At 39.8% G+C, this 72,089-nt stretch overlaps 1 protein-coding gene across 3 annotated transcripts; it reads right to left on the minus strand.

The window, feature by feature from the left end:
* Positions 1-7,538: 7,538 nt before the first annotated feature.
* Positions 7,539-39,359, minus strand: DRP2 (dystrophin related protein 2). Of its 3 annotated transcripts, XR_014020081.1 has the most exons (23): positions 39,234-39,359; positions 34,873-35,036; positions 33,035-33,191; positions 31,494-31,614; positions 29,352-29,620; positions 28,827-28,973; positions 28,049-28,127; positions 26,346-26,406; positions 25,987-26,048; positions 24,041-24,115; positions 22,984-23,185; positions 22,678-22,763; positions 20,972-21,129; positions 20,466-20,632; positions 18,429-18,540; positions 17,071-17,207; positions 16,695-16,760; positions 16,382-16,447; positions 15,402-15,545; positions 13,549-13,786; positions 12,117-12,237; positions 7,992-11,822; positions 7,539-7,748 (listed from the first exon to the last, which is right to left on the minus strand). XR_014020081.1 is itself a non-coding variant. In XM_081277849.1 (22 exons), the coding sequence occupies exons 1-22, from the start codon at positions 39,342-39,344 to the stop codon at positions 11,698-11,700; spliced, it is 2,868 nt and encodes a 955-aa protein (XP_081133975.1). In that variant the 5' UTR covers positions 39,345-39,359; the 3' UTR covers positions 7,842-11,697. The 3 variants fall into 3 exon arrangements, 2 of the variants coding, with proteins under 2 accessions (XP_081133975.1, XP_081133976.1); XM_081277849.1 differs by lacking the exon at positions 7,539-7,748 and having other exon boundaries at positions 7,842-11,822; XM_081277850.1 differs by lacking the exons at positions 7,539-7,748; positions 39,234-39,359 and adding an exon at positions 36,334-36,469 and having other exon boundaries at positions 7,843-11,822.
* Between the last annotated feature and the right edge of the window lie 32,730 nt (positions 39,360-72,089).

The raw sequence follows: 72,089 nt of genomic DNA on the forward strand, positions 1-72,089 counted from the left end.
CATGTTTCTCTCCCTTTGGTTGCCTTATGTTTAATCAATTATATTTGTTTCTCTGAACATTTTGCTGGTTATAAAATGTTTTAATATAATAGTCATGTAGAAAGGGATAATATTCTCTTTGTGAATTTGTGAATTACATATATTTCTCCTGACCTATGGTGCCATCAAATGATTCAGCCATGTTTGTCAGAGACAGTTTTTTAGCCTAGAAGACCATACATCTGGTTAGCATATTTTAGCTTTTCCAAACTCTTGTATTTTAAGCACTTATTTCCTAAATGTAGAAATTTCCATTTCTATTAAGGGCTAGCTCCTGCAACAGTGAATTTAAGAGTCTACCTCTCAGCAGTTAGTAATAAGTTCTGTCCTCTTTGTTCAAATGATAAGTCTGCTCTCTTTCTCAGGGATGATTTCTTGCTGCTACATATCTTTGTTCTGTTGTGTATTTAGGACTGTGGTTGGTTGTTATTAATTAAGTAAGAGCAAAGATGAAAAAATTTTAAGCACTTATCCTTATTATGAGATTCCTCATCCTAACCTCCATCGGAAAAGGTTAGGAAAAACCAGATGCCTATAATGCCTATTAAGACTTCCTTAACAATCCAGGGTTGTTTTGGGGTGGGTTTTTTAAGGCTGTATTATTAATGGTTTTCTGGTCTGTGTTCTTTAAACAATAAATAAATTCTTCCTTTTAAAATGATTACTGTAAATTTATTATGTGTGTGTGGTTCTGGGGATCAAACCCAAGGCCTTTCACATGCTAGGCAAATGTTCTTTTAGCTTTGAGCTAAATCCCAGCCCCTAGTTTCTTTCAATTTATTAAATTGCCTTCACAATGAGCACTCATATCCAAAAGGAAACAAGAAGACAAGCAATAAACTATGTGTCTTTGTGCATTTTCAGTCCTTTATAATAAAAATACACCAGCTTGGGTAATTTATAAGCAATGTTTATTGTTCACAGTTCTGGAGGCTGGGAAATCCAACATCAAGGTGCCAGTGGATTCAGTATCTGGTGATGTATCTCTGGCTGCATCCTTACATGGAAGAAGGAGCAAACAAGCTCCTTCAGGTCTCATTTACAAGAGTACTAATCCCATTCATGAAGGTGATGACCTAATGAACTAATCACCTCCATAAAGCACTACTTATTAAGAGTACCACATTGCAGATGATGTTTCAACATAAACTTGGGGGGAAGACACATTCAGACCATAGCACTTTATGATTAAGAAATGACAGAAGATACTGTCTATACTGAAGCATCCTTCCAAAGAGTTCTTAGGAAAACTCCTATGAACTAAGCAAATTATCTCATAATAGCCATATAATATTGGGATTTGGAGAGGAGTATAGAGAAGTGAAAATAAATGGCAACAATTTAATGTTTGGATTGAATTGTGTAGTGGAACAAACACAGGTTGGAATCCCAATTCTCACTTGTCTTGGGCAAGTCCACACATCTTAGAGGCTCTGTTTTCTCATCTGAAAAACAAATAGTGGTAATGTTTATTACCAAGAGACATTTGAGGGTTTTCCAGAAGTAGCCCAGCTAGCCCCAGTTCTGATTCTAATTGACGAAAATCAGTGCTGCTCTAGGAAATGTACTCCCAAGTTCTGTGCACCACTTTTAGTACTCTAGGCAGAAATTAATAAGCTGTGCTCAGAGGAAAGGAGGTCTAAATATATGGGAAGAGCCTGGGAAAGTAGGATGAAGACAGGAGGAATGCTGGGGAAAATTCGGGCAAGTAAGCTGGAGTATGGAAGATGGGCATGTTCAACTAAATTGAAGCCAAGATTAGAAGAGAAATTAGAGGACAACTTAAAAACCAAGGTGATATAAAAATTGTCAGAAATTCTGAACATAAAAGATGAAAATAAGGGGAAAGACAATGGGGAAAGGAGTATTAGAGGCAGAAGGTGGGGCAAGAGGCACAGTGTGAAATGAAGACAAGCCTTTCCAGATAAAGGAAGGCAGAGGGCTGGGACAAAAACATAAATAGTACCTTGCAAGAAAGGCTGAGGTTGGTGAGGTTTAGCACATATACCATAGATAACTTCCAGGAGTGAGAAAAGTAGAAGAGCCCTTGTGCAGCCTCTGTCTGATTCTGTAGTCTAAGAGCAGCCAGAGTTTTGCTGAGAGGCAGGGTGTTAGGGTGGACAACAGAAAGCGGCAAGGGTGTAATAGTAAAAGCAAATGTGACTCCATTTTGTTTTATGACTTCATCCTGTAAAACAACCATGCCAAGTAGAAGAGTCATGACTGGGGCAAGATGTTCTTTCCTTTTTCTATAGAAACCTTTAAGAACACGGAACTACCTAATGGGGCATTGTTTCTGTAACTAGGGTAACAGGGCTCTGTTTCTGTAACTGGGGTGTTTGGGCTAACTTGTTAGGCTTCCCTCCGCTTGACTGAACTGTCCTGCTTCTGTAACCTGGCTTGCTTGCATTGGCTAGACCCCTGAACATCCCTTTTGCAGTTTTCAGGATTATAAGGAGTGCCCTTGCAATTGTTCGGGGCTGATCAGGGTAACAGCTTTATGTTCTGGTCAGTCACCACTGGTGTACTTCAATAAAGGCTTGTTTCGATTATACGTGAGAGGTCTGGAAGTCAACTTATGAAACCCCGGGACAAAGCTTTAACTATAACAAGGGCACGTTAGTGTGTCTTCAGTGTCCTTCCATCTCTTCTGCTGCCACTTCTCAATGTAACCCAGGGGAACTGCTTCACTAGTGCCCTCATCACAAGGTTTTTGCTGTTCTGACTCTTCACCTGAGCTCAACATGTGTACACATGCACATGTGTGCCCACACACTTGCACATAAACACTCTGACACCCCATGCTTTCCTTTGCTGTAGCTCAGTGATTCTGACTTTTGCCATGTTGCAGATCTGCAATGGTATCCACTACCTATGCATACCTTTTGAGTACCTGACATATGGCTAGCCTGAATTAAGATGTGCCATAAGTATAAAATATACATACTGCCAGGTACAGTGGCACATGCCTATAATCTTAGCAACTTGGGGGGGCTGAGGCAGGAGGATCACCAGCTTCAGCAACTTAGTGAGTTCCTATCTCAAAATAAAAACCAAAAATGACTGGGTATATAAAACCCCTGGTTTCAATAGCCAGTACCAACACACACACACACACACACACACACACACACACACAGGATTTTTGTAGGGGAACTGCTTGGTGTGGGCCCTGAAACCCTTGCCCTATCCATGTAGGCCACATAGGCCACATAAACAAGGCTGAACTGCAAGATGATTCAGGTCTTGGTAAATGCCCTGTGATCCTGCCAGAATATGTGAAAATAAGTAGTCTTGTGAGGAGTGGCTACAAGACTGGTTGGCATTCACTTCCCTATCTTGAGAAAAGCTGAAATTAGGCAATTTCTCATATGCCTCCCTCATTCCTGTAAATTATTGGGATTTTTTTCCAGCCTAGGTACAGCTGTAGGTCATAAAACTGTTTAGCTGCAGTGTAACATTGGCTACTCAACACCAGGGGTCTCACCACTTATGTTGCTTGTCATCTGGCCCCTTTAAATTCAGTATCATCCTGTGCGACAAGAAATGCAGGGAGTTGATACTATTACTAATCTTGTTTTTGCTGCCTCTTTAAGTAATAAAGTATCTGGGTTTCTTATTTTGTTTTGGTTTTTCACCAGCTGACTGCTTGACAATACCAAAGACTTAGTTAAAAAAATGTAAAATTTCTCAATAATTGTTTTATTTTATAATTATTACATACTTAAGATACATTGGATTAAATAAAATGCAATGTTAAAATTAATTTCAACTATTTACATTTACTTTTTAAATGTGCTAGGAAACTTTTATTTTTAAAATTCTTTTATTAGTACATTATAGTTTTATACATAATAGTTGGGTTCGTTTTGACATAATCATACATGCATGAAATTTAATTTGCTCAATTTCAGTCCTCAGTATCTTCTTTTTCCCTCCCCTTGTCCCCAAGCCCCATTTCCCTTCCTCTACCCTACTGGTATTCTATTCTACTTATTTATGCTTCATAGATATACATAAAAGTGGAATTCATGGTGGAATATTTATACATGCTCATAGTGAAATTTTGTCAAATTAATTCTACATTTCTTCGCCTTTCCTGTCCCTCCTCTCCTCCCCTCCATCTCCTCCTTATACTCTACTGACCTTCCCTCTATCTGTACAGTATCTGACACCACTGTTTTCCCTTACTTTGCTCTAGCTTCCACTTACGAGAGAAAATTACCCTTGATTTTCTGAGTCTGGCTTATTTCACTTCACATGATGTTAAGTAAAATTCCATCCATTTACTACAATTGCCATAATTTCATTCTTCTTTATGGCTGAGTAGAACACCATGGTGTGTGTGTGTGTGTGTGTGTGTGTGTGTGTGTGTGTGTGTGTGTATATATATATATATACATATACATGCATGAAATTTAATTTGTATACACACACACACACACACACACACACACACACACACCACATTTGTCTGTTGATAGCACCTGGACTAGTTTTATACTTACTTGGCTATTGTGAATTGTGCTGCTCCAACATTTGATGTGGCTGATTCTCTTTAGAATGCTGATTTTAGAACTTTTAGATATATATATCAAGGAGTGGGATAGCTGGGTTATATGGTGGTTCCATCCCTAGTTTTTTGAGGAATCTCCACACTGCTTTCCAAAGTGGTTGCACTAATTTTTAGTCCCACCAAATAAGAGTGTACCTTTTCCCTCACATCATTGCCAGTATTTATTATTATTTGTCTTCTTTTTTTTTTTTTTCCTTTGGTACCCAGGATTGAACCCAGGGACACATAATCACTGAGCCATATCCCCAGCCCTTTTAATTTTTTTTTTTTTTTTTATTTTGAGACAGGTTCTCACTAAGTTTCTTAGGGCTTCTCTAAGTTGCTGAGGCTGGATTTGAACTTGTGATCCTCCTGCCTCAGCCTCTCAAATTGCTGGGATTACAGGCATATACCACCACACTGGGCATTTTTTTGTATTGTTTTGGGGAGGTACTGAGGTGTGAACTCAGGGGCACTTGACCACTGAGCCACATCCCCAGCCTATTTTGTATTTTATTTAGAGACAGGGTCTCACTGAGTTGCTTAGCGCCTCACTTGTTTGCTGAGGCTGGCGTTGAATTCATGATCTTCCTGCCTCAGCTTCCTGAGCTGCTGGGATTACAAGGGTATACCACCATGCCTGGCCTTTTTTTTTTTTTTGTATTTTTGATAATTTCCATTCTGACTGGAGTGAGAGGAACTCTTAGTCTAGTTTTAATTAGCATTTCCCTGATTGATAGGAATGTTGAACATTTTTTCCATGTATTTGTTGGCTATTGTGTTTCTTCTTTTGAGAAATATCTGTTTGGTTCTTTTGCCTGTCTTTTGCCTGTGTATAGATTCGGTTATTTGGTTTTGGGTGTTAAGCTTCTTGAGTTCTTTATATATTCTGGATATTAATCTCCTGTCAGACATTAGCTGGCAAAGATTTTCTCCCATTCTATAGGCTCTCTCTTCACACAATGATTTTCTTTGCTGTGAAGGATCTTTTTTAATTTTATGCCATCCCACTTCTTAATTCTTGGCTTTATTTCTTGAGCTGTAGGGTTGTTTCTTTTTATTTAAGGAAGTCAGGGGCTGGGGATATGGCTCACATGGTAGAGTGCTTGTGTCACATGCACAAGGCCCTGGGCTCAATCCCCAGCATCACCAAACAAACAAACAAACAAAGTCAGTGCCTGCACAAATATGTTGGAGTGTTGACCCTAGTTTTTGTTTAGTATTTACTGGTCTAACTTGTCTTCATCCACTTTGATTTGATTCTTGTGCAGGGTGAGAGATTAAGGATCTAGATTGTTTGTTCTACATATAGATATCTAACTTCCTAGCACTATTTGTAAAAAAAAAAAAAAAAGGCTACCCTTTCCTCCAACATATATGCCTTTGTCAAGTATCAGTATGTGGATTTGTCTCTGTCTTCTCTTCTATTCCTTTGGTGTTCATTTCTATTTTGATGCTAATACCATGCTGATTTTGTTACTATAGCTCTGTCGTATAATTTGAGATCAGGTATTGTGATGCCTCCTGCTTCACTCTTCTTATTCAGGAATGCTTTGGCTATTCTGGGTCTCTTATTCTTCCAAATGAATTTTAGGACTGTTTTCTGGTTCTGTGAAGAACATCATTGCATTGGTATTCAGGTGGTGATTGCTGTATATTGCTTTTGGTAGTATGGCCATTTTGACAATGTTAATTCTGCTTATCCAAGAACATGGAAGCTCTTTCCATCTTCTAAAGTCTTCTTCAGTTTCTTTCTTCAGTGTTCTATAATTGTCATTGTGGAGATCTTCCACTTCCTTGGTTAGATTAATTCCCAAGTAGATTTTTTTTTTAGGTTGTTGAGAATGGGATAGTTTTCCTTCAGCAGAGTCATTGTTAGATTATTGGGAAACTATTTATGAATGTTGATCTTGTATCTTGCTACTTTTCTGAATTTATTTATCAACTCTAGAAGTCTTCTGGTGGAGTTTTTTTTTGTGGGGGGGGGTTCTAGATATAGGATCATGTCAACAGCAAAGAGAGATAATATAGTTCTTCTTTCCTATTTGTATTCATGTAATCTACTTCTCTTGCCTGATTGCTCTGGCTAGAGTTTTAAGAACTATAGTGAATAAAAGTGGTGAGAGTAGACATTCTTGTCTTGTTCCTAATTTGAGAGGAAATGCTTTCATTTTTTCTCCACTCAGTTTGACGTTGACTTTGGGTTTGTCATATATAGAGCTAAGTTTTTTCTATCCCTATTTTCTGTAGCATTTTTAATGGGTGCTGGATTTTATCAAATGCTTTTTCTGCATATATTGAGATAATCATATAATTCTTGGTCTTCATTCTATTTATGTGGTGAATTGCATTTATTAATTTACCTATGTTGAATCAACTTTGCATCCCTTGGATGAAACTACTTGATCATGCTATACACAATATTCTTGATGTGTTTTTGAACATGGCTTAATATGCTAGGAAATTTCAAAATATATATGTTTTGTTTTTCTTTTTTTTCCAGTACTAGATTGAACCAAGTGTGGCTCTGCCACTGAACTACAGCCCCAGCCATTTCCATTTTTTATTTTGAGACATGGTCTATTTAAGTTTCCCAGGTTGACTTTGAACTTGTGGTCTTCCTCCCTCAGCCTCCCTAGTTGCTGGAATTTTACAACTAGTTGGCGGTGTGTGTACCACCATGCCTGGTTTACAACTTGCATTTTTATTGGAAAGCACTGCTGTGGTTTGGTAAAGAAAGAGAAATTGATGGTGTAGAAGAGGTACTAATGCCATAAAATGACATTAAAAACATAACCATCAATTCATAAGGACATTTTAACAACAAAAATACAGCCATATTCTCAGAATAAAGGAGAGACCTTTACTAAATAAATGTAACTTTATGGAAACTCTCTACAGTATCCTGATTTTTATATTGCTTCAGCTGATAAAAAAAGTCTTTGGATTGATGAGGATGAATTTTGGGAACCATTGCCATATAGAGTTCATCTTGTAACATGATAACTCGCTAATTTGGAAGGGGATAGAGCTTAAGGGGCCACCACTCCAGGTAACAGTGTAAGATGGCATCAGTAGGGGTGTCTTTCATTCCACAGTTGTTGGTCCCACCTGGTGGCCTTATGTTTTGCAGTACTCCATCCTGTCTTCCCACCTCCAAATAAGAGAAAGATGTGGACTATCAGAATCAGAGATAATAACTAGAGGAAACAAGGTAAACAAATACAAATTTATTCTTTTTAAAGTAGAATTCAAGGGAAAGGGAAAAGCACCACAGTAAGTGGCAAAGTTAATTAATTTGCTTCCCACCCTTTCAATCCCAAACTTTTCTACACTTGCATGTCACCCTTGCCACCTCCCCCAAATCTTGTCTAAAATTCTTATGACCAGTTCTTACATCAAGCAAGCAGCATAGCAGGCTTCAGGCTGGACTTAATACTGCCTTGGGAACAGCAAATACATTCAGCAGGTCACCCTCCAAATATGGCAACTGTGGGAGGAGATAGACACTGGGAGCAGAGCCCTGGCCTTGAGCCTTATCCTCTCCCATGGACACTGGTGTTAAAATAGTGAGAAGTCAATGAAGTACTTCTTTGTTCCAAGAGCCAGGTTTTGGCAGGAATGCCCAGAGATAGAGCTGCCCAGCTGAGGAGCTAAGTCTCATAGCCCTAGGATAGGGCTTCCAGTTTCTCTCCCAAGACTGTTTGTGTTAAGGCAACTATTTTCTTGGTTATGTGTCAACTATGTCAAAGGAAATTTGATGGAATTCCTAGCCAGAAATGGTTTCACGGGCCATTAGTCTGCTATTGAGAATGTGAGTTTAAAGAGTGCTCTGGCTCTATGTTGGATCTAGAGTCCAGACTCTTTTCAAAGCATCCACCAGGCAGCACAGGTATCCCTTAAAATGAATTTGGTGGATAAACACCTCCCAGGATTGGCCTCTGCCTGGTCTTAGGGTTTCTCATTAATATGGCCTGCCAGCCCAGTTCTTGGAACACCAGAAACTCAAATAGTTCTCTATAGGGAAATATTTTCCAACTTTGGGCATTGAAGGAAATGGGCACTTGAGAGCCTTGATTCCAGCCTTTCCAATATTGAGGGAAGGGCACATATCTATCCTCCTGGGTGGGTTATTTTATAAGGAAATTTATCATGGCTTCATATTCTCCAGACATTCAGCCTTCTCCAATGTTAATCCACTCTGCTCTAGCTGGAAGCAGAGGTACCTTCACAATGGCATTTTGACTTCAATCAAATTCTTTTGAGGACAAATTGCCTGTCAATCCTAACTGTTCCCTGGTACTATTAGATAACTCCAGCAAACACATTCCTTATCACTAATGCTAATCCTACAAATCAGAAGGTTTTCCTCAGATTACCAACCTAGCAACTCCCTTCGCCTCCATTCCAGTTACAGGGCCATAAACTACACAGAACCACACATAATACCTTTAAGAGACATGATACATGACAAATACCTAACAACATACAACACATTTTGGTAAATGCAACCCCAATGTGGATTCACAGTGTCCAAGGATCAATTTACCTCACTAGAGGCAAACTGTCCACATATGCTGCAGTGACTGTCACTGGACCCTTGAGCAGTATACTCACCTCAGGTATTACAGGTAAACATAAGACCGCAAAGTGTCCATGACCCCCTTACTGAAGATTCAACTCCTGACCCGCTGCTCCAGTCCACCTACAGCACAAATCCTACATAACAAGATCTACATCTTTTTTACCATACCTGGCCCACTGTAATTACCACAGGCAGCCCAAGAGCTCTCAGGTGGAATGGGGGTTAGAGAAAAGACTTTACTGATAATAGATTTTTCCATATTATCTGCCCTCCTAAGACAGGTATATGCCTCAAAGTTCCTGAGCCCTCTAACCACAACAAATTTCTTCTATCCCATTCCTACGCACAATCAAGCCCCCTACAAAGTTACCCCACTCTGAATGATGTCCAGGCTGTGTTTGATATTTGCCTACAATCTGCTTATCATAAAGCCAGATACCCAGTTCTCCTGTCCAGAGGCCTCATGAACACTGAGGCAGATGTCATGATAAAACGTCTAACACCCTGAACCTGTGGCTTAGTGGGGTAGGAGGCAATCTTTGGCTTCTGGACCCAAGCCATTTCCCTGCATCCCCTGGAGCAGGTCAGTCTAGGTTCCCAGCAATTCTATCCACTGACCACTGCTTGATTACAGCACAAGAGTCCAAACATCTCACTCCCTCCTGATCTTGATGGTTATCATTTCTTTCTTTAAGACCCTGAACTGGACCTTAGGAATTAAAAGTGGCCAGAGGATGTATTCTGTGTTTTAGCCATGTAAAAGATAATAAAGACCTTTCTGTTCCTTCTTATCTTCAGGAGTGGGTACAGCTTAGATCCACTCTGTTTTGGCACCTGAACCACTGTTTAGGGGGTCCAGGAAAATTCCTCCAAGGCTCAGGTCTCCAAGGAACAAGATTTGGAATGAGAGAAGAGAACATATTGATGCTTCCTGTTAGATCCCTCTGTGGCCACAGACTTCTGTTGCTTTGGTCTGGAGGGCAGCTCACCCCAAACATCAATGGACAGAGATATCCTAGGAAAGCAGCCAGGATGCGCTTCTATCTTTCCAACCAGAGGCTGAGGCTAACAAAGAGCAAGGCAGAACATTAATACTTCAAGAGGTATTAGAGTTTAATGTGTGAGTGAGGCCAAGAGAGCACTGATGTACAGTAGATATGTAGAGTAGATATGTATGTATATAAACTCAGGCAAATTAAGTTGACTGTAGGACTGGAGAAAATTTCCTCTTGGTAGAAAGCAGCCTAAGTGGGTTCTGACTCTGTTCAAAGTTCCCAAGCCCACTCTTCCCACCCCCACTATATACCCTGAACAGTTTATGAATAAAGAGGCCACGGTATATGTTGTCTAGGAAGAGTTAGTTCAGTTTGAGAATTGGGTTCACCTTCAGAGTTAGAAGAAACAGTTTTATGCACAGGAAGGCTCCACTGTTGTCTAGGGGGAAAGTGACCAGCTTCCTGATTTGTGGCCAGTGGCTCTTAGGAAAGGACCACTATTAAGGATGGCTAGTTACAATTGCCTTATGATTGGCTGGGGGTAACCAGCCACCTCACCTGATTCAGCCTAAGAGACAGAAGGGTCATAGCCTAGAAGGGTGTAAGGCAGTCATACTCTACCAGGCTAAAGGATGGCTTCCCCTTCCTCACCCAAGGAGAGCAAGCTGCCACTCCTCCTCCAGATCTCTAAGGAAAGAGTCAAAAGAGCAAAGGGTGGCTTCAGTGGGGTCTCCAGAGCATCTCAGTGGCTCTCTTAGAATGCTGAAACCTTCAGGAAAGAGGAGGATTGAGGGGGGAGGCAAGAATCTAAACCTGAAAGAATTTCTTTAATATTCCCAAATGTAAAGTAGAAGTAGGAACCAGAATGAACTGTTTCCTCCTTGAGGAAATTCTGCTAGGGACAGTGGCATATGGAACTGTAGTTATTCAAGGAAGAAACAACATATAGGTATTATCTGAAGGGCTAGAGCTATGTCCTGAACCTGAAAAAATAGGACACATATTGCCCAGAGTTCTTTAGGAACACTTTGGAGGTGGGAGGAGGTTCAGTAATACCCTTTTGCCTCCCTGAATTGGGCCAGAGAGTAGGGTTAATCCCTGTGGATTCCTAATGCTGGTACCCTGGGATCATTAGGCTTCTCTCTATATATAATTCCATGGAGAAGACAAAGGGGCCAATGGGCACTACTTGGCTCTGCAAAGCAGCTTCTCTTTCCCATCTGAATGGCCAAGTGCCATTTGCCTGTGCTACAACAAAAGGGTAGCATAAGGGACTGGTCTTGCACTTCAGAATTAAAGGGCGTATTTCTAGAGTTAGAGGAATCAGGCCTCCTCTTTACCTGGCTCCTCCCCCCACCACACATACCTCACATACTACCAGCCTTGCTGCTGCCCAGAGCCCAAATAACTCTGCTTGAGGAATGTGGGGTCAGTGGGGACTGGAAAGGTTGGATGAAGGCTGAGGGAAGATATTGACCAGAATCGGGAAGAATTATTGACTATAGAATGGGGATCTGGCTCCATCAAGAGGCCAGCAGGGTGCTGGCAGTCACATCAGAGCTTCGCACACTGGGGAAGGCATGGCGGAGCTTCTCCATGATGTCCTCCAAGCACAGGCTGACATCTTGACTCTTTGACCCCACATCATCTGAGTTGGAAAAGAGATTTGTGAAGATAATGTTAAACTCTCTTATATGAGGTCAAGAAGCCAAAGTAGGATGTAGCTAGGTAGTGGGCAGACCCAGAACATTTACATCTTCCTGTTACTATGACTATTATGCAGGATACACTCAATAGAAGAAACATATGAGTGAATTATCCCTCACTCTAAGATTGAAGGCATGAGGAAAAACCAGTTTTATCCTTAGCAGAACCTCAGGCAGGAAATCTGGGGCAGAACAAAGCTATGGAGGAAGGGGCTGAGAGGGGTTAGGGAACTCACCTGCAGCCTCAGTATCTGGAGTTGTTTGTCCCTTCTCCGGGGGGTGACTGCTTTCTGACTGCTGTGGAGATGAAGCTAGAGACAAATCTGCAGAGCCATTGCCTTCTGATTCTGTGGGTGGCTAGTAAGAAGTAGAGCATAATTTGAGTTTTGCTTTCCTAACCTTACTTTGACAGACTCCTGAGCTTATAAAAGACCTTAGAAATGCATGATCATCCCTTGTCCCTTTGAATTTTAGAAGCTTTTGGCAGTGCACAGAAACAATGGCTTCCCCTTTTAGGAAACTTCTTAATATATTCAATTACCAATTAACTTGTTCCTTCAGCAAAATGTATCAAAGGCTACCAATTCTTATAAGGATGGCAATGCATCTAAAGCTATCTTGCTGTCATTTTGTCTATAATCAAGCTATTTAAAACCCATTTTTTCCTGGACATGTAGAGTTGTACACCTGATATTTGGTTTATGACATAACAGCATATGTTATAAACCTCCAGGAATTCATTTAGAGACTGTCTCTTGAAGGATCTGGGAAAAGGGCAGGGAGTACTATTCCCTGGTAGAAATGACAATAATAAGTAACATTTGTGAAGAGTGTACCATATTCCTGGCATCATGCTAAATACTGTAAATTCATTATCTCATTTTATGTTGACGACAATTCTATGATGTTGGTGTTATTATTCTCTCTGTGATGGAACTTGGGCTTAATGAGGTTAAGTAACTTTCCTTATATCCCATAGTCACTAACTGGCAGAGTCATACTCAAACTTAGGGCTGTCTGACTCCAGAGCCATACTCCAAGAAATGAAAGGAGCAAAAATTAGCAAGAGACTCCTTTATTGTAAAAATCATCTTTTGCTAAACATATCCATCCAAACCTGCTTCTTTCTAGCAAATACCATACAGGTAAAATCAACTTTTGGGATGACTTTAAAGGTTTTCCATTACTGGGGATTGAACCCAGGGGTGCTCTACCACTGAGCAATATCCACAGCCCTCTTTAAAAAAAAATGAGACAGGGTCTTGCTTAGTTTCTAAGACTGGCCTTGAACTTGTGATTCTCCTACCCTGGTTGCTGGGACTATCAGTGTGTGCCATTGTACCAGGCAGAAATTCATTGTTTCAGTACCAGATTACAATGGATTGTGAAGAAGTGAGTCCTCAAAAGTCTTCCCTCTGCCCCTTGAGAATTACACACAAAGGTGGTATGGAAGAGGGGTGAAAGTGAATGGGCTAAGGATGTGCCCATACCATTCCCTTCCTTCCCTCATCTTCTCCAATTGCCAGCCCAAGAATTCTCTTCAGGAAGTTACCTGATAGCCACAACCAAAAAGCTCTTTCTTCCTCTTCTTTGATGCACCTCCAACTCCCCAAACTTTCCCCCTATGCTCAGGTATTGCCTTCATTCTTCTTCTGTCTGTAGCCTCACCTGCAGGAGCAGTTCCCTCAAGCGTTGCAGCTGGGACTCTAGTTGCTTGTTGTGGTCTTCAAGGATCTGCATGCGCGTCTCCAGGCGGCTCTTGTGCTGCCTGAGAATCCTGGCTTCAGCCAGAAGCTCCTCATTGCAGTGGTCCTGTGCTGCCTCAGTGGAGCCCTCAGCTAGGTTGGGTGCCTCAGTCGCCTCCTCATGCTGCCACTTCAAGCGCCTCAGCTCTCCTTGGAGAATCCTGCCAAAGATAAAGCCAAGATCTATGGCTCTAAGAGAGTACTTTCCAGATCCAAGATGTCCCTTCATATACCAGTGAAAGCAATCCCCATGCTCTCCCATCCCACTTTCCCAGTCATATTCTTGTTTGAACTACTTCCTCTCCAGCATGTATGCCATTTACTCTGACATTCTGAGACTTTAGAGCAGAAGGAGCTGACATTTAACATAAGAAATATCTCAGGGCTTTGATGTACTGCTTTGGGGATTAATTCTGACCTTAAAAACAGACAGAAATATGGTCTACAAATAAAAGAGGCATTAGGGCCACTGACTCACCTTCTCTGTTTTTATATTCCAGGAAAAGATATAAACAAGAGCTCGCCCATATTGCCTCTTTTCTCCTTAGCCCTCCTGTGTGGCCCACTTTGAATGGCCATGCTAGGTATCAAGAAAACAGATTCCAAAGATACAGCTTACTTTGGGGGACATTACTCTTTTTTTTTTTTTTTTTTTTTTGCAACAGAACAGAATCATTATCTGCCTAGTATTTCCCAAGGCCTGCCCTCTGATACTCTAATGCAGTATTTCTCAAACTTCCTAGTGAGAAACAAGGGTTTTTTTTCTACTCCATTGTGGAATGATATGTGATCCTAACACACATGACTAGTCCATGGTTCACACCACTTGAAATCCGCCATACAAGTTCAGCAACACTCAAACTAGCCTCAATGAGATGGGTCCACTAATGATGTGTTTGTATGTCATGGCAATGTCCAATTGCTAGAAAAGTTTCTAAAAGCTTACTCTTTATGTATTTGTATTTTCTGGACTGGTGACAAACACTTTGCAGATTGGCTCTTGTCTGCATTCTACACTCTGAGGAGCAGGGTTCCAAAGACTTGCCACTCCAAGTGTGGTCTGCAGACCAGTGGTATGGGTATCCCTTTGGAAGGTGATTAGAAATACAGAAATTCAGGCCCTACCCAAACCTGTGAATCAGAATTTACATTTTACCAGGCTCCCCAAGTGACTCATGTGCACATTAATGTTTGACAAATGCTACTCTAAGAGTTATTACAGATTCTACTTCTTTCAAAGTGCCTTGGACCTTCCTAAGACTCCTGCTACCATCCCTACTTTATGGAGATTAATGTCATCCCTATAATCTTTACTTTCTGTCTTCAAGCCTTCAAGTGATCCATAGTGTCATCATCCCCTGAAATATTTTCACTAGGTGATAAATAATTCTTTCTACTTCTGGCATGGGAAGTTCTTTGAGAACAGGGACATGTCATAGTCTTATCTGTATTTTCTGTATTTTCTATATATGCATCTAGTAGGTACATGGAAAACTTGGGGTTAAATTAAAAGAATTCAAATAATTACTGTAAGTGCTAGTGTTTATTGAACAGATACAGTAAACCAGGCCCTGGGCTAACCCATTATATGCCTGATCTCACTTGGTCTTCATAAATGACCCTAGGAGGTCACTTTCTAGACAAGGAAATGGAGCACCACAGAATATAAGTAACTTCTTCATGATCACACAACTAAAATGTGGAAGTGTCAGGTCTTAAACCCAAGCCGTCTGCTTCTGAAACCCACACAAAATTGTGCCATGACCACATACACACCGGTTCTCATCTTCTAAATGGGCTAGGATCTTCTCTAGCTCCCCCTTGCTTTCTGTAGCCATGCTGCATGGAGCCTGCTGTCCGAAGGCTAGCTCCCGGTCTGTGATGGGGCTGGAATGCCTCAGCAGGTACTGGTCCTCATCTCTGCATTGGGTATTAGGAAAGGAAAACAGGTGGCCAGCTTTAAATAGAGAAACAACTCAGGGTAAGAGTTCTAAGCATTCCGTTCAGGTCCCTGGTGATATATGCTGGAATATCCACTGTTATGTCACATAGAGAGGGAAAGGCTAAATACTGAAGCTTTGGAGGGATAGAAGTTTTCAAAGGTGGCAGCAGATATGGTTAGGGGTACTGGGAATGAATATTTTCAGGCTTATAGGGCTTCTAGGTTCTCCTTAAAGATCCCTAGGATATAATGAGCAAATCATTTCCTTTTCTGTGCTGTTTTCCCTGTACCCCACTTGGCTTCCTCACCTCCCAGAGGGATTTAAGTCTCAGTTAGGACCATATTGGTCTATGTAGCTGACTGCTCCTAGGCTATCTGAGCAGTCCAGGAACTTCCCCAGAGATGTAGGACCTCTTCCCTGGACTATAGCACAAGGGAATGCCTTTGGCTATCCTTTAGTCAAATCCCTGATGTCTCCCAGGATTAGAGTAATACTAGATGGGGCTTTGGTATCTTGAGAACAAGAGAATAGCTCCTTTCTGTAGCTTTAGATGAGGGCATATATTCTTCTTTCCCAAAGTTGGGCATAGAAGAACAGAATTTCACAACAGGAAGGGATTTGGGCAGATGGCTCATTCAGTGGATGGAAGGAAGACTGCTTCTCTTTATAAACACTGTGCCAGGAAGCAGCCTTCCATTTTTAGGGAGTCAAGTACCCTAACCATCACACTCCTGAGGCTATACCCTCCTGGATAGTGTCAGAAGGATCCCAAGGAGAGCTATTTCTGGAAAACAAGCATCTGTGGAAACTCACATGCTGTCATCTGGGGATAGGCTGTCATTAAAGAAGGAGCAATTTTGACTTTCCATTTCAGCAAGTCTGGGAAGAAAGAACAGAGACAGTAGAGAAAACAGGATGTGGGGGCCTGCTTTCATCTCAAGCACTCTAATCCCATAATAGGATCACTGGTATTGGGAGCTGCTCCATCCACCCCTAAGTGTTGGGACTTGCTGGTTGCTGCACATCCCACTGTGTACATTCCCTGGCCCTGATTCAATTCTCATTGTCTCAACTGAAAACCCTTCCCCATTAGACTTCCTACAATCCCCCCACCAAAACCTTGTACCTGCTAGCAAAATGCTCAATGCGAGAGTGTGTGTCAGCGTGTGGCAACATTGGGGAAGAAGCCGGCCTGAAAGAAAGCAACAAAGATTCAGAGGACCAAAGATTGGACAGCTACATCACCTGTTTCCTCAATGCCTCCCCCCATTCTACCCCTTACATTGTGGAGATGGGCAAGAGTGATGGGAACAGGATACAGAATCTGGATTCTAGCCTATATCTCAGGCCCAAGTCTAGGTCAGGCCCAAGCAGAACTGCCCTGTCACTGGTGGAATTCTCCCTAGAATGTTCTTCTAGCCCACCTGGGACTAGCTCCTTCACAGCACAAACACAAGGTCAGTGAGACTGCCCACAGTCCCTGCTCCACCACTGGTACTCACGTCTCACTGCAGTCTGCCTCCAGCACTGATTGCACAGGCAGATAACCTCGCTGAGGGTGTTTGCTGAAATAATGTTTTGAGCGGAATTTGTTCTTTAAGGTTGTGGCAAAATCTCTCATGTTCTCGCTGGATGTTGTCTGGTGGGAGACAGGACAGAGAGAATCATTCTAGTGGCTTTTGCTAATCCCCTAGAGCAAAAGTGATTGGAATTCCACTCCTGTTAATACCTACCACACCCTGCTCCGAGCTAAAGTTCTAGAAAGATACATGCCAAACTATGAATACTGGTTGTCTCTGAGAATTTATATTGAAGGAGTGGAGGCCAGGTAAATACAGGTATACTTTCATTTTATATTTTAAATGCTTCTATCTGTATAATTCAAATATTTTTACAATGAGCATATTTTGTTAATTTAAAAATATCTTTTCAAATAAATTCTGAGAATGTAGAGAATGATCAAGAGGATTATCAGCTTATCCTCTCCAGCCAGTTTTCTGTATTTGACTTTTTATAATGTTTTCTTAAAAATGATAATAAATAAAAAGTAAAGGGAATAGTCCCTGCTCCCACCTGGTTACACATGTCTCTGTGCAGCAGAATTTGAAGAAGAGATGACAGTTTGGAAATATGGATTATAGGGAAACAGGTTGAAATATGGGGAGATGGGATGGGTGAAGGAGCAGTGAGAAGGGAATTTGGGATATACTTGGGGCTCTGGAATATGTGGGGGAGCAGAGTCGTCTCAGGAAGTTACACAGGGAGCTATGGGTCTAGAACAAATCACAGGAGCAGTTATGGCTGGAGTTCAGAAATGCTGACCAATCTGGGCTCAGATGACTGGGAAGGGCACAGTTATCAGTGAAGATCAAGTGGAATTTATGGGATAAAGTAAAGAACATATCATTTTCCTTCCTGAGGAACTGAGTAATTAATTTTAGCACAAACTCTGGTATTGACTAGAAGAGACAGAATCAATGACAAAGTAGCAAGGAAAGACTGGTCTACTATAGAAGCAATGAAGGAAGCTAGCCAGGAAAAACTCAAGTGGGCAGGGTAACATGAGTCATCTGCAACTGTCTTTTTCACTCTATTTCTTTCCTGAGCCTTTTCTCTGCAGTAAAATAATGGGTGTTATTTAAATGGCTGAGATTGTCATGGGCTAACTGTGGCTCTAGTGAGGGAAAAGCTCCAATGGAAAAATAGAGGTCTGAATCCCCTAAACTGGTGAATTACTGGGACATTTTGAGGAATGCTCCCCACAGGACAGCAGAACAGTGAGTCAACTCTGGGAAAAATGGATCAAAGCCTAGAACCTGAGAGCTGCCTACCCTTCCCACCTAGCCCAGAGCCTCCATACCGGTGTATAATATTCCATGATGGGGTAGTGCAGCTTGTTGCCTTTGCTGGCCCTGCCAGTCAAGAAGCAGGTCTGGCAGATATCCACATTAAATTGTTTCAGACTCCGGTACCTTGGGGAAAGGAGACATTGTAGGAAAGATAATCCAGTGTGCCACAGTGACTTCACCCATTCCCCTGACATCTAAATATACATACATGTTAGAAGGGGATGGGACATGGAGTCATAACATGCTCAACCTCATAGACATAGCAGTGGCTGAATCCTCAACAGATGGGGAGCCTCATTTTAAAGATTATAACTCTTCATGATATCATAAGCCCATATTCCCATGAAGTATGAGAAAGAACATTGTTTTACCACCTTATTTTTTAAAAAGTAGGTGGGGAGGGGAATAGTGGTAAAGATCTCATTGGAGCAAATAGCTTTCTAAACAAGGGTAGCCCAAAAGCGTCCAGGATCCCAGGTACCACCACTTACCTTGGAGTAGTTACACATTTAATATAAAGGCAGCTTACTATCCTAGCCTTGGTTAAGCTGGCTATAAGATATTTCCAAAGTTTATTTATAATAATAACTCTATTATTACATAATATAGAATAGCCTTTTAGATCTACTTCTAAAGCCTGGCTAAAACACCCAGATTTACTAGTATAGAAGAATGAAATGCTGAGACTTAAAGGAATCAGCTGAATCAATATCTAGTCCTAGATCTACCATCAACTAGCTGTGTGAACTTGGGCAAGTCACATTCCACTTCTATTTCTTATTTGCTCATCTTATAAAAAGTAGGGTATTTGTCAGGTGTGGTAGCACACACCTATATTCCCAGTGGCTTGGAAGGCTGAGGCAGGAGGATTGCAAAGCCAACCTCAGCAACTAAGCAAGGCACTAAGCAACTTAGTGAAACCCTGTCTCAAAAAATAAATAAGGGCTGTGGATGTGGTTCACTGCTTAAGCACCCCTGAGTTCAATCCCTGGTACAAAAGAAAAATATCGGGGTATTTTTAGGGACAGTAGTATGAGTTAAAAAGTTGAATATTTTATGAAGAAGGCCAAATTCAAGACAATGGTTACCTTTGTGGAAGAATGAGAGGAGAATGTAATCAGGGAGACTTAAGATGAATTATAATAATGTTTTATTCCTTAAGTTTGATTATGGGTATATACTGTAGTGTGCTAGCGACAGTTCCTTATTAGCTCACAAGAACTGGCTGTTCAATTTCAAGGGTTTTCTAAGCCATTACCTTATAATGAAATTATAAATGCTCACAATTAAATGATACTGAAAACAAAGGTAATAAATATTCAAATCTCATCACTTCTTAATATGTTTATTATGATCTATGCTCTTGTGATTATTTACAACTATTGTACTGGTTAAATATTTTTTATCTGAAATGTGTGAGACTAGAAGTGTTTCAGATTTCAGTTCTTCTGATTTTGAAATATTTACAAGTGCTTTTCTGATTAAGCATCCCTACTCTAGAAATCCACAATGTTCTAAAATAGATTTGGGAGCATTTCAGATTTTTGGATTGGGGATATTCATCTTGCATCTGCCTGGTGGAAATACTATAAATGCTATGCATCTCTTCCTGATTCTGCTCAGGAACCTCCTGTAAGTAACCTGACATAGGCCAGAGTGGGGATATTTATACCACAGAATTTAGCAAACATTACAAATCAGGTTTCCTTTTTTTTTTTTTTTTTACTTTCTGGGGAGTTGACTGTGAAATGTTTGTTGGCACACCATTTGGTACATAGGAATTCTTACAGTATTTGCTATACATTTTTGTAGGTTTTTAATACTTCATATACCAAAAATAAACCAAAACTAAAATATTTCATAATTTTCAATTTTTAAAAAGTTAAAAATTTTGCAATAGAAAGAATTACAACAATATATAATCATGCACAATAGTTTAGCTATAACTATACAATAATTATATAATGTGTTATCTTGTAATATCTGATTTATATTTCCTATGACATATTTATGATGATTATCATCCCAGCAGGTATTGTTTCTCCTACCTGAACCCTTTGATGGGGCACTGTCTACAGATAGAGCACTTGGTCTGATGCTTTACTTGCTCAGCAATGGTGACCCGATGCAAGACAGCCAGCCACACCATGGACTGGGGCTCCAAGTTGACCCATTCCAAGAACTGGGAAGCTTCAATGACTGGCTTCCCAGTGCTCTGGGGAAATAACAAGTCCAATGGATATGATTGATGCCCAACATATCTTGTCCTTAAGAGTGGCAGCCCTCCAAGAAACAGGGGAACCAGCAGGGTCTGGGTTGGCCTATTCTTCAGAGGTTTCCACATGTTACCCTGTCTTAATGGAGCTAGCACACTCCCCAACAGTACTGGAACCCTAGACCTAGAATATCCTCTGTTTTGTTGTCCCATCCCAACAAACTCTCTTACATCTGATTATTTCATGTTAAAAGCTAGTTTTTGGTCCTCCTTCAGTTCCTCCCACCCTTTCTTCCATGTTGCTTCCCTCCATCCTGCCCTTCACAGTTCCATACTCACAAAACGGAAGCAACTACGGACACTGGGCTCCACATTGCTGCCCCCAAATGCTGCCACTTCACCCAGCTGACGGGGCACCTGAATGGCCTCATGAAGCAGGACACCGAGGTGGCGCTGGTCACACTGGCTGCCTGAATTGGCCACTTGGCTGAAGAGGTCTGCTGGGCCCACCATGAAGAATAGCCAACCCCAATGCAGGAATGGCCAGAGAATGATATAAGGAGAAAAATCAGAAAATGAAGACAGGGAGAGAATATATTGATTAAGCTAATGATTTTTGAAACCATAATACATAGAGATTTATCCCTTAGCTTCTAGAAGCCTAGGAGTTCTAAAAATAGCATTCTCTGAGTTCAGAGAGCAAAAGAAAGACAGACACAAATGGAAATCATCAGGAAGAGAGGTAGAAAGAGAAAGAGACAAAGAAGGACAGAAAGCAAGCTGTGTGTAAGAGTAGTGCCAGACACAATGACGCCATTGAGAAAACAGATTCCTTAAGAAGCAGTATGAGAGCTCAGGCTCAGGGGCATTTACACATGCATCACAGTTGGGCTTCCATACCCTATCCTATTCATGTAGTTTAATACTGCAGTAATATCTCAATAGTCCACACAAATGGAAGGAAGCAATGGCATGGATAAATCAAAAAGAGGTGCTAATTCAAAACATCCCATCATCTAAAAATGACCTCTACGTGCTGTGCAATAAACTAGAGTACTTATATTTGAGTATGGACTGTATTGGCACTTCTAGAACCTCCTCCATCTCAGGCCAATCTTAGCAAACCTCTTCCAGAGGTTATTGTCTGTCTGCTTCATACCTCGCCAAAGGTCTAGAAAATACACAAAAGCAGAAGGCAAAAGGCCTGGGTTTGAGTTCTGTATCCATTGCTCACTAGCTTCAGAATCTTGGAAAAGTCATAAACCTCTCTATGCTGCAGTTTCATTACTTGAAAATTGAGGACAAATAATCACTGTACATCATCTCATCACAGAGGAATATTGGATAAAATAAATAATAGAGCCATAAACATACTTGGAAAAGTCCCCTTCCCTTTGGAAAGTACATGCTTTCTATGCACGTCTATCTCCTTCTCCAGACTGTAAACCCCTTGAAGCAAGGACCATATTTAATTTGACCTAGCATTCACCCCATTTAGCAGAGAGCTCTATACACATTAGGATTTAACAGCTGCCGCTGTGCTGCAGAAAAGTTCAAAATGCTGAATTACAAGTTTGAGGATGGAGGGGAAAACAAAGATACCATAAACCATAAAGTTTAAAACCTACAGAAATACATACTGTTCATCTCCTAGAGAATGTTGATTATTGCAACCTGTCTATGTAATGACATGAGAAATCTCCAGGAGAATGTGTGACACACCTTCAGCTTCAGACTAGAACTAAAAGTCAGGGCCCTAGAAACCCCATGATATCAACATGGATTCTAACTAAGTACTTACATCAGATCAGAAGAAACTAAACCACTCAGAATGACACTGGGAATAATAACAAGCCTTAGGGTTAATTTTGCCTTTGGGTGCCATGCATTCTTGGCAATCCTGGACCAAGAACCATCACAAAGTGGGTCAAGCAGCCCTCTGCTGAGTCACAAGACCTACCTTATGTTTATCTTAGACCTTTACTCCTCCCTGAAACACCTCTCCCTCCACCCAAGACCACTCCAGACTTTGGAGTTGTACTCACACTGAAGCTTTTCTTTCACTTCTGTGCCACACAGGCATGCAATGCCAGTCTTAAAGGACAATGCCCGCATCTTTCCACTGCGACCACTAGGTTTAAAAGAAGAGACTAAGAACATGAATATATGTGAAGTGTTAACATCTGGGCAGTCATTGTCCTCACTGAGTTGACTCCAGCAGAGCTCTGACCAAACATGCCCCAAACTGCGGTGGGTCCAAGTCCACCATGGGAGCAACCCCTTCCCACCATATCCACTGAAGATGTCCCACTGAATTTATCCTGGAAGTTGGCAGGACTGAAATTGCTTACCTATCAAAAACATTGAGGAGCCAGTTGAGGCTCATGTCTACACATAGTGGCACATTGACCAGGATGCCTCTTTCCTCCTCTAGCCGTTCATATAAGGCAGTCAGGCAGTGAATGACCTCTACCACATCCATCACATGATCACTGGCCTGTAGATCATGCTCATTGAAGATCTCCAGGGCTGTAGTTAGAGTTACCAGATCCACTGGAAAAGAGAGGAGAAAGGGAAACTATATAGCCAAAAGTAGGACACCAAGTATTGAACTAGGAGATAAAGTCACCGGCATCCCCACATTTGACTCAATCTCCAGACTATGTGCTTATATCATGTGCAAGGATAATATAAGCTTCTCCTTTACTAAAGACCCTTATCCCAAGAAGGGGGAGCAGCAAAAGATCCCCTAAATTAATCAAACATATTTATATACTCATATTTTCTTTGACACCAGTTTCAAGAAGATGATGAGGCATGAATAAATTCCTCTCCTATGTTGTATTGGTGCCTAAGAGATCATATTTTGTTTTAAGTTTCTCTGTCTTTACATAGGTTTCAACTGTAAGTAGGTCTATACATGAACCTTGTTCTGAAAACCTAGATAATATTGGTGAAGGCTTGGGTATGGCTGGGTAAATATGACACATATCAGGAGTACATTTTAATGACTTCCAAGGCTGAATGAGCCTACCCAGATGTGCCTAGGCCAGGAAACTTGAAAGAACAGTTATTGCTATATCCAATAACCCCAAGATAGCAAACCATGATATGGATACTTCTGGACAGGAACTAATTGCTTGATTATCCTTGTTGGGCAGGGGGAAAGGGACAAAGAATTGGATAGCTATAGGGTTAATTTGGAAACAAGTCTAGGGCTTGGAATGAGTATAAGAACCATAGAAAGAGCATGTGTCTACAGACAAAATATGCAAGCCTTTGCAGAGTTCCCACCAAACTAATCAACAACAATCCTGGCCAAGATAGGATGAAAGTAGGAAACAGCAGACAGATAAGGAACAGGACAATGAAGGTCAAAGCCTTAGGGAAATGTGACAGGAGACATACGGCGCAGGGCCTTCTGGACTCTGCGGAGCTTCATGGCAGTGCGATAAGCTGAGAACTTAATGTTGTTCAGATCAGCTGCAAAAAATGGAAAGAGACTCACTCAGATCAGGTGAATGCAAATTAAAACCCCAACAAGATACCATGTTATTCCCACCAGGTTGGGAAAAAATAGAAGTCTGACAACAGCAAGTGTCTACGAAAATATGTATGAATGAAAACTGCTAGTGTAAGTGTGAATTTATATAATCATCTTGAAAAACAACTCAGGCATTGCCTAGAAAAATGGAATGCTCATGTATCCTACCACATAACCAGGTATATATCCCACAGCAGTAATTTATAAACATTTTTTGACCAAGATTCATAGTAAGAAATTCATTTTACATCATGACCTAATATGCAAACACTCTTTTGTGCATGTTTAAATGACTTAAACATGTCAGAAAACAACACCTAACATATTCATTAAATATATATGTTTTTTGTATATCAATCATACTTGAATAAAGTGTTTTAAAAAAAAAATAGAAGGGAACCTCAGTCAATAAGCAGGTGGAACAGAAGTGAGTGCTTTGTTCTTTCTCCAAAAGCATTCCTTTCTTTCCCCTCTGCACCTTCCTCAACTGGAAGCTGTACATTTCTGACCAACTATTCTATCATTACATTAGGGAATTATGCCCATAGATGTGAGGTCTAATCTGCTTTTTAATAATGTAAAAACAAAATTACTATCAAATACAACACTTACTAAGGATTTGTTACATATTGACATTTCTTAGTCTATTTCAATTTTAAATGCTTGTTACAACACACCAAAATGGTGTTATAATCTATAGACTGAAAATCATGCCTTAGAGAAACGCTTGCACACAAGTACGAGAAGACATATATAAGAAATCCTCAGCAGCATTGTTCTTCTTAGCTCCAAACTAGAAACCCACATGTTCATCAACAGTAGAATGGATAAAGAAACTACTATATACAATGGAACACACTAGAGCAGTGAAAATGAATGAACGGTATTCACCTCATCAACATGGATAAGATTTGCAACATATTGATGAGTCTCTCTTCCTAGTCAAAGATATGGCACACAAAAGTCACACTCATTGCAGCTTGGTCAGTGTCTTTCAAAGCAGATTAGACCTCGCATCTGCAGGTCATAATTCCCTAATGTAATGATAGAATAGTTGGTCAGAAATGTACAGCCTCCAGTTGAGGAAGGTGCAGAAGGGAAAGAAAGGAATGCTTTTGGAGAAAGAACAAAGCACTCACTTCTGTTCCACCTGCTTATTGACTGAGGATCCCTTCTATTTTTTTTTAAAACACTTTATTCAAGTATGATTGATATACAAAAAACATATATATTTAATGAATATGAAACATCATGAGTTTGGAGATAAGTATAAACTGTGAAATCATCACCACCGACTATGTCACAAACCCATCTATCACCTCCAAAAGTTTCCTCCTGCCCCCTTACTTATTATTATTAGTAGTAGTGGTCATTGTTGTTGTCATAGTAGTAGTAGTAGTATGTGTGGGATAAGAACATAATATCTACCCTCTTAGCAAAAATTTTAAGTATGAAAACAGTATTATTAATAGGTACTATGCTGTAGAGCTCTAGGACTTATTCATCTTATATAATTAAAACTTTGCAGCCTTTGACCAATATCTCATTTCTTCCTCCACCAGGCCCTGAAACCTATCATTCTACTCTCTCATTCTATGAGTTTAGATTCCTTACATAAGTGAAATTATGTGATATTTGTCTTTCTGTTCCTAGCTTATTTCACAAATGGCAGGATTTCTTTCTAAGGCTTAACAGTATTCCATTGTGTGTAGATATAATATTTTCTCCATCCATTCACCCATTGATGTACATTGAAGGACAAAGGGACCTGTATAGATCCCCACCCTATACAAGTACCCCACATTCTTACCTAATGTTTGGTATAACTCAGTCATCTTGGGATGGTCCCAGCATGTGGTCTGAGCCTGGTGGCTACAAACAAAAGCATTAATAGTGCCATCGTCCACCCCCCCACACACACACAACACACACACAGCAATACACTCAGTGATAGGTTGGATGTAAAAAGCTGCAATAGAATCCTGAAGGTCCCAAAGCACAAGGGTTCACCTTTACTCAGGTAGAATCTTGAGCTCTTGAGATGAGTAGGAGAAAAAACTGGAGTAGATGGAGGAATCCCCACAGACAAGGAATGATGGGGATAGGTAGGACAACCAAGGAAGTGGGTGGGCAGTTGACCGACCAGTTCTGATTCTGATGATCACTCACTTGATGTAGTAGGGAACTTTATTGGGTGAAATTGCTCTTTCCCAGGGAACCTGGACAGAGGCTGGTAAAGGAAAAGAGAAAGAAAGCTGGCCACTGGCCGCTAATGGTCTTCAGGCCTCCCAGTCTCCTGGCCATTCCCCTGCTCTATCCTCCCCCAAAAGGCAGTCAAGCCCCAAAGGAGATGTCTCAATTTCACTGCCAGTTCTTAATAACCCATGAGGGTGGGCAAACACTTCTAAAGAATACATTGCTCTCCCTGATATTGGGAAAGGGGAAAAAGTTGTCACTGATGCCCTAATACATCAGAAATGTGGCTAGGACACAAACAGGAATACATGATATTGCCTATCCTGACATTCTTCTCCCTGAACAGACTGCCATTTCTACTCATTTAACTGCAGGCAGCTGGATTGATCCTGTGGATATGAAGTGGATCCTACTTTCCTCATGGGATTTAAAGCCCTTCCACAAGAAGGCCAAATTTCTTATCCTGTGGGACAGAGGGAAACAGTACTGCCCATTTCTCTCCTTCTTCCCCCTACCCTACCCACCTCTTATGAGGAACTCTGGAAACTCATGCCTCTATCATCCTGTGTCTTTATCTACCAGATCTCCCAGGAGAGACTCAGCAAGTCTGACGGACCTATTCATGACAGTTTCCCTGAGTACAAGAATCCTCTGTGGGTGTAGATGCATGTCACTGATTATAACAGTAACAAACCTGACCATGGTTAATGATTATGGTTCTCCTACTATGTGCCAGGTTAGATGTGCTCATACTTTGTATGCATATCTAATTTTCCTTTCTGTATATCCACTGCTACCCACCTGGTCTGGGCTAGATTACTGCAATGTGCTTCCTCACAGTTTTCCTTGATCCCATTCTTGCCTCCCAACAATCTAATCTTAACACTATATTCCAACATAAGTCCGATCACATTATCACTCATCTCAAACCCTGCCAGTATACCTCCATTCTATTTGGAATAATCCTAAGTTCTTATTTTCACCTACAAGGCCCTCTGTGCTCTGGCCTCCCCACTCTTCCTCCTTTTGCTCTATTCCACATGGGCCTCCTTGCTGTTCCTCTGTACACCTCTGCTTTAAGAATCTCAAATTGCTGCCTAGTATCTTTCCTCAGCTACCCCTTGGTTCATTCTTTTGGTTTCTTTAGGCATCTGTTCGATTGTTACCCTCTCAGTGAGGCTTCTGTAATATCTTTTCCCTTAAGTACTCCCTAACCATGCCTTCCTAGCTTTATTTTTTTTTCCATAGCACTTGTTATGAATTGACCTTATACATATTTTACTTATTGGTTTGTAATATGCCTTTCTTCACTAGAATGTAAACTGTCCTCCAGTATCTAAAAAGGTATCTGGTCCACAATAACATTGTTTAACAATAAAATCATTTAATTCCCATAGCGGATGAGCTAGATAATATTTTCCTCTTTCTACAGATAGGAAATTTGAGGTTCAGAAAGATTTTTCAAACTTATACAGCTACTAAATTGAGGAACAGTGACTCCGACCTAGGTCTCTCTGGTTGGAGAACCTGTTCTTTTAACTATCACTCTGCTTTATCCCTATTGCTTCATGGATGCCAAGTTATCCTAGGCTTCACGAGGCCCCCAGAGAAAAATGTAGGTTCTCTTGGAAAGTGGTTGAGGTTCTGCTAAGTGAAGTTCAATTTGGCTCACATACAAGAGAGGAAGTGCTGTGACCCAGGTCCAAAGTCCCGATGGGCATCCTGGAGCTGCTTAAGCCTCTCACCAACTGACACCTATGGAAAGAACAGGTAGAAAAGCAATGGATCTATTCTAGTTATTTAGTTTGGGATCCCCAGGTTCCAACAGATATCTTTTTCTTTTTTTGGTACCGACGATTGAACTCAGGGGCACTCAACCACTGTGCCACATCCTTAGCCCTATTTTGTCTTTTATTTAGAGACAGGGTCTCACTGAGTTGCTTAGCACTTCACTTTTACTGAGGCTGGCTTTGAACTCACGATCCTCCTGCCTCAGCCTCCAGAGCCACTGGGATTACAGGCATGTACCACTGTGCCTGGCCCAACAAAAATCTTCATGAACTCCTTTATAGGCTGGCTTTTCTCTGGTTCCAGCCCCTCCAATCATCACCCAACTCCTAGCCTTCCCACATTCTCCAAAGCAGAGAAGAGCCACCCTAACTCCAGGTCACAGTCATTCTTGTCCCTGTCTACCCTGAGTGCTCAAATCTAAACAGGTCCCTCTCATTTCTTCAGTTCAATCATTCCCTGTAGCTCAGAGGTAAGAAGCCTATTCCCAGATCACACATTTTCTAGTACTCTTTTTCCATGTAGGTTTCATTTCAATACACTTTCATTTCCTTTGTGCCTGAAGAAGTTTTCCCCAAGCCTAATTACACTGAGGTGCGTCTGCACAGCTCATTCCAAATTACACTGAGGTGCTTCTGCACAGCTCATTCCAGGCTGTTTTTATACCTGTAGCTGTTTCCACCGGATGTTGATCTGTTCCAGGGCCCGGGAATTGTCCATTGACAAGTGCACATCAGAAATGGCAAGTTGGTGTGCCAGATCATTCACCAACTTCACTCCATCTTTCATGGGGGAAAATTCTTCTTTGAATAGCTGGAGAACCAGGACCAAAGTAACACAGCAGAGAGTGGGAAAGAGAACTCATTAGTCATTGACCTCAACTCTTTCCTCTTTACCCAGGTTTTCTTTCAAAAACACAACTTAGGAGCTTTCCTATTAGGGCAACAAGAATAAGTGTGTGTGGCCACTGTTCTCATACTTATCTTCTATTCATCATAGAAAATCAGAGAAAAACAGTAGAAATATAGAGGGAACTACAGCCAAGCCAGTCCCAAATCTAGCACATAAACCAGAAGAGGTTCATTTGTGTTCCAAGACAATGATGAAGTCTCAGCAGGAGGAACATTATCGGGAATCAGGAAAGCATCAGGTGTCAGATGTGACTATAATCAGGGGAGAGGTCCTGCATACCTTAATAGCCTGGATGTGCTCTGGAAGTGAATCAATGAAGAGATCCCCAATAGGTTCCCAAGTGCCTCGGACTCCTTCAGCTTGTGTCAGAGTAGTGCTTAATTCCTCCATTGCCCCTTGGATCTCCAACAGCTGCTCTAGAGTGCGCTCAATATGACGGTGCTGGTCCACACAGCGGGCTGTCAGTTTCTCCCATAGTTCACTGGCTACTGTCGCCTGCTTCCATACAAAGCGGCTAAGATTCTGGATCCGTTGTCTGGGGGAGGTATCTGCAAGTGTAGACAGGAAGCCAGATCAGGCTAAACAGGCCAGAGCAGCCCAAGAAAAGACAGACATCCTTTTGTATAATGTATGTGTACAGGTGCATGCTTGTGTACATGTTTGCATATATATTCATATTCACACAAATACATATTTTACATGGTTGAGTTCCTTTTGCACATTCAAGTTTCTTTTTCAAATTAAACTTTATTTTGAGATTATTATACATTCTCAGGTGGTTGTAAGAAATAGTACAAAGATCTCACGCCCCCTTTGCCCAAATGGTAACATCTTATATAACTATAGTACAATATTACAACCAGAATTTTGACATTGACACAATCTACCAATTTTGTTCAGAATTCCCACTTTAGTTCTATACAATTTTACCACATGTTGGTTCATGTATCTACTACCACTTTGGTTTCTCCTGCTTACTATATCATCAAGTTTTCTTCATATTTTAAAAAATGGGCAAGGTGGGGCTGGGGTTGTAACTCAGTGGTTTAGTGCTTGACTTGCATGTGTAAGGCACTGGGTTTGATCCTTAGCACCACATAGAAAGAAAGAAAGAAAGAAAGAAAGAAAGAAAGAAAGAAAGAAAGAAAGAAAGAAAGAAAGAAAGAAAAAAATAAAGAGAGAAATTGTGTCCATCTACAACTAAAAAAATATTTTTAAAATGGGCAAGGTAAGTAGTAAAATATGTCAGTCCTATCCATATGACCCTGGGATGGTTTTTGTATTAGTGACTGCTATCCACTTATATCTAAAGGAGGAAGGCATTTTATAAAATTCCAGCACGGATAATGTTGGTATAAAGTGCCCAGGTTTTCTTCCTAGGCTCATAGTTTGTAGATCTCTTCTTCCTCCTTTAGACTTCCCCTTGGAAGAAGATTCAGAGCCCTAAAACCCCAGGCTAATTCGAATTGTCTTGCTTTCTTTTGCTCATGTCTTATCTGTGACCCATTGGGCAACAAATTAAGTACTAGCCCTCCTACCGTGAGGCTAGAAATAAACAGAAAGGGAATGGAACTGACAAAGGGCTCAATTAGTGAAGGCTCCTCTCCAAGATATTTACAGCCTATCTCAGAGGGTTGAGGATTCTTTTTGGAGAAGAGGGCTTGCTGGGCCATCATCCCTTGGCAATTAGACCTAGTCACCATGGATCGATCCTACCCTGCTTCCTTGTAAACCACTGAGAGTATCCCTCTCCATCAAAAGAGGGGCTGGAAGCCATCAATGTTGTTCTCAAAAAGCTACACTCAATTTTTCTCTCAAAGGTCATTGCCTAATTTTTAAGATTTTAAAAAGGTTTTTAGTTGCTGGTTGATTAGAGTATTGCTACATGTCCCTCTAATGTTGGAGTAAAGTAGTATGTTTGTTGACTTGTTTTTATGTTGGGGATTGAACCCACTGGCACTTTACCATCACTGAGCTATACCCCAGCCCTTTTTACTTTTTAATTTTGAGATAAGTTCTTGCTAAGTTGCCAAGGGTAGCCTTGAATTTGCAATGCTCCTGCCTCAGCCTGCAGAGTTGCTAGAAAACAGTACGTTTTGAAAGGACCTACTGCTACTTTTACTCACTGTTAGTTTGATTGATTTGAATGTTTTTAAATATTTTCATGTCTCATTAAAAGGCTTCATGTGATATTCCAGAGAGCCACATACAGCTTTGGCCCATATGCTGGTGATCCCTGTTCCAGGTCCTGTCCTCTTTCAGCTTTTTCTTACAATATGAATCCTGCTTCTTTCCAACTTTGAACTCATGGGAGAAAATTAGCCTCCCTTATATGAGAAAATGAGTTTTGGGAAAGCAGGAAGGTGTTTGTTTAGTGGTATATAGTTCAAAAAGAAGGGGATAGAACAGAAGACCACTTACCTTTGCTCTCAGAATGAGGCTCCTCTAATTCTTCAAATGGGTGCTGGGACAGGAAGGCCTGAGCTGACTCCAGCACGGAGTAAATATAGGGGCCCCGAGATTTGACTTCTTCCATAAAGGCCTGTGAAGTTTAGCAATATGGTCAACAGGAAAGGAAAGTCTTTCAATCACTTTAAATTACATTCTACAATTAATAATCCTTCTTCTTATCAGTACAACTTGATTTCTTGGCATTACCAAATGTCTTTGAGTTACTAGACCAAAAAGAGGTATGGTCCTCCCTATAGGCAGAAGAATAATTCTAACGCATGAAGGTCTATTTAGTATGAGATGAGTCTGGCTGTGTCACAGGATAAAAAGAAATGTGGGGATCTTGTTTTACTGGAAGACTGAGAAAGTCTCTTTTAAGAGAGAGACTAACAGGAATAAAAACAGGATGGGCAGAAATTATATTCATTTTTGTAATTTTTGTGAAACACAGAGTACATATATCAGAAGTGCATAGATTGATAAATTTCCATAGAGTGATTCCATCTGTGTAACTAGTACTGAGATCAGGAAACAGAACTCCACCAGCATCCCAAAGGACACCCTGGGGGCCCCTTCTAGTCACTATCTCATCCTTTCCCCTAAAAGGTAACCATGATCCTGATTAATCACCAATTAGTTTTTTGCTTACTTTCAAATATAAGTGGAATAATACAATATGTTTTATTTTTATATTTGGTTGCTTTTCACTTAAGATACTGTTTGTAAATTTCATCTATGTTATACCATATAGTTATAGCTTATTTTCCTGTTGTATTATATTCCATTCTGTTTCATTTTTTTTAAAGAGAGAGGGAGAGAGGGAGAGAGAGAGAGAGAGAGAGAGAGAGAGAATTTTTTAATATTTATTTTTTAGTTATTGGCAGACAAAACATCTTTGTTTTGTATGTGGTGCTGAGGATCGAACCCGGGCTGCACGCATGCCAGGCGAGCACACTACCGCTTGAGCCACATCCCCAACCCATTCTGTTTCATTTTTAAGAGATATTGTTATTTTCTGATTATAGAGGCAATATATGTCACAAAAATATTTAAAATTTTAGAAAATTATAATCAATAAAATTAAAATGAATTCCAATTTCATCACCTAGAGTTAACCATTGATAATATTTTATATAGTTCCTTCCAATGTCAAGATATATACATATATATATATATATATATATATATATATATATATATGCATACATATCTATATACATTTTCATACAATTGAGATTCATCTGAATGTGGTTTTGTATCCTATGCATTTTCACCTGATATCATATTATGTTCATTTCTCCATGATCCTGTTAAAAATAAAGGAAGGATTCTAAATAGGACAGAAAAACTTAGTCTGTGAAATACTATGCACAGACTAGTAGGTCTGCATACAGCCTCCTGTTGATTTGGGTGTCTAAGCAGAACTGGGTGCCTGTCTATCAGTGTATTATGGAAGGGACTCCTCCCATGATGAGAGGCTATACAATATGGCCTGCAGGATTCTAACTTACCGCATGTGTCTCCTTCTCCTGTTGCACCAGGGCCACATCCCCTTGTAGGGGCAGCTGAGCTGATAACTCCTCATCCTTTTGGCTGAGCCAGTCAATAATTTCTTGTAGAGGGAGCTGAAGCTTTCCACTGTGGTCTGTGAAGGCCTCTAGGCGAGCACTGCACACAATGGGTAAGACCAGTGCTGTTCAATCTTCTTTTTAAGTAACAAAACATATTTTTCTCAAACAAACACTTATGTGGAACTTTAATATATAAAATATATTTAAGAGTAGCTGCTCTAGCTGGAGTGAAAGGACGCCCAAATCCCTCCTTCCTACCCATCCACAGAAGCTCCTGAGGCCCCTCCAAATGGATCACAATACCAAAACCAATGGGTCACACCACAGGTGGTCAGATAACCCAAATTCAAATAGCTTAAATGTCATTTTTTTGAATGTCAGTTACTTCAGTTGAATGCTCATCATCAGGCTGGGAAGGGAAGAAAACTGAGCAGGGACATTAGGGATGACAGCTGTTCCCTTCCCCCCCTGGAAAAATCTGAATCACATAAAACTGTTCATCCATAGAGGCTGTTCTAAGCCTGCCTTCTAAGCACGAGAGGATGTGGGAAATGGAAAGGACAAGGTAGATGATTGATCAGGGCCACACATATGTGCAAGGATGCATACAAATATAATCAGCCTGAGGGACCCAAAGGATGATAAGGAGTATTGGCTTAAGGTCTAAGATATGGAAGAACAAATGTGTACCATATGATCATCTCTACCTCCCCTTACCCAGCAAATGAAACATGAGCTGAGGTCCCAGTGGTAGGAAGTTAGAGGCTAGTCATGGTTGAGTGTAGCCACTGAGCCCATTTCCCTTAGCTGGCAATAACAACTATCTTCATGCATTGCTTCCCTAACCTGGGCTAAGCCCTTTACCTAAATCATTGATTCAACTAATTCTCACAACAACCTTATGGGATAGGCATCACTATTGCCCAGGGAGGTTAAGTAGTTTGCCCAAAGTCACACAGTTGAGAGTCACTGGTAGTGCTATGATTTGAACCCGGGTTATCTGACTTCAGGGCTGGCATTCTTTCAACTTCTCCACATTGCCTCACCCTCACCAGAGCCCACCAGAAGCCAGGAGTTTGGGCTTTGATGATGGGGTGGAGAGGAAAAATGTCAGGCACACATAGAGAGGTAGGGGGAAGAGAATAACATCTAAAAATTGTCTTCAGGCTCTTACTGGGTTTCCCTTAGCTGGGCTGAAAACTAATGGGTAGGAATAGAGGGCATTAAAAAAATGGGAAACAAACATAAGACCCACAGAGATAGAGGACAGCTATGAAAGAAAGTGGAGGAAGGGGGAATAATTTTCTTCATTTATGCCTCAGCATGTTTAAGTTTAGAAAACATTTCACATTCTATTTGAATTCTCATGACAACACTGAGGTAGTAAGGATAGGTATTATTCCTTCACTGATTTTCCCCCTTAAAACAAAACAAAACAAGTAGAAGCTAACATTCTGAGAACTCAAGCAACTTATCCAAGGTGACACAACTACTTAAAATTGAGGCTCAAATTTAAATGTCCTAAAGAATTTAGGGTTCTTTCCCCAGTGCCAGAGAAGGAGGGGGAGAAATTATCTTCAGGCTCTTGCTGAGTTTCTCTTATCTGGGCTAAAAACTAATGGGTAGGAATAGAGGGCATTAAAAAAGTGGATAGTAAAGCTGAGAAAAGGAGGGGACACAGGCTTGAGAGGAGAATGACAAAGTACAACAGCTAAAGAAGCCCAATGCTGTCACAGCCAATTCTTTATGGGTACCTGTTTCTAGGGGCCAGGCCTTACCGGAGGTTGTGAGACTTCTTTTTTATTTCATTCCAACACAGATTCATGGCTGATGGTTCCAGGGGGTCAACGGCACCAATAGACCCATTCAACAGCTTTGGACTTAGGCAGGGAACCCTGGCACCATCCTGAGAAGGTGCAGGGGAGGTGACAGCAGCTCTAACCTGGACAGAAACACAGACATCCTTTGATCCCTGGAGTGTGCCATGCCTTCATCTATGTCTAGCCAAGGGTGGAACAAGAGTAAACAACAAGAGAGAAGAGCTGGTCCCAGGGTTCAGAAATCCTATTTTCTATGGGTGTGTTCAGAGGGTGAGTTACAAAAAGAATCTGTGACCCCTATTCATTGCAAGGCTTTCTCTTGTTACAGGTCAGTCCATAGAAATGCTGACTACTATTATTACTACTCTTATTGTAAGTTCTGTCAGGACCACTGTCCAGATGGGATTCTGAAAGAACTTTTGCATTAAGTAAGAAGCTGGTTGGAATTGCCCAAATGCTGACAACCATAGCATTCAAATTGAGCCATAGGCTCATATTTCAGGGTCCCACAGTTCAACTAATCTTCTAGAAAATAAAGCTGAGAGGCTGGCCCATAAAGATTCAGAGAGGGGGCACTGGGGATATAGCTCAGTTGGTAGAGTGCTTGCCTTGCATGCACAAGGCCTTGGGTTCAATCCCTAGCACCACCAAAAAAAAAAAAAAAAGATTCAGAGAGGGAGCAGAACAACCAGAGCTGTCAGTAGTATATATTCTACTTCCCAAATGGACCTAGGCCTTTATGTGGTCTCTTCACTTTCCCACCTGTACATCCCACCAGTCAGGAAGGTTGGAAATCATCCTAAAGAGATGGTTATGAAGATGAGCATGAACTAAGAGAGGACTTAAGCAGCAATCTGAATCCTGATCTCCAAAGGACTTTGACCCAAATTCAGCAGCCAAGAGGACAAGCCATGGAACTTACCAAGCTCTAGCCTTGGGAACTTTGGCTCATAGTCCATTACTTGCTCTGCCATGTACTAGTAGGACCCTATTAGGTTATTGTGGGGGTTGGGGGAAGGGTAGTTATGCTATATAACCTTTAAGAGAGTAGCTACCCATAGCACAGTCCCAAGCCTGCCCAGCCAGGGATCAGGATAGCGCAAGGGAAAGGGAATTAGAATAGGAAATCTCAACTTGAGCTGCTCTTCCCCAGCTAGAGACCCTCAGGCCTGCCTGTCTATTTTGCTGCCTTTCTGTGGAAAGAAACTGGCTCCGCTAGTGGCTGAGACTCCTGTAATCTCCCCTGCCTTTAAACCATACTTTGTCCTCACACAAGATTCTCCAGGCAATCTAGGAAATCAATCATCTCTTTAAAACCACAGCTCACAACCACACTATGAAAGCTAAGTGAGGGAGCTGCCAAGCTCTGGGGACCACGCTCAGAACTCAGCCACCCTGTGGTTCCTGACCTGACCCTACCTGTGCTGCCTGGGGAGTCCATGGCCAGATCAGGCAGCTCCATGATTATCTCTCAGCAGGAATCCAGATCCAGTGTCTAGTGAGCCACAGGCAGGCAGAGTCCTGATGAGCTCTGAGCAATCCTACTCAGGGAGGCAGGAAGAACTGAGCCAGGCCAGGAGGCGGGGGCTGTTACCCTGTTTGTTTATTGACCCCCCAGGAATCCGGAGGGGGCGGCTATGTCAGGGCCTGGCTGTTGAATCAGAAGCTTTGTTCCTGCAGAATTCCGGCTTGCTCCCAACTGGGCCCGCCACACCAGGGCCAGGATGGCCCTCCCAGGCTGGCAAGGATGGCAGGAGTGGGACTGGGCATTCCATGGTGCTTAGGAGGGGCATACAGAGAGTAGCTTCTGTTGATTTATTTTCCCTTTCCATGGAAGACACAAAGGGCTCACTCCACCTCCAGGTTCATGCCATCCTCTGAGGGAAAGGATCAGACCTCTTTGGTGACAAACCTCTGGTAAGTAATTTCCCCAAGGCCTGGCAGGATGATAAGTTTGGGAGAGAGACGAGCCTTCTCCTCAACTCAGTAACTAACTAAGCTTCCTCAGAGGCAGTAAGGAATATATGAGGCACACCTGTAGACAGATCCATGGGATGGCAGCAACAGGAAGCAGGGACAGCCAAATGCCTTTTAATTTAATTCTCATGGAATGAGTGCAGGGGCCAAAAGATTCATTGGAGCCCACTGTGAAAATATGGGAGTGCCCTTCCCTGACTTTGAGAGAGAGAGAGAGGATTGAAGGAAGAGTCATAACATTGAAATTTCTCACTGTACTCTGAAGACAGAGGAACATGGATGGTCTCTGGGCTTCCCTTTGGAGCTGTTCAGGAAAGGGAAGGGCAACAGAATCTAGCAGCTCCATGCAGGGTGCCAGTGTCAAAGAGGTTCCTGTAAAGCCCATGTTACCCTTGGTGGAGCCCAGGGAAGCCCTTTCCCATAAGTCATTGACCAAGGAGTCGAGCCCCTCCTGGAAGTGGCTGCTCTTTTCCATATCTAGCAGACTTGCCTGGGCAAAGGTTAACATTCCTGAGCTGGGTTCCCACCCCTCAGCACTTAGGGAAAACACTTCATTTTTACCAAAAAGAGTTCTGTTCTCATCCTCATTTATCTCCCACAGAGTCTTCTGGGCTTTCCACAGTTCCACATTGTTTCCATGCTGAGGCCCACCTACAGGAATAGTTGGAACAGCTGTCTGACCCTTTCTAGGGGTTTTGGGTGGAGCCAACTGTGGTGGCTAGTGGATGATAGGCCAAGAGTGGGGAGTGGCTCTAGCTCTTAGATGCAGCTTCTCTTGTTCTGGCATAACTGGGCTCAAGCCAGTCTCACAGTCCTCTGGAGTGAATATACCCCAGAGTTAGAAATAGTCCTTTGTGACCTAGCCATAACCAAGTTGTCCTGGCTGTCTTGAAGGAAGCACCCACGATGATCTGGGTTCCATCCATGTTAGCTTTTAATTCCCTCCAGCCGTCTTGGTTTCCTAACCCCCACCCAGCTCCCACACTATTCTCCAGCACCCTGTTCTCCCCTCTCCCCCACTTCTCTTTATACTCTCAAGTCCCACCTAATAGAGCCAGGCACAAAATAGGCAAATCATGAAAAGTAACTGTTTTCGATTTCCTTATCAATTGCTTCTACTTCTGGCTTTTGTGGCCAAGATGTCCACTTCTCACACCCCCACTCCCCAAAGGGCTTTCTACACATCCCTTGAAACTTTGAGACAAAGGCTGTGTGGGAAGAGAAACTAAACCATGGCAGAAAAGAGTAGTTGGGATATACCATTCATACTCACAAAATAAAGTTCTCAGGCCCCTCTGCCTAGGTGGTGAAGCCTGGAATGGGTGAACATTGAGGAAATCAGCCTTTTAGAAGGGCCTAGGCATCTCAATTTTGCAACCCCATGAAAGCCCCACTCCAGGAAGGGGGTAGGTAACTGGCAGACTCATAAAATGACCCTGGGTTTGATAATATGCTAGAGCTAGAAATTTCTCTCTGGCTAGATGTGGGAAACAATTCAGAAGGACCTGACCTTCGTGTCTCCTGGACCTGGACCTTCCCTCATTATCCTCTACATATAAGCTCCCCAGAACCAACATTCTTCATCCTACTTTCTCCCTCCTTTCTTCTCCCTGTACATTTAGCTGCCCTTGGTACCCTAGCAGTGACACAGCACTGCAGTCCAATTGTGAGACTCTAGGAGACATAGTGCTTGCTCACATCCCTGTGGCCCCCAGATCTCAAAGCAACCCAAAGTATACTTATGCATCTCCCTTCAACTTTCTTTGGACCTCCCTCATCCTCAGGAAAGATAGATGCCCTCTCTAGATTACTGTCTTTTACATATCGTCTACCCTCCTACCAGCATACACATACAGATATATACACTGCCATCACTGTGTTAAGAAGGGAGAAGAGAGAGAGGAGAGACATGTATGAAATCAGGGAGTTCTAATCTTGGCTGAGCCAGGAACTACAGGGAATACTGGGGACTTGAGAGGAAGAGCCAATGGCATGAGAAAGATACCTGTAGAATGTGAGGTATATCACAAAGCAAGGGAAGGCCTTGATTCATCCTAGGCAATGCCTTGAAGGTCCATGCTATTCTTGAGCCTCCCCAGATCTGTAACTCACAGTGGGCCTTTTGGCTTGCCCAGCCCAACACCTTCCTTGCACCATGCCCTCAATAAAAGGCCTTATCAGTGATAATGGATGGACCTCAAAGAGACCCCATGCTATCCAAAGGGTTTCATGCATACAGAGAACACCCCTAAGTCTTAGGAAACATGGGTACCCCAAGGACTCACATAGATTCCATGTCCACTCTTTCTCCACAGGTCTTTCTTTTATTCTTGGACACTTACCTGAGGCTGGGTGCTTCGGAGACTGCTGCTCTGATGGAATCTGTCAGCAGCCCGCCATTCATGACATCGTGGGAGGGTGTAAGGGCATCCCTGCATGACCATAGGTTGCATCAGAACCAAGGCTCATGGGGGGTGAGGATGGGCAGTAGACTGGAAGAATAACAAGAACAAATTTAGAGTCAAGACTAGAAAAAGTCTGTGAATTTAGCACCTACCCACAAGTGCCTTGATCGGTTATGTAAATAAGTATTCAAAGCTTACTGATGATCTATTAATTCTTCCTTGGCCACCATAAGCCATAAAATACTTTAATTATTGATTAAGTCATTATTTATTATTTTAATGCTAGCTTGATGCCAATGATACCAAGATGAATTGATGCCTGAGGTAGGCAGGGTAGGCAGTCAGGTAAACTAATAATTATAACAGAATGTTCACATAGGCAAATGTTACAATCAAGATTGGACTGGAAGGCTAGGGGAGCAGAGAGTGGGGAACAGATAACTCAATTTGAGAATGTGCAGATTCAAAGACACTCTATTTGAGATAAGTCTTGAAAGAAGAGTAGATGTTTGCCTATGCAGAGAGGAGAGAAATGGAGAAGGGCATTCCTAGCAGATCAACCCACTTTTGCAAATGCTGACGTCACAAAAAGGCATAGCATGGGCTTGGGTTGTGGCTCAATGGTAGAGTGCTTGACTAGCACATGTGAGGTACTGAGTTCTGTCCTCAGCACCATATAAAAATAAATAAATAAAATAAAGGTATTGTGTCCATCTACAACTAAAAATATATTTTTTAAAAAGAAGACAGTATATTCAGAGAACAGTGAGTTCAGTCTAGATAGAGTTTAGGAGGAACAGAGAAGAAAAAGTCATGGAGCCTGATCCTGAGGAGTTCACATATAGAGAGAACACATACAGGGAAAATAGAGACTATAAAGTGTTATTTTCATTGTAATAGATGTATTTATGGGATTGAGTAAATAGACAGATGAGGGAAAGATGACTTTTATCCGGTAAGTTCAAGCGCATTCAAGAACAATGAATATGCTTGAGGTGAGTCATGAAAATGAAATGGAACTTCCAATAGGCAAAGAAGATAAAACAAGCCAACCAGGCATGGTGGCACATGCTTGTAATCCCAGCAGCTCAGGAGGCTGAGGAAGGATGGTCATGAGTTCAAAGCCAGCATCAGCAACTAGCAAGGCCCTAAGCAACTCAGTGAGACCCTGAGTAAAATACAAAATAGGGCTGGGGATGTGGCTCAGTGGTCGAGTGACCCTGAGTTCAATCCCCAGTCCAAAAAGAGAAAAAAGATAAAACAAAAAATAACATTCCAAACAACACAAAAATAAAATGTGGTGTATTCAATGTGATCAGAGGACAAGGTAGGTGCTTTGTGTGGTGTAGCAGGAGATAAGGCTGGAAAATGAGGCTCTGGCCAGATTGGGTCATGCCTTAAATGACAAACAGAGGATTCTAGCCTTTATCTTGAAGACAACATGGAGGCACTTTGAGCAGTAGAGTGACATAACCAGAATTTCATTTTATAAAGGGTCCTCTGCCTGCCTTGTGGAGTGATTCTCCCAAGGGAAGAACCCATTGAATAGCTGGTATAACAGGCAGGCTATGAGGATAGAGCAGGCAGCACAGCTTGGCAATACATAAGAGAGATAAAATGTATTTGGCTCAGTGATCAAATGGATGTGAAAGGTAAGGGACATGAAGGAGTTCTTAATTTGGGAGCTGGATGGACAATACTGCCAACAGCAAGAGAGGGAAGACAGGAGAAAGAGAAAATTTGGTATGCTAAGAAGTCTGAGAATAGTGTTACATAATAGCTGTGCTTATAAATTTTAGGTGTCAGGAGCTAAGCTTAGAAAAGGAGAGTTTTGAGCAAAACTTTTAAATGTACAAACCAATTGATGGTTTAGTGAATATATACAAATGTACGCAAATGTGATGAGCATGGGTGGCAAAGACGATGCTTGTAAATGATAAAGGTGCTCTCTCTTAATGCCTGGCAAAATACATAAAAATCCTGATCTAAAGGGCAAGAATTGAGTCTCTTGAATTCCCAATGCTGATGATTAAACAGCCACCATTTTTAGACTCTATTCCAGTGGTTCCCTACATTTTAGGTGTAAGGGCCCCTTCTTAAGATTTAAAAAAAAAAAATCTCACTTCACCCACTCATGCCCACAATAGTATCTGTACTTTTAGAACTTACAGAGTGAGAAAAACACTTGTACATTTAAAGATCTCTAGATTCCTTGCATCAAGTACTCTTCCCTCTTCCTCAGGGGTCTGTAGCCCAAAGATTAGAAACAATTACAGATTATGAAGGCACAAGAGTTTGTGGCCAGAAGGATACTTTGCAGTCAAAATCCCTAGAGAAAATAGCTACAGAGCTCCTTACTCACAAGTAAATTCCCCAAAGAATGGCTAAAAAAATGATTCCTCTATGATCAGACACCAATATAAAAAATTGGTCACTCAGATAAAAAAATGTATTGCTATGAATGTGTTATGAGCATAAAGGCTATAAAAGGCTTACTTTAAGACTTCTTTTAAAATTTTCTTATTTGTTCTTTTTAGTTACACATGACATTAGAATGTATTTTGACATATAATATATACATGAGTATAACTTCCCATTTTTGTGGTCATATATGATGTGTAGTTATACTGGTCACGTATTCATATATGAAAATAGGAAATTTATGTCTGATTCATTCTACTATCATTCCCATTCCCATCTCCTCTCTCTTCCCCCAACTCCATCCTGTCCAATCAAGTAATCTTCCCTTCCTTCCTGTCCCCCACTGCCTATTGTGAGTCAGCATTCCTATATCAGAGAGAACATTCAGACTTTTTTTTCAGGATTGGCTTATTTCACTTTTCATGATAGTCTCCAGTTCCATCCATTTATCAGTGAATGCCATAATTTCATTCTTCTTTATGGCTGAGTAATATTCCATGTGTATATGTAAACATTTTCTTTTCCTTTCAGACTTCTTTTTATATTAATATTTTATTTTTGTTTCAAGGATAATGATGCTCTTAAAATTAAAAAAAAACAGATTTTTGTGGTGCTGGGGATTGAACCCAGAGTCTCATGCATGCTAGGCAAATCTTCTATCACTGGGCTATGTCCTCAGACCTTAAAAGTTTATCCTTTTTAAAAATTGTATTGATTTGTGGTACTAGGGATCATACTCAGGGCTTTGTGCATAGTAGGCAACATTCCATCAGCTCTTAATGCATGTTTTTTATAGAAAAACTGGAAAATACAAAAAAAGTCTGAGGATAAAAATAAAAATAATCTCTAATATTACCATCCAGAGATAACCATTAATAACAGGTTTGAAGACATGATAGTTTCTCTGTAAAAAATATATACATGCATTTTTTTAAATAAAATAGTCATCATATGCTAGCTATCATTTTGGGTCCTGTTTTTTTTTTTTTTTTTACTTGCTATATCATGGTCATTTTAGAGTACCATTACCTACACATCTAAAACGTTATTTTACAGTGATACTAGAATTATTCTAATGATTAAAATTAACCATATAGTTAAATAATTTAGCACAGTGTCTGGCAATAGTGCATGGTTCAGTAAGTGTTAGGTATAATCATTGTTGTATACATATTTACTTGCATGTATGTGAATTGTATGCACAATGTTAGCAAGTCTTGAAACAGCAAAAAGTTGCAAACAAACTAAATGCCCATTACTATGGGATTATTTAAATAAAATAACTCCGTATAATTGAGGTCTATACAACTATTTAAAAAGAATTAAGAACACTTTATTTAAAGCCTCTTAAGATATATTTTAGTAAAAAGAAAACAAGAAAAAACCCAAGGTGGTTAATCTACATTTGTATAGAAAAGGAAAACCTGTGCTTAAATTTGCATAAAGTATCATTGGAAGTATACCAAATAACCTGTTACCATCAGATAAAGGAACTGAATAGCTACTGTAGAGAATTCTCTCCATTCCTTTGGTATTTCCCTCTATCTTCCCCCTATTTAATAAAGAAATATACTTATAAAAGTTGCATAAAGCATATATGTAAAGTATACTGAAATATTATAAAGCAAATCCCCATACAATCACTGGCCAGGTTGAGAAATTTAATTATTACACCACAAAAGCTTCATCATCAATAGTAGATACATTAATAGGAATTTTTTTACTGAATATTATTGCGTACTTTTTTGAATTTTGAACCATGTGAACATATTACCCATTTAATAACAGCTACTTCTCTCCTTCCCCATTCCTCTCCAAAATATCATGGAGCTCTCCAATGATTTTATGGCAAGATTGGTTTAGCAGCTTTTCTATATCCAAATAAATAATAGCAGTTAGAATTTACTGTATTCCATGTTTTGCATATATTAACTAAGAAGTTTATATAAATTGACTCATTTAATCTTCATGACAACCCTGTGAAGTAATTACTACTGTTATATTTGATGTGCAATGAGAAAACGGAGGCACAGAGACAGTAAGTAATATGTACAGAGTTATACTGTGAATTTGTGGTGAAGAGCTGGGATTTGTACCCAGACAGTTGTGCCCCAGACTATAAGTTCACCATTATACTATTCTGCCTGTGTAAATCCTGGAACCCAGAACCTGAGGCATTGTAGACACTGACATCCTAGAAGGTGGAGAAGATTTTTGGCTATGGTCCATCAGATGGAAGTCCAAGCACCAATTCAGTTATACCACTATCCCAGCAAAGATACAAGCAATTAAGAACAGATAGGATGTAGTTAAGTCTTAGGTCTGGGACAGCACCAGGCTGGCAAATTTTACAAAGCACTTAAATGAATTTTCTAGGGCATCTGAGAAGTAAAGTTCTGGTCAACTCTCTTAGTTTGAGCTCAGAGCTTCCCCAGTGCAGAGTTCAATAAATATTTTTTGAATTAAAGAATAAGCTCTTTCCTCCTTAAACCTAGAGAAGTCTAGGAACTTCCATTGCACAAAGACTTATAGAAGTGAACAAAGATGTCTACTATAGTACTGATTGTAATAGTAAAAATGTGCAATCAACTTAAATGTCTATCAACAGAGAACTGGCAAGTGCGCAATGTCCAAGAGATGGCACAGTGTGCTGCTTAAGGACATGGGCCTGGAGCCTGGATGCTCAGGTTTGCTTCTGGCTCTACCACTTACTAGAACAGATGTGGACATGCTCCCTAACTTTGTTGTACTTTACTTCTTACATCTATAAAGTAGGGATAACAAAAAATACCTGCCGTGTAGCCTTGTTGCAAGCAGTTAATCCATAGTTTCTGGCATTCAGTGAGGACTCAAATGTAATCTATTATGATAGCCACTCACATGATGGAATACTATGTAAGCTGTTAGAAAGATTTAACAAATGTCAAGCATATATATTTAGGTAAAATAAAACAAGTGTCAGAATAGTATGTCTAGTAGAAGTCCAATTTTGTAAAACAAAAAAATTAAACAGTACATGTGCATATGTATAGAAAGAAAGTCTGCATAAATACACACCAAACTGTTGACATTATTTCTGGCGAGTTGTATGAAGGGATTTTCACATATCAGATATATGCATATATATCATATATTATATATTTTAAAATAATTTTGGGGGGAGAAAATATCAAGAAATAGGGAAAGACTTCTAAAATAGAGAAGTGTGGGAAATAACATGGAAGTGGGAAGAAGACTCCCCTTCTCATGGGCCACAGATTCTTCTCCCCAATCTAAGGTGATGCTGCATGACTGCCTTCCCTCTTGTAGCACTGCCCTTATACCTGATGGCATAGCAGTAAGAGAGGAGACACACATTTCATTAACTTTGTTATGTGTTCCTCAAGTAATTTCCTACAATACAGCCAAAAACCAAGGTTGTGCTTCAGATGTACCTCACTTATTGAATAAATCAGAGGAACTCAGATTGTAAACTGGTAGGGACCTTCGATATCACCTAGGCCAATCCCTTCGTTTACAAATGGAAACAAGAAAATGTTTTCCTGAGAAGTTAGTGGTAAAGCAATTTTGAGAAATGTAGTTTCCTCTGAAAAAATCAGAGATATATCCCCATGGATGAGAATTTTATTCCAAGAGCCAATCAATGCAATAAGGCAGAATTTTCTATATACTGCTAGTGGGAGTATAATTTAGTAAACCATTTTGGAGAATATAATATCGCCTGAGGTTGCTGAGGTTCATACTCTGTGAGGGGACAATTCCATCCCACATATCTTCCTGAAATGTTCACCTACAACTCAGGAGGCTGAAGCAGAAGGATCACAAGTTCAAAGCCAGCCTCAGCAACTTAGCAAAGCCCTAAGCAACTTAGTGTAACCCTGTCTCAAAATTAAAAGGGTGGGGGATGTGGCTCAGTGAGCATGCCTGGGTTCAATCCCCAGTACCCAAAAAAAGCACCTAAGAATTTCTATGCAATAACGATCATAATAGCCCTAACTGTGATCACCCCAAACTTGAAATAGCCTCAATATCCATCAATAGCAGAATGGACAAATTATGGCATGTCTATAAATAGATCAGTGAAAAAAATAGTGAACTAGAGCCACATGTTACAACATGGATGCATTTCACAAATATAATACTGAATAAAAAAACAAGTTGTAGAAATATATATATATATATATATATATATATATATAATATATGTAACATACTATTGATATAAAATTTAAACATATAAAACAATAGTATATGTTGTTTAAAGATACATACATCTGTAGTAAAAATATAAATTAATGCATGGGAGTAATAAGCACTACAACCAGAACAGTGGTTACTTTGGAGGGAGGGAATTTTAATTATTGAAGGATAGAAAGTGGGGTTTAACTCCACTAGTATGTTTCTTAAACTGGGTAGTGGGGACTCTTGATTTTCACTGTATTATTATTTATACCCTTTTCAATATACAAAATATTTCATGACAAATGTTTTTAATTTTTTTTTTAAATTATAGATGGGCACAATACCTTTATTTATTTATTTATTTATTTATGTTTTATTTTTTAGTTATTAGTTGGACACAATACCTTTATTTATTTATTTTCATGTGGTGCTGAGGATCAAACCCAGGGCCTTGCACATGCTAGGCCAGCGCTCTACCGCTAAACTACAACCCCAGCCTCTATTTATTTATTTTTATATGGTGTTGAGGATAGAACCCAGTGCCTCACCTGTAATAAGTGAGTGCTCTACCATTGAGCCACTACCCCAGCCTCAACAAAATGTTTTTAAATTGCCACAAATCCCATGCTGAAAGGAAAGTCAATCATTTGGAAATATAATAAAATACTAAAGGAAATGTATTAAATACAAATGTTGGATTTGAAACTAAATATTATTCCTCAAATCTGCTTAGTTTTCCTGGAACTCATTTCACAAGACAGAACCTGCTAGAGAAGCAGAAGCAGTTGGGTGCAGTAAGCTGGAAATCAGAAGACAATCTGAGAAACCTACCAGTTATGAGGAGAAGAATATTTTTAACCTCTTGGGTTTTTTATGTTTAAAAATGCAGTGTTGGACCAGATTATATTACAAGTTTTTTTTTTCCATGTGACTACTGCTTTCAAGTTTTTTTTGTTTGGTTGTTTGCGGGTCTTTTTTAGCAGCAATTCTTAAAATCATGTCTATAAGATGCCAAAGTGCTTTTCATATAGAAGAGTGTTCCCTGGTAAAATCAGTTTGATATATTCTGGGTTAAATAAAATTATTTATTCACAGCAGTACTTCTCAGAGCCTTTAATATGCTTATGTACATTGTGAGTCCCCCAAAAGAAAATTCAGTTAAGAAGTATTTCCAAAAATCTACTGAACCACAGAATGCTCATACACATAAACACACATACATGCACACATACAAGCACACATACACAGCAACAATGTAGAACAGAATTTATTAATGATCTCCCAGAATAAAGGCTATCATAAAAGGATTTACTTGTTAGTTTCTAAAGTGTGTTTAGAATCCTTTGTAAGGGAGCAATGTAGTTTTATAGTATAATTTCTACTGAGTAGAGTTCCTATGAGTGATTATTGCTGATAAGTTTATAAGGTTATCTTCCCAGATTTCATTAGTGAGACTCCATCCCAGTTGACATTGTGGCAAATTCAACATCAGAAACTTCTGAGCATCTGTGGCTGAAGGCTGCATCCCAGATACAGTCTCTATATCTGGCTATTGTGCCTTTGCTGTTTCTACTTCAAGCCATGTTCCCCTCCTTTAGGTGATAGCAGAGCTGAAGGATGCTTCACGTAGGAGCTCTGAGCTGTTTAGCTAGGGCTGAATACCTGGAGGTACAAGTTTCATAGGAAAAGGAGCTCTTTCCATGTGCCTTCATCCCACAGAAATAGTTTACAGGGAACTGGACTGCAAATAGGCCTGTCTTCCAGGGGACAGAGGAGCTCAGTCTTCTTTCAGAGACAGGATACTTATTCAACTTGCAGTACTACCTTTTCGGGGGGGGGGTGGTCCTTGGAAGGCCTTAAGACTTTTTGGAGCCATTTCCCCCACCTAAATTTAGAGGGAAAAATCTGAGGTTTGTGGCTCACACTGGGTCTTTTTGAAAGGTGATTTACTTGAGGACCTTTAATCTAGAAACAAGGATTTCTTTAGAAAAGTCAGGAGTAAGGTGAACTAGACAGCTTTTTAAAGGCCTTTGTTCTTTTGAACAATCAAAAAGAAAACATAAAAGTATGTTCTTTTCCAGACAGCACACACCATGCTCAACGGAAGCAGACAGCAGATGCTGCTAACATCCCTCCTCCTCTATCCCAACCCACCCCAGCTCCACCACCTGCTTGGACCCAGTACCTATGAGGCCTGTCTCTACCTGTCTACCAAAGGAAGAATAAACCTTAACTACCCATACAGTCTTGGGCTCATTTACCAGGCTAGGGTGCTTGGTCTGATCCTTGGAAAGGTAGGGAGAGCAGAAGGAAATTGGGGGTTGGATTCTAAGAGAAGTAAGCTTGATTTTGAACCACTCCAAGCTATGTTCTCAAGAATAGAGAGATGCCTCCTGATTACAGGGGGGTAGAAAGGAAACAAGGGAAGAACACAAGGAACTGAAATGCAACAGGGAAAATGAAGGGAGCCAGGAAGTATATGCAGAGATTATATGAGCCCTTGAGCCCCAGGCTCTTAGGTCAGAGCCCCTGTTTACTTCAGGGAAGAACTCCTGTGTCTTATCTGCTGGTCAGAATAGTCATATGCTCAGAAAATCTACTAAAAGGTCCTGTGTTTCCTCTCTTCTCCTTTTCTAGCAAATATTTTCTACACACCTTCCCTTCCCTCTCACCAGGAAATCTACCCTTGGACAAAAAGCATGTCATTGAGAACCTAAAATAAATAAATAAATAATCCTCTCCTCTCAGAGAAGCAGACCATGGACCTCCCTCTTATTCATTTTTGGATCACCATTGATCAAATTGCCTTGAGTTTGTATTCCTGGACATTTTTTTCTTTATGAATCTGAGCAGGGGCTACTTCATTATGAGCATTTTTAATGCAAGTTTTTCCCCAAAGGCACATGCAGGCAGACAGGCAGACAGGCTTGCGCGCGCGCGCAACACACACACACACATACACACACACACACTTACACAGTACCTCGGGAGCTTCCCCCTCCTTCAGTTATTTCCCCTCAGCCAGCTGAACAAGGGTGAGGCTTGGAGATAATTTCTCTGTGGCCTACCTTCTGATTCCGTCAGGTCTGAGAAGCAGGCGATAGCTGGAAGCTGGGAGGCTGGGGCTGGACTGCCTCTGTGAATCAGCAAAGAAGTCCCTGAAACAGGGATGCCGACAGCTGCTGTATGCACACTCTCCCTCTGTCTCTCCCACCTCCCTGCCCTCCTTCTCCTTTTCCTCCTCCCCTCTCCGAGCTGCTCTGTGTTGCTATGCAATCATCACCAGGACTAATAGCATCACTGCGACCTCAGGCAAAGACACCCTTGACTGGGCAAATGCAGAAAGAGCAAGGACAGTTTTGTAAAACTACCAGAGCCGTGGCGGCTCTCAGAGATTTCAATTCATTAGAGGCAGAGGAGGAAAGCGGAAGAGCCTGAGAAGCAGAGGGAGAGAGGGGGAGAGGAGAGGCTTCTACTGGGAAGGAGGAGACAAAAGAACCCTGGAGATCAATACAAGCTGCTGAGCTGAGCAAGGAGCCTGGGCCCCAACTTACACAGATCTATCACAGAGCCAAACCAACTTCAGGGCCAGCAGCTGGCAAGGGCACTTGGTAGCCAGTCCAGAATTCAGTTTCTGTGTTAAGGGGTTGAAACACTATGATCTAGAATTGTCATTGGTACTCAAAGAACAGTCTTAGGACCAAGGCAGTCTTCCAGTCTGACCCCCTGTATCCTACCTTCACCCCCTCATAGATCTTATATGTAGAAAAAAAAAATCTCAACAAGTAGGGAAAACAAAATCGACTTTGAATGGTTTGAGAAAATATAGCTCCTCCATATCTCTTCTTAGACTACCCCAGTCACCCTTCCTGCTTTTGTCTATACCAGTCCTTACTCTTACCTGCCACCTTCATTAAAGGTTTGAGTTCCAAACACCCTGAGGAACCTGGAAGAAAGCATTAATAGGATGGGGATATTACATCTCTTTACTAAGTGCATAGCACACAGCAGGTTACTTAATAAATATGTGTTGAATGAGTAAATTAGATGAATGAATGAGTGAATAGTTAGTAGTCAGAAGGCCCCCATCACTACCATTCTATACAAATAGATCAAGAATTAAAGCTCTAGCAGCTCCAGGAGACAGAAAACATTAAACCATTATCAATATGTCACACCCAAGATTTAATTATTAGATTATGATAATAAAATATTAATAATGGCCAATATTACTGAACATTTACTACAAGCTAGGCACCATTTAAAGGGTCTTGCACACTTAGTAGCTCAGTTCATCCTCATAATAAGTAGCTTCTATTTATTACTCCCATTTTACAGAAAAGGGTACTGTAATACAGTGAGGTTAAGTGACCTGCCCAATGTCACATAGCTAATAAGTTATGGATCTAAGACTTAATATAGATCCCTATGGGCAATGCCTACATAATTAACCACTATGCGATAGTGCCTTCATTCACCTGGCAGTGGCCTGATTTAGTCTTAATTAGACTAAATACGACTAGGGCACAATTCCCAGGGTAGTTTATCTATCTTTTGTGCCTTTCCTATGCCAGTGAAGGTGTGGTCCTCACTGTTGTTGGTCTGTTAGGGTATTTGGAGGATTATTTTGTTTTGGGTTTTCTAGGGGGTATTAGGACGAATAGAGCCTCTAGCTGTGTTTCAGGAGAGATGATTTCTTTGTTTACCATCACAACTCTCACATTTAAACATCAGGAAGATTCATTTTTGCCCAGTAGACATCTATACAAAACAGAGAAGATGAATAGATTAGCCTCAACTTTTTCTGCAAGGAAGAAAAACAAGGATAAAATACATTGGGTCACAAGCTTTGACTTTCACCCACCTTGGTAACTGGAAAGAGGGTGTTGAGACCTGCTCTGAAATTACTGAGCCAAACTTTGCTAGGTAGACAAGAATAGTTAGGACATTTCAGGTAAAGAGAAAATATATATGAAAGCACAAAGCTCAAAGAACATGGCTTGCCAAAGGACTGTAAGTACTAGTTAAGTATGACTAAATTAAGATAGGGCTTGGGCTGGGGAAGGGGAGAAGATGGCAAGATACAAAGCATTCAAAAGTATAAGTATCAGAGACCCTGGAGGCATTGGAATCTCGTGCTAAGGATCATTTTAAAAATTTCAATAGGAAACTGGCATGATCAGATTTATGTTCTAGAAATATCAACCTAATGAGTGGCTTTCAATTTAAAAAAACAGTACTAAATACCTACTACACACTAGGTTCTGTGTTAGACCCAAGGGAATAGAGAAGGCTCTGAAATTCCTTTCAAGTTGCTCACAGACTAACAGGTGAGATAGCTAATTCAACATAAATGCAACAGGATGATAAGTATAATGAAGGATGATTTGGAAGGGAGAAAGGCTGGAAGCTTGAGTCTAGGAGGGGGGCAGTTGCCACATTCATCTGTTGAGGACCTGAAGTAGGGCAATTTGTAGTGAGGGTAGAAAAATGGGTAATTAGTCCTGTCTTGGAAGAATGGGCCTTCTCCCCCTAGTGGATCTCCTTCATATTGCCATTTCCTTTTATCTTTGCTTCCTAGCTTGATTACTTGCTTAGTCACTAAAGTCAATAAACTGGGAGGTGGTCTAGTTAATTCCCATTGCTGTTTTTACCATTCCACAACCTTACTGTTGACGCTCTGATCAAGTTTACCAAAAGTACTACTTCAAATATTTCTACTGTTACTAAACTCAAAAAAAGTACTACTTCAAATATTTCTACTGTTCCTAAACTTCTACTGTTCCTAAACCTACCTCAGCAAATAACCTTCCTTCTTGCTTTACTGGAAAGGTAGATGCTATCCCTGAAATCTTCTCTACTTCAGAATTTCTTAAGTCTTCCCTTTACATCATCTCCAGACAAAATAAAATCTTTTTTTTTTCCTTCCTGAGATAAACGTCTCTACCTAATAACTTTGCAACATTCTCTCCTTATCTCCTCTGGGAACTTCTTTATACAATCCTCTCTCCCCTCTGCCCCCCTCACTTTTTAAAAATATTTCAATCTTTTCATTATCTCTGAGTCTTTTCCTGTTGCCTACAATCACATTAGGAACAGGAAGTTTGCTAACTCCTATGAATTTGGGAAGTGGGAAGAATGTTTCCCCACTAGACAAAGTTCCCCCCAGCACCACGCTACACATGTCATACATGCAACCAGGTCAAAACCATGTTACTGACAAGCTGGAGAAAGTATGGAGGGAAGCAACATCATCACAGCAAAGAATTCTCAAGTTTCCGCTGAGATTAAGAAGTAAAATATATGACTAAAATACAGAGGATAATAATAATACAGCTTTATCAGTTATTATTTGCAATGTGTCTTCTGTCATATTCTTTTATTTATGTAGCAGAGATTGCTTCCAATGAATGGAAATTCAACGTAGTAAATTTTAAAGGGTTGGTAGAGTAACAGAAAAGTTAAATGCCTCAGGACAAGCAAGATTAGTACTAATTGGGATGGGAGAATGAGTCACAGGGACAGGTTTCCACCAAGCATGTATGACATAAATGAAGGAAGTAGGTAGTTGAGAGATAAGGTGAAGGAACATGTTTGAGATGTAGGGCACAATGTCAAAAGGCCAAAAAGCCATAATATATGAGGGTTGAAGAATTAGTGTCATCCCGGTCAATGCTCTGAACACTCTCTGCTGCTTTTGTTAAACATCCCAAAATTCAGAACTCATTTTACACTCTTGGTTACCTCCCACCCTCTTCTTCAAGCTTCTGCTAAACCAGATCCAGCAGCTGGGGTGTTATATAACAAAATATTATGCTCTATTTATGTTTTCAGATATATTTCATTTAGACCAAAATCATCCAAGCTACAAAGTGGTACAGTGGAAAGAGCAATGAATTAGGAGTCAAAGGACAAAGGTTCTATACAATTTCGCTACAAAATTGCTGTTAACCTTTTCTGAGTCTTGGTTATTTTCCTTCACCAGAAAGGGGATATTTGCTCTGTTTACTTCATTTGATTAGGTTGAGAATCAAATGGGATAATGGGTGTGAATATATATTGAATACATTAAAATCATAAAGTGCTCTTCAAACATAAGAGATTATTATTTCCATTGCTTCAAGGTCCTGGCGGTTTCCCTCTCTACAGAGGACATAAAGACCTAGAATAGATTGTAGTAGCTAAGGAAGCCGTGTCAGGAATATAATTAGCTCCCTGTTTCCATGCTGGATCAGATACCATAGTTCTTTAACTAGACATACAAACAACACAGTTCAGACTATTATTTACCATCCTTCACATTATTCTTATTCCAATCCAGACAGCTAGACATATGCATACTCCCATGACCTTCCAGGATAAGATATACAACTCAATAAGAACGACTGGTTTTCTAGACTAAACAGAACTACTATTGTTTCATTAGGTTTAGGTTGCTGAAGCAAGGTAAGCAATTCTTACTTGTTACTTGCATTGAGAGGGGAAGGGGAATTAACATTCTTGGGGATCATACCCTGTGCCAAACACAGAATTAAGACACTTGACATCTATGACCTCCATAGTGTTCAACGTGAGGTAGGGGTTATTATTTCCAACTTTACAGACAAGAAAACTGCAGCTCAGAGAAGTTAAACAATATGCACAGGTTTAGAAAGCCACTATGGCAATATGTAAATCAATGGAAGTGTAACTGATGTGATTCTGCAATCTGTATACGGGGTAAAAATGGGAGTTCATAACCCACTTGAATCAAAGTGTGAAATATGATATGTCAAGAACTATGTAATGTTTTGAACAACCAACAATAAAAAAAAAGAAAAAAAAAGAAAGAAATGCAAGCTGGGATTCAATCCCAAATCCTTCTGATTCCCAAACTGACACTCTTCCCACTTGTCTCCTACTTCTAAGCAGACCGACAATATTAAAAATAGGACACATCCTAGAACTTATGACTTCATAATTCTTGGCACACTCAAAAGCATTTATTGGGGGCTGGGGATGTGGCTCAAGCGGTAGCGCGCTCACCTGGCATGCGTGCAGCCTGGGTACGATCCTCAGCACCACATACAAACAAAGATGTCATGTCCGCCGAAAACTAAAAAATAAATATTAAAAAATTCCCTCTCTCTCTCTCTCTCTCTCTCTCTATATATATATATATATATATATATATATATATATATATATATATATATATATATAATTTTTTTAAAAAGCATTTATTGGTATAACATCTGACAAATACCTTGACCATCAACTGGTAGAGGCCCCTTTTATGTATGCCTTGAAAAATCCTGAATTTGCTTTGGAATCTAAAGCAAGCCTGGCCCTAAAAGATAAGACCTGTCCATATTTTACATCTCATAGTGAACTCTATATATCTCACAAAAGAAAGGCAAGATATTTGCCTGGAAGAGGCAAAAATGACAACTTCAAGGTGAGGACCTGTCAGTGATAAAAGATGCCTCATACAGTTGCCTGGCCAATAACTAATCAAATTCAGATTGGCCCCTTCTTAGACTCAATGTTAAATTCAATCTTACAGGAGTAGATAGAGACAATAGGTACATACTTTGGTATGATTTGAGGAAGACTGAAATGCTATCACTAATCAAAATTACTTCTCCCACTGGCCCTGTCACATTGCCTGAAATTCCCTATTAATCACTTCCTTCAGGTTAAAACATCTGTCAAAATGTAAGTGCTATCTTCAGTTGTTACACATTATACTCATTAGTTTGTCACTTTCATTCTAATCACCAGAGAGGTATGAGACACAGGGAAAATGATTTTGAAGGGGAAGGTAAAAAGAAAGATCCAGGGGCTGGGGTTGTGGCTCAGTGGTAGAGTACTTTTCTAGCACATGTGAGGCACCAAGTTCAATCCTCAGCACCACATTAAAAACTAACTAAATAAAATAAAGGTATTGTGTCCATCTACAACTAAAAAAGTTTTTTTTTTTAATTTTAATTTTAAAAGAAAGATCCAATGTGATATATGATGTGCAGCTAGAGTTTAACAGGGCTAGGTTAAGACATTTAAAAACCCCAAGCACCAAAGAGATAATGGTACAAACTTTCAACACCCATATATAATTTGAAATCAAAATAATACTAACCTGTAAATTAAGCATGAGAGTTAAAAACTAAACTTTTCCATAGTTACTACTGCAATCCTTTTTTTATTGACAAACAATTAATTCTTTAAAAATACATAATTCCACATGCTCTATATGTGTAATATGAATTGTAATGCATTCTGCTGTCATATATGATGGATTAGAATTTTAAAAAGTACACAATTCAATGGCTTTTAGTATATTCAGGGTTATGCCACCATCACTATAACCAATTTTTGAAAATTTTCATCACACCCTCCCAAAACTCCATACTTATTAGTCACTCCCCATTTCCTTTCACTCTGTTCCCAGCTTTAGGCAACTGCTAATCTACATCTGTCTCTATAGAATTTCCTATTCCAGATATATGTAAATGTAATCATCAATATGCAATCATTTGCATCTATATTCTTTCACTTAGCATGTTAATAAAGTTCTTCCATGTTGTACCAGGTATCAGAATTTCACTTCTTTTTATGACTGAATAATATTCCATTGCATGTATATGCTACATTTTATTTATCCATTCATCAGTTGATGGGCTTTTGGGTTGTTTCTACCTTTTGGTTATCATGAATATTGCTGCTATGAGCATTTACATACAAGTTTTTGCATGGACATATTTCACTTCTTCTCCTTCTCCTTTTTTTTTTCCCAATACTGAGGACTGGGGATTGAACCCAGGCCCTGGCACATACTAGACACACACTCTACCACTGAGCTACATACCCAGCAATTTTTCTTTTTTTTAAGTTTAGTTTTTGCTTTTGTTTATATTATTATTTTTTTCAACCATTTTTTATATTCTTTTTAAATATTTATTTATTTTTTAGTTGTAGTTGGACACAATACCTCCATTTTATTTACTTATTTCTATGTGGTGCTGAGGATCGAACCCAGGGCCTCCCGTGTGTTAGGCAAGCGCTGTACCACTGAGTCACAACCCCAGCCCCATTTTTTATATTTTATTTTGAGACAGAGTCACACTAAATTGCCCAGGCTGGCTTTGAACCTCCCAACCTCCCAATTCAGCTTCCCAAGTAGCTGGGATTATAGGTGTGTGCCACTATGCTGGGTTATGTTTTCACTTCTTTTATGTGTATACCTAGGAATACAATTTTGAGTTTTATTGTTACTCTATGTTTAACTTTTTGAGGAAGTGATAGACTGTTTATCAAAGTGGCTACCCATTTTTACATTCCCACTAGCAATGTACAAGGGTTTCAATTTCTCTACATCCTTTTCAATAATTATTATTGTCTGGGTTTTTTAAAGTATAGGCATCCTAGAGGGTGTAAAGTGGTATTGAGCCAATCCTTGTCTTGAGATATCAAATACCTAATTATTTTAAAAAGAAAAAAAAACTTTAATGCTTCTGTTTAGCTGGTTTCCTGAGCATGTGCTTGATCGGCCATTATTAGGCCATATAGCACTAGGACCAGTTGAATTGCTTAGGTTCCTGCAGTTAAACAGCACCTAAGGAGGGGTGGTCTGTAAGTCATAGTTGGCCACAATAAGATGTTAAATTTTTTAAATGAAATGATGGGCATGTAGACTATAGTTGGTCATGTCTTTGCCTGACAATATAAAAAGTTCTATGCTACAACTTAATTCACCACTGGTTTATAAATTATAAAAAATCTAGACAGACTTTTGCTTCATTCTTGTGCTGCTTCTGGCTCAGTACTTGCTTCCAATGAAAATTAGGGAAAAATGAGAATACAAGAAGTATTATAAATAAGGCAATGGAAATACAGAATGATCTTAGGGCAAAGCAGACAATTCTTCCAAAGTACAGTGCTAAGTAACTCAAAATGTTACAAAGTAGCCCAGCTCTTCATCCCTCCTACCCAGCTAGAGCATTAAACCAGAGTTTTCTAAGAAATAGTTGTAAGAGCATGGAACAAGTCTAAGAGGTATATTTGTCCTTTTCTCATTACATTGATGATTCATAGTTCCCATCCACTGGCTGACTCTTTCAGGCCTTGCCTCACTACTTTTGGTCTTATATCAGTTTATAGGACTATACTAAAAAATGGCTATAAAGCACTTTGTAATTTGAAACTACACTATCAGTAATAATCTCTCATTGCAACTTTCTTACCAAAAACAAACATATATTACTTCAGCAGTTCTCATTGCCCCCTCTTCAAACTACCGTTTTACCTTTATCATTCCCATTATACCTCTTTGCATCAATACACTTTAACTTCTGGAGTTAATACTTATAATTAGCTAAGTCTTCAGAGAGACTTTGTAGTCTTAGAACCACTTTGATTCAGTATTTTGTTTTGGAAATAAGAAGCAAATCCAGGGAGATTACTCCTCTGTTAGTCAGCTTCACATTACTATAATAAAATACCTAAGATAACTTATAAAGAGAAAAGGATTTTTGGCTCATAACTCTGGAGTTTCCAGTACAAGATTGAGTGGCCCCATTGCTTTGTACCTCTAACAAGGCAGCAGATGATGGCAGGTCTGTGGCAGAACAAACAGTTTAAATCATGATTTAGGAAGCAGACAAAAATTGCCCAGGCTGGCTTTGAACTTCCAAACTCCCAACTCAGAAACAGGAAGAAACCAGGGTCCTATGGTCTTCTTCAAAGGCACACCTCCAATGAACTAAGGACCTGTCTCTATGTCACACCTCCCAAAGTTTCCACCACCTTCATTAGTACCACCCTAGAAACCAAGCCTTTAACACATGGGCCTTTGGGGGACATTCAGCATTCAAACTGTAGAAGCTTCCATTTCATAAATGGAGATACTGAGGCACATAGAGATTAATTGAACCAATAAATTTAAAAGGAAATCACATTATCACACTAAACTTCTATGAGTCTTCCCCATCTTCCCCTCGCCCCTAACCATGAGGAAGCTACAGTTACTAATGATGTAAGTTTGGGGTCTTAAACCTTTCTCCTAAGAGTAGCTAAGATTAAGAAGGATGCCAGAGCACAGCTAACTCATATTCAACAGACCAGAGAAGTTAATTTCACTTTTGAACTGCTCTCTACTTTCCTGAAGTAGGACTCGATTGTGCTTGAAAATGTCAAGCACAATCTAATTGTCCTCAATCATCTGTCTAAACTCTCCTCAAAGCAGTGGACCCAAAACACGTGATTCCACCTGAGGGAGGCCTTGGAAAAGCACTTTGGAAGTTAGAGACCTCTAATAATTTACTTATTCAAATATTTATTGAATGCTTAATTTCAATACTTCAGAGTGGTACTGGCATAGTTGTTACCAGAACAAGATCTGAAGACCTACTCTCTGCTTATTGATTTTAGTTCTTCTGTCAGTAAACAAAAAAATATAATTATTCATGCCAGAGGGTAGGTAGGAAGATAAAATGAGATCTACATGTGAAGGGCCTAGCACACTGCCTGACACATGGTAATAATTTAATAAGTGTTAGCTATTATTATTGTTCATGCTGAATCAGAGCAAACCTGTCAGGGATCAATGGACAATAGACAATGGATAATGGAGTAAAATTTTAGAACCCTTCAGTTAGTTTCATGGGCCCATTGCTGGAAGTGTTCTGAGGAAGAAGTACATGCTGAGAAGAGTGGTGGAGGAGGTGTCATGATTGGAGGCACTCAAGCAGAAATGACACCTAAATGCCAGAAAATGACTTGCTGCAGCACTGAAGTTTCAGAAGAATATTAACACCAAAGAAGACATTGTTGCACATCAATATATTCTTCTATAGGATAAATGATTCCTGCTCACACATCCCAGCCCCTAGCATCCCTGTTTTCCATCACAGGATATAAAGTACAATGCAGACCTAGGACAATGATTCTTGGATGCAAAACCTAGACCAAATTATCCCAAATTTCCTCCAGTAATATTTTACTTGGAAGTAGTTCTAAGCATTGAGGGTACCCCAACTGACCCCAAGAGAAGGCAAAATTTTGGCAGAGAGAAAAGCTGATTGATGAGCATAATGAGGAAAGAATTAATTTAGAACTAACTTGAGGGGGTTGGGAGACTTCCAGGACAAGGTTCAAAAGAAATATAGGTAGAGATGACATAATTCTTTTCTTTCTTTCCTTTCTTCCTCCTCCCTCCCTTTCTTCCTCCTCCACTTCTCCTCATCCTTCCCCCCTCCTCCTTCTTCTTTTTTTTTTAAACAGGAGATTGAACCCAGGGGCACTTAACTACTGAGCAACATCCCCAGCCCTTTTTTAATATATCTTTTTTTTAAATTTAGAGGCAGGATCTCACTAAGTTGCTTAGGGCCTCACTAAGTTTCTAAGACTGGTTTTAAACTCGAAATCCTCCTGCCTCAGCCTCCCAGGCCACAGAATAATGGAATTCTATTTTTATTATACTAATAGCTGTCAAGTAGAAATCTTTTACCCCATTCCTGGCTTTCATGTTTATTGAATGTCTACCCTGTGTACAGTAGTGCCAAGCATTGCAAGGGAGACAAAAGAAACAAGAAATGAGCTTCCTACTTCCAAACTGTAATTAAACTGAAGTGGGAAAAATATTCTGTATTTTCCGCCTGTAACTTAATTTCAGATTGGAGAATACAATGGTAACAGCTGCACTAATTGCTTTTATTTTATATACAGCCCTTAGAGTTAGGGCCTTTTGAATTCAATTCACAAACTGACATAAAACCATGTGTGGGCACTTCTGTTTGTTATAGGATTGCAGCCAGAACTGCATAAAATTCTATGTTTATGTTCTCTACTACACTAGCCCCTCATTGGGCTGGCATTCCATAGTCTTTAAACAATAACCATGCTGGGGAGATAGCTCAGTGGTAGAACATTTGCTTAGCATATGTGAGGCCTTGGGTGTAATACCACACACACACACACACACACACACACGTGTGCACATACATTAAACAACAAAAAAAGTAACCCAGTGAAATATCTCTGAGCCTTCCAAGGAAGGGCTGGAGGACCGCTAGGGCATACATCTTGTGGGTTAACATCATGAGGCATTCCTGTGCCAGCTCTGCTATTTTCTCTCAAGTCCCTTTGCCATTTGGAGGCCCTGTTTTTGTTTTCCACTCCCCATGGACTGATTCTCAGAAACAGTGGGCTGGTGAACAACCATTTGTGAGCAATCTAATTGTTAGGGAAGCAGGGCAATGGCAGACTGAGCAAAATGAACCTTATGCAGCAAGGAACTACCAACCCACGCATTGGTACACTCTCCAGATTCCTCCGTCAGAGTTCCTTGTACCTCCCACTTAGGGTAAGAAGGCTCACAGTGAGGGGGAAGTACCAGGCAGAGGAAAGTAATTTTCTATGATTACTTTTCTCTTCTGCAAGACAAGTTCAAAAAGTTCTACTTTGCAACTCTTGGGAGGGTCAGGCATAGTTCTGCCTGAAAGTAAAGAGATGGCCTCTTCCAGCCCTGTGAATCTTGGTTACACTCCCTGACACTCACAGAGAGAAGCAGGTTTACACCAACTCAGAAAATCTTTTCTGTTCAAACCTACCAGGGCCCAAGCTAGCCAAAATGTCTATTTATTGAAAGCTTGAGACTACTGCTATCACTAATTTTTTAACCACTATTTCCTTTTTGGAGGGAAATTCAGCCTGATAGCACGTGGACTGAGAAATTTATTCTGACCTCAAGGAAAGAGTATCTGTGAAACTTCCAAGAGGGGCTGATATTTAAGTTGTCACCAGGTACAGAAAAACATTTCAGGCAGAGCGAGTGATAAGCAAGAACACAGAGGTATTCAAGTGCATTGTTCTCATATTCAAGTTCAAGAAAGTAAACAGCGGGGGGGGGATACAGTGGAGGCAGTAGGAGCAAGGAATAAGGTAGGATGGGGAAGATTGTGAAGGGCATTGGATGTCATGTTGAGGGAGTTGGGTTACTTCTTTAGGCCATGGGGCATTCTAAGAAGATGAAACAATTCAATCCACATTTACAACATGAGCTCAGGTAAGGAAGTTTGGTTGGCATAGGTAAGAAGGCTATTCAGGAGGCTCTAGCAAATGTCTAGATAAAAAATATGAGAACTACATCTAGAGTAGTGGTTACAGGGATCAAAAGATAGCAGATTTGAACATTAAGAAACAGTGGTAATTTGGCAAGCAACTGGCTCCCCCCAAAAGAAAAATAAGATCCTCATTCATAGTGTTTACTGATTTCTATGATATAAATAGTCTCCTGTGGCTGATTTCAAGCTACCAACAGGACATTGCTGAGTGTAGAGTTGGGAGTCATGTGCTCAATCAGCTCTCTTGAGCCAGTATGAGCCAGATGCAGCATAGCACTATAAAATAGCCAATTAGACATGGAGGGAAAAGAGAAAAATCAAAGATGATGGACATGTCTAATATGGATAACTCTTTAGATGTTAAGGGGATGGAGAGAGGGAATCAAGGAGGAAGGACAGATTTATTTGTTTGCCTGGGTGAGGGAATACTAAGAGGTAAAAGGCACACCATGAGGAAGTTATGACCTTGATTTTTGGACATATCAAGTTGGTAGCATTAACCCTAGAATTCAATTTTCAGTGAACCCCTGCTTTGTAATGATAACTCACATTAATGGAATACTTACATTGTGCTAAGTACATTATGTATTTTTAGTCCTTTCAGCTTCACAATCTAATGTGTTGAACAAATAGTAGACATATATTAGGTGCTCAACAAATGTCTATTAAATGAATTAATGGATTAGGTATTGTTGGTTACTTTGTTTTTCAAATAAGTCAAAAAGAGCATACATTACACAAGATCACATAGCTGTGACTCTAATTCAAATCTTTGTAGTTTCAAAATCACTCTGCTGTACTATAAATATGTACCATGGAGATAAATTATGATAGGGATTTTTCTTCCTTTATCTTTCTAACCCTATTCTATTCATAGTACCTACACAGTGTTATAGATTGAATATCTGTAACATCCCTGAATTCATATGTTGAATCCCTACCCTCCAATGTGCCATATTTGAAAACAGAACCTTTGTTGAGGTGGTTAGAGCTAGATGAGGTCATAAGGGCAGGGTATTAATCCAATGGGATTAGTGTCCTTGTAAGAAGAGGAAGAGAGATCAGACTTCTCCTTCTCTACTTACACATGGAGGGAAGGCCATATGAAAACACAGTGAGAAAGCAACTGTCTACAAGCCAGGAAAAGAGCCCTCATCAGGAACTAAATTAGTCAGTATCTTCATCTTGGACTTCTCAACCTCCATAACTGTGAGAAAATAATTTTTGTTGTTTAGGTTACTTTGTCTGTGGCACTTTGTTATGGCAGACTCAGCACACTGATACAACTAATACAGGACCATTCAGTATTTGTTGAATGAATGAGGACCATTCCTAATTGGAATTACTGTTTTTTAGGAATAAGACCTAGTAGAACTAGAAGTAAGAACAAAAAGAACCTCTGCATAAAGGATCTTTGGGGGTAGATTTTTCTCTAGTGGAAGCTTTTATCTATGGGACTAGTGAGAAGTTTCTGCTAGGGTTTACAACAATATCACTAGTCAAGCACCTGAAATAACTTGTCCTAAGGATCATCATGTTCTTCTTCTTTCATCCGCGATTTACTTGTGGCATTAGGAATACAATAGGGGAGTTTTAAAAGTCTCACTTATTCAACAAATATGTATAGAGTACCAACTGTGCTATACAATATAGCCATTATCTCATTTATTTTTTACCACAGCCCAGGTAGTACTTCGTGTTACTTCCATTTTTCAAATGGAGAAATTGAGGCTGGTTATCTTATAAGTGATATCACATCTCGAAGTGCTCTTTTTATACATTATTTATTTATTTATTTGTTTTTATGTGGTGCTGAGGATCAAACACAGTGCCTTGCACGTGCAAGGCAAGTGCTCTACCACTGAGCTACAACCCCAGCCCATTGAAGTGCCTATCTTTTAACAATGTGTTAATAAAAACAGAATAAATTATTTTCTCCCTTTCTTTACCCCTACCAACCACCAGAGTGCATCCTCTGCTCAGTAGATCTTTCCTCTACTTGGCTTCTGCTTATTTCCACATGCAGATACTCAGCAGAGAGCTTTATATGCATTCTTTTTTCATTCCCATGGCAACCCTAAGCATCTAGCACAGTGTCTAGCACATATTATTCAGAAAATACTTTTTGAAAGGATGGCCATGGGATAATATAGTAAGTGACACTTATTTAGTATTCAGCAGTTCAAAATCCATTCTAAATTCTTTACATGTTTTACTTCATGTAATTTTTACAACACTATGGGGTAGTAACTATTATTATCCACATTTTAAAGACTTTACTGATTAGGTCTTTCTGGATGTTTTACAGGCACCCCAAACTGAACATTCTTAAAAACTGAGTTCCTTTTTGAAAAGAAAGGTCGGTAGGCTCTCTCATGAAAATCAAAGAGAGATCAATACAGTAGAGGAAAGGGATTAGGGGAGGGAGGAGTGGAGGAAGAGGGGAAACACTGAAAAATGATATTGGACAAATTACTTTCTTATATCATGTGCATGTACAAATATGTAACAATGAATCCCATCATTATGCATAATTATAATGCATCAATAAAAGTATGACAAAATGAGTTCACCATAGCTTACTTCTATACAACCATTCTTCTTTCATAATCTGCTCCTCTGAGTATGATTAGTATATGATAAGTATGTCTACTTATAATTGACCCTAATTCTGGAAAAAAAAAAGTCATCATTGTTTGAGGGAACTGGACCACCCCTATTTCATTAGTTCTTGTGGAAATCAATCACAGTACCTCCACCTCCCTGCCATAGTAGTGGGTATGTGACCTAAGCAAGGTCAGATTGTCTTAAAGAAGGTGAATCTCAAGTGTATATGAAAATGGAAGTTGGCTAGGGCTTGGTTGTCCAATAACATCACACTAAGAGACATTCCCCAATATCTGGCTGCAGAAAAACTCATAGCTACTCTGTTCCTATCCCTCCTAAGGTCTAGTAGCTCAGCTCTTCCTTCTGGTGTGACCCATCTCATAAACTTCCAATAAATTTCATTGTTTGTTTAAGCCAGCTGGAATATTTTTGCTGCTTGCAACCAATGTACTCTGATTAAACTAAACTCAGTGAATGTTACTGTTTTATTTACCCACTAGCTTAGGTTAGAAACCTAACCTAACATGCTCCTATATAATCAGTCAGAAAGTCCAACATTCAATTTTATGTCTTAAATCTTTCTAATCTGTCACTCTATTATTATTGTTACAGCCTTAATTCAGGCCCTCGTCTTGCCTTAATTGTAGAAAAAAGCCTTTTAGTTGGTCCCCTTGCCTCCGGTGTAGTCCCTTCCAATACACTCCCTACTCACACTATAGTTCATGCTTTCTGAAAACCCAAATCTGATCATGTTACTCACTGTTTAATACCCTTCAAGTTTCCCCATATCATTTAAGATGGATTTGAATTCCTTAACTTAGCACAAAAGGAAATTTATGACTAAGCCTTTGCCCACGGTTCTCCTTCTTTTATTAAAGATAAAATAAAAGCACTATTTGTGTGTTAACATTCAATAAGTCTCTCTCCATACTCACATGAAGTACTAACAAAAAGACAGAAAATATTTTCAAAATATTTCCCCAAGTGATCTTAACCCTAAAGGGGAAACAGACTATATTTTATTCATCTTTGTAATCAGTGCCTACTCATGGTAGACACTTGATACTCAATTCCCTTCCCTCTCTATTTCATGGTTGACAATCCCCAGTAATTCCTCAGTGGCATTATTTCATTTCATATTATTTCTTTGTTGCTCTGACACTTCTGTATAAGCTAAAATACACATTACTACCTTTTTTCCTTGATGGTTCCCTAGTAAACCATGTTTTCCTATAATTATACCCTATTTGACCTATCCCATATCCTTCTTCCATGAATCGTGGCTGGTCCTGGGACTTTTGTGTCACTTCCTGTTGGAATCTGGCCATTATGCTGTGATAAGCCCAGGTCATATGGAGACAGCACATGTGAGTGCTCCAGTTGACAGCCCCATCTGGGTTCATAGCCAATAGCCAGTATCAGCCACCAATGATGTGCATGAACCATTCTGAACATTAGACTAATTGAAGCTTTAGATGACTCCAACCTCAGCCAAGAATTGCCCAGGTGAGCTTATTCAACCCACAACACTGAAATAAAAATCATTTTAGACTTGAAGTAGTTTGCTACATAATAGTAGCTAACCAGAACACTTTCCTTATTCTACCCTGAATTTTAAAAAGGAAAAAAAAATATCTCACGGGAAAACTAATTCATGCTATAGAACTAAACTTCCTATCCTAAACATACCACATGATTGCCTGGTCTCACAAATTTTCCTTCCTGGGACAAGCATTCAGAGAAATTAACCAGAATGATTTAGCCCTCATCTACATCTTCTACAGTTCTAAGTTTCTCTCAATATTTATATTGTTATTTCAATATTCTCAAATGTCTGCCCTTCTATTAGTAGCTGCAGGACCCACAGGCTCCTTTCTCCCTACACTTGGTCTCCAGGAGAAAAGACCTCTTCTATTTGCAATAGAAAAACACTTAGGAGACGATCACAAGAGCTCATTCCTATTTCCTTCCCAGCCCTTCATCTTCCTTTATTTCTTAGTGGCTAATGTCTGAATTGTCAGTTTTATTTTTACTCATTATTCTTTAATGATAATATATATCAGTGGGGGGCTGGGGATGTGGCTCAAGCGGTAGCGCGCTCGCCTGGCATGCGTGCGGCCTGGGTTCGATCCTCAGCACCACATACCAACAAAGATGTTGTGTCCGCCGAGAACTAAAAAATAAATATTAAAAATTCTCTCTCTCTCTCTCCTCTCTCTCCTCTCTCACTCTCTCTTTAAAATATATATCAGTGGCAGAACCATTAACAAGAACCAAGTTAACTATTTTCCCTATAACACAATTCCTCCCAATAAATACTCAGAATCCTCTTGAATAAAGATTATCACTTCAGAGAACTCTTAACTCTCAGGCAAAAAAAAAATCTTAAATCCATCAATTACAGTCATTATTGCTTTCTATATATTATTATTTAATGGCAATAAGTTTGATAAAGAAGTAATATTAATAATGGTTAACATTCATCAAGTATCATTATATACTAAGAATTGTTCTAAATGCTTCAGATGCATTAATTCACAAAATATTCATAAAAACCCTAAGAAGAAGGTGGTATTATTACTCCTGTGTTACAGATAGGGGAGCTGAGACACAGAGAGATTAAACAAAGTCATATAACTAAGTCATACACCTAGAGTGTGGAAGAGTGTGGATACTAACCTAAGCAATCTAGCTTCAGAGTGTAGAATCTTTTTTTTTTTTCCCCAGGGGAAGGATACCGAGGATTGAACTCAGGGGCACTTGACCACTAAGCCACATCCCAAGCCCTATTTTATATTTTTATTGAGAGACAGGGTCTCACTGAGTTGCCTAGTGCCTCGCTGTTGCTGAGGCTGGCTTTGAACTTGTGATCCTCCTGCCTCAGCCTCCCCAGCTGCTGGGATTACAGGCATGTGCCATGGTGCCCAGCTCAGAGTGTAGAATCTTAACCACTACTCTATTAAGTCAAGTTTTTGTTGGACACTTCCAAACATTCAAATTTTAAAGAACAAAAGAGAGAAAGAAGAATTACACCATATCTCTTTGTGTTCTGTCTTTTCTGTGTTAGAAAATTATCATTTGTTGGTCTGGAAGGGGTAAAGCAATTATTGATTATTTTATCTGAAAATGAGTAAACCACCTATCAAGACAACATCTATACACTCTGAAATTAAATTGTAAGGACCCAAACCAATTGCCCCATGGACTCTTTGTTCTATTTATTCCCCAGGCTCTCTTCTTGCTGACATAGCTGCAGGTAAGGTCTGCCAATAGGTAGGAGATCAGAAGGCAGGAAAAAGGCACGTTTCTTGCTTTTGGCTCAGTGTATGGGTTGATGGGAGGAGCCCTAGTAGTTTTCAGCCATGTCTCTAGTGGTACAAGTAGTGTATCAGTATTAGTTTCTGATCTCTGAGCATCATTTCTTCTTCTTTTGCCCCTGTCCTTCTCCTTTTAACTCTACCATTTCTTTTCTTTCTACAATTTCTTCTAATTCCTCTTTGTATCTAGTTCTTTTTATGAAACTCCCTATTTGAAACATCAAGAATAATTTCTTTACCTAGATGGATCCCAAAAGAGCTTATGGATAATACTGAATCCCAATCAATTGCTCAGAAACAGAGACAAAGGAATAGCTTCAGAAATCTGAAAGCATTAAAGCATCATGCTGCTGTACACTTTTTATATTGTAAATAATAACATATACAGCTGGGTGTCGTGGCTCATGTCTATAATCCTAGTGGCTTGGGAGGCTGAGGCTGAGGAGGCCAGCCTCAGGAACTTAGTGAAACCCCAAACATCTTAGTGAGACCCTGTCTCAAAAAAAAAAAAAATTCAAAAAGGATTACGGATGAAGCTCAGTAGTTAAACAACCCTGTGTTCAATCCCTGGTACAAAACAACAACAAAATAACATACAGAATAGGAAGCACATGGAAATACACAGTTCAATGGTTTACCAAGAATTAAACAGCCATGTAACCAGCACCCAGATCACGAAACACACATTTTTATACTAGCTCCCCAAAATTCCAATCATCATTGAGTCCTTCTCATCCACAAAGGTGATCGTTAGACTTACATTTGTGAGAATTATGTCCTTATCTTTCTTTATGGCTTTACCACTTAAGCATATATCCCTGAACATTAATGGTTTGGTTTCTTAGTTTTTGAATTTTTATACACATGTAATCAAATAAGACATATTCTTGTGTGCATGGCCTTTTCATTCAACATTATGTTTGTGAGATTCATTCATTCTGATGCAATAAACTGCAATACATACGTTTTTATTGCTGCATAATATTCCATTGTGTGAACAAACATGATTTGAGGTTATTAAAAAGTAGATAACGTTAAGTAAAACATCAATAAACTAGACAGCATGTTGAGGATAACCAAAAGAGCAAAAGTGTAGTTATTTACATTCAAAAAGGAGAATGCTTAGGGCAAAGATGAAAAGGAGCCACAGCCATCTTCTCCAAGATAGAGAAGAGGAACTGAACTTATTCTTTGACCTTCCAGAGGGCAGAATTAGGACCATAGGTACAGTGTATAAATAGGTATACTTCAGCCCTCTTGTCATTATATTCTTTTTCATATAATACCATAAATTTCTTTGAGAGAGAATCTGTTCAAATAGGCAGGCTATAGCAGAACTAAGTATAGACAAACTAAAATCATCAGCATGACTAATTGCCTTAGCCCAGTTTCAAACACAATAAAATACTTCTAGAAATAATCCTTAGTATTCCCCAAAACCTTGCAATTGAGAGAGACTTTTCAGCTGGTGCAAGAAGAGGCAAATCAATAAAAAGATAGACTGGGAACTGTAGTAGATACTATCTGTGTATGAATAATGATAACTAAATAATGTGGATATCACTAAATTAGAAAATTTGGATGCCCTTTGAGTTTTACAGTAATGTTAAAAATTATTTTCTATACTAGATCATGCTGGATACTTTCTAAGAAAAAGGTGATTCTGAATCTATAGATATGTCCCTCAGTGGACAAATGGATACAGAAAGTGCAGTATATATACACAATAGAATATTATTCAGTCATAAAAATGAATGAAATTCTGTCATTTGTGGCAACATAGATGCATCTGGGAGACATTATGTTCAATGAACAAACTCACTCAGGCACAAAACGATGAATACCAGATGTTCTCACTTATATGTGAAGACTTAAAAAGTTGATTTAAAAAAATGTACAGAGTAGAATAGAGGCCATTAGAGGCTAGGAAGGATGGAGGTAAGAGGAATAGAGAAAGGTTATAAAAGGGGTACCAAAAATATAGCTATACAAAAGGAATAAGCTTTAGGGCTGGGGTTGTAGCTCGGCAGTAGAGTGCTCTCCTAGCACATGCAGGGCACTGGGTTTGATCCTCAGCACCACATAAAAATAAAATAAAGGCATTGTGTCCAACTACAACAACAAACAAATAAAATGGAATAAACTTTAGTGTTCTACAGCACATAAAGGTGACAATCATTTAAAACAATTTATTATATATTTTATAAAGAATGAGAAGAAAGAAGTTTGAAGGTTCCCAGCACAAAAAGATAAATTTTTAAGATGGAAAAAATCATCACCCTGATTTGATCATTAATAATTGTATACACAATTTTCCCTATATCCCATAAATATGCACAATTATTATATGTCAATTTAAAAATTATTTAAAGAATCTCTTGTACATTTATTTGGATCAGTTACAAACTAAAATCTCAATGAATTGAAATCCTGTAGTGTGAACCAGATGTGGATTTATCCATTTGTGGTCTTATTTGTTTTTTGTTTTTCATATTTTTATTAATGCATTTTACCACTCCTAAACTAATTTTTTAAAATTTATTTTAATAAATATATAAAAACATAAAGTTATACATATTAATGGGATATCATGTAATGTTTTGAGTATACATTATGTAATATTCAAATCAGATTAAACATATCAATTTCCTCAGACATTATCACCTCTCTATGGTGAAAACTTTCAAAATCCTTTCTAACATTTTGAAATGTTTAATACATTATTCTTATCACTAGTTACCCTACTGTGCAAAAGCAAACCATAAATTCTTGCTCCTAGTATATTGATCAACCTTTCCCCATTCCTCCCATCCTACTCTTCCTAGTCTCTGGTAACTGTTGAGAGCCACAGCTGAAGGGGCCCCAGCAAACTTCCAGCTGCCAGCAAACTTTCAGACTGCCAGCTGATGATTGGCTCACAGCGGCCCCAGCAACATCTAGCTGATTGGCTCCTCTGCGGTGATGCTCATTGGGGGACTTCTTTGGCTCCGCCCATGTGACCCAGCCAATGGCCTCAAGAGCAGGAGGATTGTGGGAGGTGGTGAGGCTTGTGTTTGTGGGAGAGGCTTGTGGGAAGCCGGTGGTGGCAGTTGGGCTCTGAGGGTTTTTCCTGAGGAGCTGTTTTGTTTGGCCTGTGTGGTTCTAAAAATAAAGTTCGTTTCTTTTGACAAGTGGCTCCTGAATTGTGCCCAGCCAGACTGCGGCATTTAACCATCATTCTACTCTCAACTTCCATGAGATCCACTTTTTAAGATTCCACATCTGAGTGAGATTATGTGGTACTGTCTGTGCCTGGCATAATGACCTCCAGTTCCATCCATGTTCTTGCAAATGAGAGGATTTAATTTTTGTGATGACCAAGGAGTATTCCATTGTGTATATGTACCACATTTTTTAATCCCTTCATTAGCTGACAGACCTTTAAGTTGTTTTCATTTCTTGACTATTATGAATAGTTCTATAATGAACATGTGGATACAGAAGTCTCTCCAACATGTTGATTTCATTTCCGTAGGATACATACCCAGTAGTGAGACTGCTGTATCATATGTGGGATAAAGTAATTTCACAAAATTTTTTTTTTTTTTTTAGAAATTAAGTATGTTCATTACTGGGATGACCACGTTGGAAAGGCTAATGGAGTTTGGGAACTTTATCTGTCTTGTTCATTATTGTGCTCTTTTTCATTTCTCTGGGAGGTTTTATGTAACATAATTTAACCAAAGATAGTATCATTAAAAAGCTATTTAGAATACAGATGGTATTACTGGCTGTAAACATTCTGCTCTCTTGAGTCGAGAGTCTTAGAACTAGTCAATATAGCAGTTAATTATGAGTATCATTTTTCATTTTATGTAATATTATAGGATTTGGATGAATTATTTCTTTATTGTCAAAGACTTTAATTTAAATGGTCTACTTACTAGCTATACCATTGCTGTTAAAATTTTAGCACATGATAATGTATTATTTATTAATAAAAAATAATCCTTGAGGTAATGTCAATAAAAATAGCACAGTAAAGACCCCCCAAAATTCACTCCTCCATAAAAGTAAAAAAGCCTGGCAAAATTAGTCAGGATCAACATTTTCAGAACTGTAGAAATTAACCAAAAGCTTAATTAAATGGGGAACATGTATTCAAGCACAACACCTAGGGGGTTTGGGCACTTGTCTAGCATGCACAAGGCTCTGGGATCAGTCTCCAGCACTACACACATATAAAAAGACCTGAATCTCCTTAATAACAATGAGCTTTAATGTCATTTTATCTTATCTCCCACTCTCCAACTCTTTGGTAGCCTTAAAAAATTATAGCCCAGCTGGGCATGCTGGCACATGCCTGTAATCCCAACAACTTGAGAGGCAGAGGCAGGAGAATCACAAGTTCAAAGCCAGCCTCAGCAACCCTAAAACAACTTAGAGAGACCCTGTCTCAAAATTTAAAAAAGGGCTGGGGGGGAGGCTGGGGTTGGGCTCAGCAGTAGAACACTTACCTAGCACATGTGAGGCCCTGTGTTCAATCCTTAGCACTACATAAAAATAAATAAATAAAGGTATAGTGTCCAACTACAAACAAAAAATAAATATTAAAAAAGAGGGAGCTGGGGATATGGCTCAGTAGTTAAGTGACCCTGAGTTCAATCTCCAGTATAATAAGCCCATATTTCTAAGAAAACAAGCACCCCAGGAGACACACAGACACACAAGGAAGCAGGAAAAGGCTGAATATCTTTCAAAGTCTCATCCCTAGACAATTGCCACTATTGTACATGTCTGGTGGTTGGTTCCCTGGAAGACACTACTTAAAAGAAAGGAAAAAAAAAAAAACTGTATTTTACCTAATCCAGAATTAATGTAGTGCAAAAAGTCTCCACTAGGGGAGTATTTGTCAAAAACAAATACAGTTTTCCAAGGACTCTCCATACTGCTTTCCAGATTGGCTGCACCAATTTTAAGTCCCACCAGCAATGTATGAGTGTGTCTTTTTCCCCACATCCTCATCAAGACTTATTGTTGTTTGTCTTCATAATGGCTGCCATTCTGACAGGAGTGAGATGAAATCTCAGAATAGTTTTGATTTGCATTTCTCTAATTGCTAGAGATGATGAACATTTTTTCATATATATCTTGATTGATTGTATATCCTCTTCTGAGAAGTGTCT

This window comes from Spermophilus citellus (assembly GCF_964194105.1).
Source record: "Spermophilus citellus genome assembly, chromosome: X".
Classification (NCBI taxonomy): domain Eukaryota; kingdom Metazoa; phylum Chordata; class Mammalia; order Rodentia; family Sciuridae; genus Spermophilus; species Spermophilus citellus.

Excerpts from the sequence above, each read along its gene's own strand:
- DRP2 (XM_081277849.1), bottom strand. The coding sequence starts at position 39,344 with ATGCAACCTATGGTCATGCAGGGATGCCCTTACACCCTCCCACGATGT. Across the intron at positions 33,192-34,872 it reads AAGAAGTCTCACAACCTCCG|TGCTCGCCTAGAGGCCTTCA; the intron begins GTAAGGCCTGGC and ends CATTGTGTGCAG. Across the intron at positions 20,633-20,971 it reads TCCGTAGTTGCTTCCGTTTT|AGCACTGGGAAGCCAGTCAT; the intron begins GTGAGTATGGAA and ends TTATTTCCCCAG.